Source organism: Pinus tabuliformis, chromosome 2_1 (genome assembly GCF_031772625.1).
Source record: "Pinus tabuliformis cultivar Carrire ecotype Pingquan chromosome 2_1, CPIR1, whole genome shotgun sequence".
Classification (NCBI taxonomy): domain Eukaryota; kingdom Viridiplantae; phylum Streptophyta; class Pinopsida; order Pinales; family Pinaceae; genus Pinus; species Pinus tabuliformis.
The window spans coordinates 960,401,199-960,473,287 of NC_142299.1; the positions used below are offsets into that span (position 1 = coordinate 960,401,199).

The 72,089-nt window shown below is 39.2% G+C and overlaps 1 protein-coding gene across 1 annotated transcript; it reads left to right on the forward strand.

Moving 5' to 3' along the window:
* Positions 1-25,604: 25,604 nt before the first annotated feature.
* LOC149203836 (UDP-glycosyltransferase 85A1-like) lies at positions 25,605-29,322 on the forward strand. The gene is made up of 3 exons (XM_089400254.1): positions 25,605-26,514; positions 26,692-27,656; positions 28,969-29,322. The coding sequence occupies exons 1-2, from the start codon at positions 25,938-25,940 to the stop codon at positions 27,651-27,653; spliced, it is 1,539 nt and encodes a 512-aa protein (XP_089256380.1). The 5' UTR covers positions 25,605-25,937; the 3' UTR covers positions 27,654-27,656; positions 28,969-29,322.
* Positions 29,323-72,089: the final 42,767 nt, after the last annotated feature.

A 72,089-nucleotide genomic window follows, 5' to 3' on the forward strand; every position in this document is an offset into this window, starting at 1 on the left:
AATTCTGTCCAAAAATTTCCAGTAAAAATGGGATCTTTGTCACTTACAATAATCTTTGGGTTTCCATGTAGCTTTTGAATTGTTTCCATAAATGCAGTAGAAACTGTACTGGATCTAAATGGATGTGATAATGCACAAAAGTGTGCATACTTGGTAAGTCTGTCAACTACCACCAGGACGACACTCTTTCCCTCAAACTTGGGTAAACCTATGATAAAATCCATTGAAACCTCCTCCCAACATTGGCTTGGAATGGATAAAGGTTGTAATAGACTTGGTGTCTTAATTGTTTCAACTTTATTTTGTTGGAAAACCAAACATTCCCCCACAAACTTTTGAATATCTGATTTAAGGCCATACCAAAAAAATTCCTTCTTAACCTTGTGTTAAGTTTTTAAAAATCTTGAGTGCCCTCCTAATGGTTAAGTGTGCAATTCCAGAAGAATCTTTTGTTTGAGTTGGGAATTCTTACAGAGGTATAAGCGATCTTTGTACCATAACAAATCATTTTTCCAGCTAAATGTATCAGATGCACTGGAATCTTGTTGTAACTTTCGAATACATGCCCACACTTCTTCGTCATTCTTCCATTCCTCCCTTGCTTCATTTATCCAATCTGGTTGGATAATAGAAATGGCGCACAACAATGCTTCCACATCCTCGTTTCTTGAGAGTGCATCTGCCACAACATTTTGCTTCCCTTTTTTGTAGATGATTTCAAATTCATAACCCAACATCTTTGTGACCAATTTTTGTTTCTCTTCAGAGGATAATCTTTGTTCTAAAAAGTATTTAAGGCTATCATGATCCGTTTTTACTTTGAAGTCTCTTCCCATTAGGTAGGGTTGCCATTTCTTAAGTGCATGTAGTATTGCCAACATTTCCTTCTCATAAATAGCTTTGTGTAAATAATTTCCCTTGATTGGATGACTTTCAAAAGCAATGGGTCTTTCATCTTGCATTAAAACAACACCAATTCCATTTCCTAAAGCATCACATTCCACAATAAAGGTTTTTGTGAAGTCCAGTGTAGTTAAGACCGGTGCTTGGCACATTGCCTCTTTAAGATGTTCGAAGGTCTTGGTTGCTTCTGGAGTCCATGAAAATTCATCTTTCTTCAATAATGTTGTTAGAGGTGCTACTATTTTCCCATAGTTCTTAACAAAATTGCGATAATACCCTGTCAGCCCGAGAAATCCTCATAGATACTTTATGGATGTGGGGATTTTCCATTCTTTAATGGCTTTAATTTTGCTAGGTTCTACCTTAACTCCTTCATGAGATACAATATGACCAGGATATTCCACCTCTTGTACTCCAAAGAAACATTTGAATCTTTTTGCATATAATTGTTTCTCCTCCAATAGTTGTAGCACCCTATCAACATGTTCAACATGATCCTTCCAAGACTTGTTGTAGATTAGTATATCATCAAAAAATACTAACACAAATTTTCTAAGGAAGGGTTTGAAAATGGAATTCATCAAACCTTGAAATGTAGAAGGTGCATTGGTAAGGCCAAAAGGCATGACCAAAAATTCATAGTGACCCTCATGAGTTCTAAATGTTGTTTTTGGAATGTCTTCAGTCTCCATTCTGATTTGATGATATCCTGAACAAAGATCCAAGTTGGTGAGGTAAATTGATCCATGCAATTCATCCAATAATTCATTAATGATAGGAATGGGAAACTTATCTTTAATAGTGAGCTTGTTGAGCTCCCTATAATCCAGACACATGCGCCATGATCCATCCTTCTTGTGCACCAATACTACTGGAGCAGAGAAAGAACTTTGACTAGGTTGAATTATACCCGCCTCTAGCATTTCTGCAACCATACGTTCAATTTCACTCTTTTGGGCATAGGGATATCTGTACGGCCTAATGTTTGGAGGAACACTTCCTAGAGTCAAATGAATAGCATGATCATGATCACGAATAGGTGGGAGACCTTTGGGAGTCTCAAATACCTTGGAATGATTGTCCAAGACTTTTTGGAGATCTGGAGAAATAGATGATTTTGATGTGGAAACATCTAGTGAACATAATTGTGCAATTACACCTCGTTGTTCCTTTTTTAGAAGCTTTGTCATACCATTAGAGCTGATTATCTTTCTTGGTTTCCCTGCAATACCTCTTAATTCAACTTCCTTTCCTTCCGCAAAAAAATTCATGAAAAGTTCTTGAAAGTTAAAAGCTATTGTACATAAGGATTGTAGCCATTGGACTCCTAGTACAACATCAACACCTCCCATTGGAATGGAAAGCATTGGGCTATTCAATACATATTCTCCCATGGATAGCTTGATATTATGGCACTTTCCAGAGCAATTTATGGTTCCTCCACTTGCAACCATCACTTGACACTCTGGTGCTGGATATAGGAAGCAATTCAATTCTTTAGCTATCTTACAATGAATAAAATTGGGGGTACTTCCTAAATCAATCAACACTATTACCTTTTTCTTCTTGATATGTCCTTCTATCTTGATGGTTTGAGGAGTGGTAATTCCAGCCAATGCATTAGAAGATATGGTCGGATTCATTTCTTATTTATCTAGGGTTTGTTCCTGGAGTATATCCTCTTCTTTTGACCTTTCTTGTTCCTTTTCTTCCCTCTTCACAATCTATGTAGAATAATTTCTTCTCAGCACACTTATGACCTTTAGTGTATTTGCTATCACAACTATAACACAACCCTTTTGCTCTTTTTTCTTCCAATTGTTGTGGTGTCAACTTATAGGTTTTGGAAGGCTAGAGCCAACAACACTTCCATCTTTATAGTTGTGAGTGGTAGGCTTCCTAATTGTCATAATTTTGCTTTCCATTTTTCTTGCTAATCTGAATGCCTTCTCCAATGAATTAGGTTCCCCAAGGCAAACCTCATGTTGGATATTATCCTTTAAAGTTCCTATGAACACATCAATCTTATGCTCCTTTGGAATATCTTTTACCCTTATGTTCAATTTTTGGAAATCCTCAATGTGCTCCATCATTGAACCCTTTTGTTTGAGACTTATCAATTGGCTAAAAAAAGTGTGGCTTTTTCTATCCTCATAATGTGTTGTCATTTCTTCCGTAAAAATTGCCTAAGTGACAATTTTTTTATGAGAGCAAAGCCATCGATACCATACAAACTGATTTGGTTCCAAATATAAAGTTGCAATTCGTACCTTTTGTGTGTTTTGCACATTATGGAGATCGAAAAATTGCTCCATCTGTAGTATCCATGTTGCGAGATCCTTGCCATCAAACTTCCTCATATCAATTTTTGGAATATTGTGGGTCTTCAATCCAACATCAGAGTCTATGAGATCATGATTAACATTTCTTTTGTTCTCATCATGAGTTTCCTTTACTACCATTTCACCATTAGTGACCATTTCTTGTAGCAACTTATTCAAATTTATCTTCAATTCTTCCATCTTATCACCCATGCCATCCATCTTAGCGTCCATGCCATTCATCTTAGCTTCCATGCCATCCATCTTAGCTTCGACGTCATTCATCTTAGCTTCTACGCCTTTCCTTAAACCATCCATCTTAGCTTCCACGCCATACATCTTAGCTTCTACATCTTTCTTTGAACCATCCATCTTAGATTCTGTTACTTTTTGTGCAAGTGACACTTGTTGCACTTGGTCTCGTAATTTTGATATATCATGTTGCATTTCTTCCTCTTCTTCATGAGTCATGCTAGAGCTTTCAGGTTGCTTACTAGGTGTTTTCATTTTCTTTCCTCGGGGCATCAATTACCGATAATAATGCTTTACTATGCCCTTTGAATTCCTTCAAACTAATTTTTCAAATCAAGCTTATGCAAAAATTAAAAAAAAATACACACTTTTTTTCACTTTGTAGGAGCTCAATATTGAATTTGATGTATCTTTGTAATTTTGGATCATCCAGTTCTATAATTGCGACCTGTAGTATCCCGTTGTGTCCTCTTTCCAATGCCACCAGTTTGATCTAATTTAGATTCTCCAAGAAAGAGTTATGCGCAATCTCCCAAGATGACCTGATTATAGACCCTTTCAGAAGAGCGAACTTGTATGAAGTGCCACGTGTCACTATTTTGACCTTCAGAACTAAAAAATATACACAGGAAACTACAATTTGTCCTCTTTCTGTAACTTCTTACGAAATTTCAATCCAATGCTCAAATCAAAAGTTATGATGATTTTCCCCAAGTCGCCTATTTGGAATGAAATTCAGGAGTCTGCAAAAAGGCCAACTTCCTCAGATCATATCTCCACAAATATGGCGTGAAAAACTCTGAAATTTGGACCTGAGGTTCATAAAAATTTCGACCCAAATGGGATTTGTTTTTAGCATCTGAAACGTTGCAGAAAAAACATTATATCGCAAATTCCATGATGACCTGTTTGGAGCAGTGAGACGCTAGAATCTAAAGCTCTGATACCAAATGTTATGAAACCAACTCATAAAAAGATAGAAAAGAGAGATAAACACCTTAGAATTTAGCCTCTTCGAGGGGACAACCTCCTTTACATTACATAAATGAAAAATTCTTGAATGATTCAAATGACAAAACCTCCTTTCTATATATAGGAGTCTAAGGGGTCACAATATAACCAAGCCGACCTAACAATAATAATATAAAGGCACAAAAATACCAATAGAGGGATTCTATGGGGCACAGAAATAACAATATGGGGACAATAGGGGCACAAAAATATTAATAAGGGATACAACTATAATAGTAATGGTGGAATCACTAGTTTTATAGGGACCTAACACTAATGTATTAGCTCCCCGATATACCTTTTTCCGGTATTAAATAACTCCATATATAATATCCAAACCCCAATTTAATTATAATTTATAGTTTCATCCCCCGCATTGTTTAAATTAACTCCCCACTTCATATTTCCCCAACATAAACCTATTAACCCATCAACCCTTGGCATCGTTAAAGAAAACCCTGCAAATATTCACCCTGATTTCCCTCCATGTAGCTTCACCACACGACAACTGTTAGATCTCTCACCCCCAGATCTAACGGCGCACATCCATATCATGCTTGCTCCCTCTTTGACCTCTATCAGCCCGAGAGCATGCGATATTCACAGTTTTACTCGGGCCTGATTTTTCTACGTGCTAGCCTCCAGCATAGATCACATTCCCTTGGGGAAATACCACCTGCCTGCCAAAAGCAGTGCGGTGGCCTCTAAAACTGCCTCCCCACCCAACACAAAAACCGTCCATTGTTCATAAAATACTTTGCCCACCAAAATATAATTGTTTCCCTTTAAAAGGCTGAGAAGCCCCATTTCATCCTTTTTTGCTCATTTTTTTTTGTAAAACCTCAACAATACGTTTGTGACACCGTGAGCCTCTGCGACCAAAATTCACTACCGTCTACCACCCGAAGAATCTCCGGACACCCAATTTGAGCATCCAGTTGACATCTACAACCACTGTACCCTCTACAATCAACATCAAAACCAATTTGCAAGCCAATTCACCAATATCCAGGTATTTTGAAAAAAAACTAGAACAACCCTCTCATTTGAAAATGTACAGTAAAAGTCAAAAGGTTATAGTGAAAGTCAAAAAAAGCACAATAAAATGAAAAAGATAAATCAGCCAGATGAAAGAGTATCAATAAAAGTGTATCAGATTGAAAAATAAAAAAGAATAAAAGCAGCCAATGGGAAGACAAACAACATGGAAGATAGTTACAAAGCATATAGATAAAATAAATTCATGTCAAAGTGAAGATCGATGAAAAAACAGAGCAATCAAGGTAAACAAAAAAAGTAAACATGGAGGTGGTAAGGGTTAAACAGGGATGAAAACACTTTCACCAGTAACAATGAATTTTCTCCAAAGTAAAGGAAAAATAGTTAAAAGAAAATTAAGGTTAAAAGATTAAATTAGAGCAGGAATGGTACATTTTCTAGAAATTTCTTGTTTAAGTCATAATTTTACAGAAACAATTGTGGCCAATACAAGATGCATTTTGAGAAACGGGAGGAGGTTTATGTTCCTAAGAGGCCAATATACAAAAACCTATCTCATGTTTTACACCGGTATTACAAAAAGGGAGATAAATGCATATCATCATAGCCTATTTTTCGAACTGTGCAAAGTCTTGTTTTGACATCTTTTTGCATAGAATATTGTGAACAATCGAAGCTGCATTTTAGGAAACTAAAATCGGTTTATCTCAATAGCCTACCAATCTACAATAACCTCTTTCACTTTTTACATATCTATCTTGGATTGCGATATACAAAGGTATCATTGGACCCTAATTTTGTAGAATTTCTGAGGCAGAATGCATAGAGGAAAGAGGTAGTTAGTGACTTGGAAGCCTCATCATCAATTAAGAGTTGCTATCAAATTCAAATTTCTCTTCTTTGTCACCATCAATCCATAGATATAGTTCCAAATAGATTCATTAGTTTTGAGTGTCCTTTATTTAAGTTCTATTAATGTAAAATAGTTTGAGATATTTGTAAAACCAATCTTGATATTTTTTCAAGATATTTCAATTTAGAATTTGTATAAATACTTCTTCATTTGAAGTATTTTGTGTGGATTATTTTACATTTGTAGAGTTATTTTGATCTTAAAACCTAAGGTTGAATGCACCATTTTCAAGTCAACAGACTGAAGCAAGTAATAAAAGCATTTCGCTACAGGATTCATGAGATGATCCATTTGCAGTGAAGTATCTTCTTTGTGTGATTTTGTTGCCTTCTTATGTGTTTCTTAATCTTAAATGTGTTCTAAATTTGAACGAATTAACTGGAAATATCACTTAGAATTTGTTTAAGTACACTCCGTTTTGCACAGTTAGTCATTTGCATGTTTTCCTCTAATACCCGGATTTGAAAACCTTAATTTCTCTCCCATCCTGGTTGACTTCTTTCATTCCTTCCAAAGTCCAGCCTAGGGAACCCTTAATTGCTCCCTGGATCCGATTTGAAACCATTGCACCATTTAGCCTTTGAGATTTGCAGTAACTCATCTATCTTGCCTTGTAAACACTGTTTTTAGAATTGAATCGAGTCTTGTTTGTCTAACATTCGACTCCATAACCCAATGGTAAAAGCCAAACCTATATTCATCTAAGTAAAGTGATCCCAACACCCAATTTCAAAACAAAACCCAAGTGCAAACAATAACTAGCCTAAAATCATCTTAACTTAAAAAAAGTTAAATTATAAAGAGAGAGCCCTCTCTGAGCATCAGGAAGGCTAGGTCATGATCTCCAAAAGTGGTTTGTGGTTACCTTTGACTTTTCTTTTTTCATTAACTTCAAAAGAAATATCAGAGTGATAACACTAACCTAAGGTATTTTTCATTCACCAGGGCCACATACGTGAGAGTGGATACTCCAAATGCTTGGGAGGTGATAATAGAGACACTAATTTCATGTTTGGAGGGGATCAAAGTTAATTCAGAGAAGAGAACTTATTTTTATATGATAAATTTTAGGTTTGTAGGTACATTCAAGTTTATTAGCATTTTATAACAATCTAGGATTTCCTCTCATATCATTAATTTATATATGAAGGTGCAGGGAGATCGGGCCATAGTTGAGGATATTTTTAGAGTTGGAGTGAAAGTTTGGTTGGGCAACACGTCTTGAGCTCTGGTTGGATTATCTTTTATAGGTAGGATATAAATGAAAAAATGGATTGAGCATGTCTATGGTTTTGGTAAGCAACTTCATTTCCATTTTCATGTATGGTTTAGTTAGAAACATTTAGTTTTTGGGAGGCCTATGTGTCAATTTATTAGTGAGAAGGTTGATAATTGTTAAGAGTGATCTTCTAGAGGGGTGTGAAATGTTGGACATTGTTGTCTTTTTTCTTTTTCTTTTTCCAGATAGTTTAATTAGGATTTGGGTGGGATGGGCATTGTTTTAGTTTAACTCAGGTTTTTTTTTTATGTGACTAAATCTCTTTGTGAGGGCCTCACTTATCTTGTGGCCACTTTCTAGGTTACATTTTTTCTACTCCTCCTTAATAATTATGGGACTAACTCTTCCTATAATTTGGGGTTGTGGAGAGTGGCTAACTCCCCAATTCCCTATATATTCACTTAGTTAGGGCTCCAAAATAGTAGTAGTACTATGGTGACCACAGTTTGGTGTGTTATTTTGAATTAGTGGACTCTTTTAAAGGGAGGAGAATTGAAGTTGGGCATGCTTTTCTAGCCATGGGGAACTCTCTATACTCCCTCAATAGAAAAAAATTAATCAACGATTCATGAAAGTTCCTTGGGAAGTAGTTACTTTTACTCAATTTGTTCCAATTTGTCTCATCAATCTTAGTTTTATGTCAATTGCAAAGATTGGACAAGTCCCTTTTCTACTCTTGGTCCTAATCCAAGAAGCCCTACGTTGGTGGCATATCATTCCTTGGGGAAGTGAATCTTCTCACAACCATGGGTGTTGGGCCATATAACCTTCGATTTCTTGGGTTTAGGGGCCTCATTTTGGTTCTATTTTGAGTTTTGATTTCTCCCTGGAATTGGATTCCTCTAAAGCCATGGCACGTGAATGGGAGGGGAGGAATTGGGAAAATAAACTCTTATCTATACTATAAGATGTCACAATTCTTATGGAGAACATTCTAACTACCCAACTAAGGTTTTAGAGGCTAGAAGATGAAATAGATTGCATCAAATCTGAGTTGGAGGAACTAGCTTAGAGGTTGAAAGAGATAAGAAACTTTTCAAGTGATTAGAATGATCAGGAGGAGGAACAACCTCCCAAAGGTTAATGAAAATGTGTTTGGATGTTGTGCACTTTTTTTTGTTTGGCTAATTGTAGAGAATTTACAATTTGGATAACATAAAAACTTCTCCCTTTTTCTTGTTGGAATACTACTTAAAGGAATGCAAATGGTAGAAAGGAAATTGTTTATTGTGACCATGTTTTATTTATAAGTCATGGCATTTGCAATCTTGATGTAATCACACTGATTTTCTTGCTTAGCTTTTTGTTATAATGAAAATCTATGGATACTCTTAAAAAAAACTCTTACCCATGATAGTTAATTATATATAATATTTATTAGAAATAGAATATATAATATATATGGTTAGATTTTATAATTTTAAAATGATTTATTTTTTTCAAATTGGATTGATATTAAATTTAGTGCAAACCACGCCCACATACCCGTCGAAATCACTAATGTAAATGAAATCAAGTCTACATAGGACTTGCCATCAGGTGGTTTTCCTTGTTGTTGGTGGAGTAAGTTTTTAGGCTATCAACAATTACTTATTGGGAAGGGTGGGGTAATATTCAAAAGTTTCACCCAAGGATAAAATAAAGTGGGAAGAATTGGAATTTACAATAATATGGGGTTTCCATGCTATGATTACGTAACATTGGATTACAATGAAACATGAAGATATATTCAATATTCTTCAATTGGAAGACCCTATAATATCCTTAGTAGAAGTAGTTTAACATGAGTTTCATGGAAAAGGCCCCATAGATAATAATCATTATTATGCATTTTAAATGTCTCCTAGACTATGTGATATAAACATGTTAAAAAATTTAATAGTGAAATATAGAAACACTTATATAACACTATTGACTTCAATAATGTAGTATATTTGCATCACTGTCTTTCAACAATGCTTTGATCAATTGCATAACTTGTGCAACCATATGAAAGAGAATAAATTGATGATTTGAAACCAATCAAAGGAATCATCACATGATATTATAGTCAAGGTGATGTTGCCTCCTAACTTAGTTTAATCCACCATTCTCTTAGCTTATTGCATGTTTTTTATTATATTTATGCTTCTAGAGTGAGATGGGTTGGTTATTATGCCATGGAGTCTAATGTGTGTTTAGTGCAGATTTTTGTTGAATTTTGGAGAAAAAGTCAAAGATTTAATGGACAATTGGCAGAAAATATTCGAAGAAGACAAGGGAGAGGATTTATAGGAGGGTGTCCCCCTCATTTATGACTCCCCACTTCAAATTCTTCTTCAGGAAGCTTGGAGCACAAACAGCCAAATCAATGCACTACGAGGAAACTAAGCAAGTGGAGGATAACTTCTGTTTATCTCAAGTTTTGGGAGCTAAGCGTCCCTGAGTTTAAGGAAGCTATTGGAAGCTTCAGTTGTATAAGTAGAGAGGCCTAGGGCCTCATTAGGGAGTTGGTCAAATTTTTTAATTTTTGTTGCAGCTTTGCTTTGCTCAACTTCGAGCTTACCTTTGTTGACAATTTTATGTAATCCTATTATTATTTTGATAATAAATATGAGATCTTTGTTGAGCTAGCACTGCGTTACCTCAGAGGGATGAAGCTCTTGGGTTAGGGCCCAATCCAAGAAACCAAGCTCCTCTTGTTTGTATTTATATGCTTTGTTTCAGTTTATGAATTAGTTGCAGTTAGATAAATTTCTTTCTTGCTTAAGAATAGGTTGATTTTGGTGATTTGGAAGGTTGTTTCCATTTCAGTTTTCTATAGAAGGTTGAACAGTGATAGAAAGAAGATACAAAAAGGCCATCAATAGAGCCTTGGCTTCCTTTCATCCCCTTGGGACCATGAACTGAGGCCAAGATCCTCTTGCTGCCACAAAAACACAGATTTTCCTTCTCTATAGGATTTATAGTGTTGCAGGCTGTTAGAAGGTTAATGCTTTGCTTTAAGATCTATTCTGCCATGCTCATTACTGTCTTTGCAATAAATTTCCTTCCATGCTTTCTTTCCATGTAGTATTTTTCATGATTTACTTTCCTAGATCAAAGTTTAGATTAGCTTGATGAAAATTCTGTTTTTTTGATGTATCTAATTTCTTTGCTTGCTTAATTTCATTGTTTGATTTTCAGTTCTCTTGCAGCAGATCTCTTCTCACAATAATTCAGCCAATCAGCCATCACTATTGTTCTTTGATCTATGTTCCATGGGTCACCCAAAGTCCCTCACAAATTTGCCTTAGTTTTTTGCACTTTTCTCATAAACTTTCCTCTCTTTCCTTGAAAAACTCCGACCATATTTCTCTCTCCTAATCATTATTGATGAACCCTAGACACCTTAACACATCATCCTAGCATTCAGCTACCCTTTCCACCCGCTTTCCCACCTTCAAAACCTCCAAAACTGCTCTCGGCATCCTCTTGTAGACCTTCTGTAGACCTCCTGTAAATCCCCTGTAGCCTCCTGTAGATTTTCCTATAGGTGTCTTTTTGAATTCCAATTGCAAGAAAAGCCTCCAGAAGGCCACTTGAGACCACCTAGGACCCATCCACACCTTCCTACAACTCTACAAATTCCAACGTCATCCTCCATTGCCACGTAATTGCTGCCACACACACAAACAAATAAATTACATGCAAGACAATTTCACCTAAAAATACATAAAAATCCAAAAAGATGTTTTTTGCTCATTTGCTTCTAGAAATAGCTTGAGTAGATGTTGTTTACTTCTTGAGTAGGTAATGGAATTCATTTCATGGTTTTTTATCTCTCTTTCTGCAAAAGTAGGATTAGTTGGTTAAGTAGGTTTTGCTAGGTTTGTTTCACATTTCAGTCTTCTTTCTCTTTCTACAAGTAGAGTAGCCTCTGTAGAGTAAGCTTTCCTTTCTTTCATCACATATAAAGCTTCTTCTAAAATTCATAGAATTTGGCTTCAGCTTCTAGCGATCTTGTGCTAGCTGGCCAAGTGACAACCTGCAATAAGAACTAGTACTTGTGCATACAGCACCGTTGCTTCCAAGTTTGTTACGAACTACCGAGTTGATAAAAGTAAAGTAGGAAGCCCAGGAGTTGAAGCATTATTGTTGCAATACTGGAGCTCACCATACTTTTGGCGCCATTGCCGGGGAAGCGTCAAAGTATTTTGTGATTACTGCTTTCTTCTATTTTCTACTACAATATTCTACTAAGTAGTTTATTTCAACAAAAGTAGAGTAGTTGTTCCTTTTAGTTTCTACATTTCCTTTTCAATTCTACAATTTCCATTTTAGCAAAAATAGATTAGTCATTTCCTTGCTTTCCTTTCAATTTTGCAATTTCCATTTCAACAAAAGTAGATTAGTCATTTCCTTGCTTTCAGTTTTGCATTTCATTTGCTTTCCTTTTCAGTTCTGCAATTTCATTTCAGCAAGTTCATTTCAGTTAGTTGCAATTTGTTTGTTCAATCAATTTCAATTTTGCAGGTACAAGCAGAAAAAAGCAAAAATCAACCAAAAGATTTATTTTCATGCCTTGTAGGAATAGAGATAATTTAGGAAAATTCTTGCCCAACACCCCCACCACATCACATAGCCACCCTTCTCTCTTCTTCGGTGGTAGTGACCAAGAAGAACCTTTAGGTGAACAACCAGAGATATTTGAAGAACCTATAGGGGAAGAAGAAGAAGAAAACATCCCTCCTGAGACAATGGCTGAAAACAAAAATGCTAGGGGGAATGGAGAAAGAGTAGAGGGTACCTTTCCCATCCGAGAGACCAATGGGGACACCAACATGAAAAACATAAGCCCTTTAGCCCTACCTCACTTCCATGGGTTGACTACAGAAGATCCCGATAGCTTTTTGTTTGAGTTTTTTGTTATCTGTCGAACCTATGACTATGCAGAAGACAAGAAAAAGTTGAAACTATTTCCTTCTACCCTCAAGGATGTAGCATTGTGCTGGTTCATGGGGTTACCTGGAAATAACATCACAACTTGGGCTCAGATGTAGTAGACCTTTAATAACAAATATCGAGACTACTGTAGGTTAAAAGATACCAAGGAAGAAATCTTCTGAATGACCATGGGAAGTGATGAATCTTTGGAAGATTATGAAGAGAGGTTCCAGCTCAGATATAAAAGGGCCAGGTGCACACATGACCCTGAATCTCTGAAGTTGGTCCTGCTCAGGGGAATTCTAAAAGACCTTTTAGACACCCTCCATCTACTGGTTGGGGGAGACATCTACCAACTACCTTATGAGGACATAAAGACTATTTTTAGAAACCATTCTACAGCAGCCAGGAAGAGAGGTAGGGGGAGTCAATCCATAGCCAATACCTCCTCATTCGGTTCATCCATCAAAGGTGAACTTGGACACAAGCTGGAAGACTTCAAGAGTGAGATGCTACAGACTCTTGCCATGCAAATGGATACCTTGCATATCAAAAGGAAACAAGAGAAGGCAAAGAGGGATTTGGCCATTTTCTGTCCTAGGTGCACCAGAAGGCATCCTAGGAATGAATGTCCATTGAACTCTATAGAGGTTTGTTCAGTCTATGAAGAACATCATTCTATAGATAAGTGCCCTTCCTTGCCTGGACTTAAAGTTGTATACCAGGGGTCTAAAGGAGCCACTGAACCACTCTATTTCATGAACCAAAGGAGACTGCATGGACCTAGACCATACTAGCAGGAGATGCAAGGGACATCTCAGTCATACTACAACCCCAACCAAGCCTCTTCGATACCTTCTTGGGGCCCTCCTGCTCATCCTTCCTGGTCCATGCCTCCTCCTTGGTCCTATCCATCTCAATATCATGCCCAACCAGTCGCTCATTCATTTCAATCCTATGCTCAGCCACAACCTCAGTGGAATGCATTTCATCAGGGGTGGAGGCCCCAGTACATCTCTCCTCCCGCTCTTTTGCCTCCACCACCTCCTCAACCACAACCATTGCCTCTTGCTCCACCAAGACAACCCCAAATTCCTGCCCAACTGAACCCGAACCCGAACAATAGATAGGCCCAGGAAGTATATAGTGGGGAACCATCATGCCCAACCTATGTTGTGGAGATTCAAGAGATTAACCTGTGATCTGGGAAGGTTCTCCTAGATAGACAGCCTTCCCCTAAGGAGGTTGATGAAGATAAAGATAAAAATGAACCTAAAGCAATTCCACCCTTTCTTGAGAGACTATCCAGGACAACACACCCACCCTAGAAGAAACTGAACTTTTGGGAGAGTTGAAACAGTTATGTGTAAAGATACCACTTCTCCAAGCCATAAAAGATGTGCCTATATACAATAGAATAATCAAAGAGAAGTGCTTTAGGCATCTAGAAAGGCGCAAGAGAGATGTCCCAAACATCAATGTCATATGACAACTGTCCAACCTGATATTGGGGCAGGTAATTTGTCTGAAATATCTGGACCCTGGAAGCCCAGTAGTTGATTTCCACATCAATGGAACCATGATCCCACACACCTTGATTGATTTGGGAGCTGCCATTAATGTGATGACAAAGGACACCATGCTCAAACTTAACCTCTAGGGCTCCTTGAGGAAGACCACGACAGTACTGCAGCTAGCCAACCACTCCATTGTGACCCCTAAAGGGATTGTGGAGGATGTGATGGTCTCCATTGATTCTTAGGAGTACCCTGCAGATTTCTTAGTTCTCCAGCTGAAGGCAAAGCTCACTGGGTATCCTCTCATCCTGGGAAGACCTTGGTTGGCCATTGTCGATGCTTACATCAGTTGTCAGGCTGGGAACATGACCATCAAGAACGGGCATATGTCCAAGCAGCTAATCCTATACCCTCCTGCCCAACCCTTGCTAGAACATGATCTACCTCTTTGGTTGGAGGAGGAGGATGAGGATGAAGTCTATTCTGCACCACTATGTGCAGTAGAAACTATCATGGGGGGGAAATCGCAAAATGAGGATGATATCATTGAAAATTTAATTCAGAATCCACCCCCCAGTATTTTTCCATTAGAAGATCTAGTGAAAGAAACCCAAGGCAATCCCTTAGCTGACCTCTGTGAGGCCGACCCAACCTTTTTTCATGTTAAGAATATAGAGTTCGGCCCAGAAACAACCTTGAAAATCAACTTATCCCTATCCACTTCCCAGGAGAAGGAACTGTGCAGATTATTGAGGAAACATTTAGATGCCTTGGCCTAGAGTTATAAGGAGATGAAGGGAGTGCACCCTTCAGTATGTACTCATCATATATACATTAAGGAAGATTGAAAACCAGTCAGGCAGCCTCAAAGGAGGATGAATCCTGCCCTTAAAGACATTGTTAAGGAAGAATTGCAAAAATTACTTGATGCAAGATTCATCTACCCCATCTCTGATAGTGAATGGGTCTCTCCTTTGGTGCTAGTGCCAAAGAAAAATGGTAAGTGGAGAATCTATGTCGATTATCGGGAACTAAACAAAGCCAATAAAAAGGACCATTTTCTTTTGCCTTTCGTAGATCAAGTGTTAGATGGTCTGGCAGGGAAAAAGTTTTTCTCCTTCCTGGATGGGTTTAGCGGGTATAATCAGATTCAAATCAGCCCGGAAGACCAAGATAAGACCACTTTCACTTGTCCTTGGGGTGCCTTCGCATATCGGGTCCTTCCTTTTGGTTTGTACAATGCTCCAACCACTTTCCAGAGATAAATATTGAGTATATTTTCTGAACTGGTTCATGATGCAGTGGAGATATATATGGATGATTTTACTCCCTATGGTTCTAACTTTCAGGAAGCTTTATCTAACCTAGGAAAGGTTTTGGACAAGTGTATTGAAATGAACTTGTCCCTCAGTCCGGAAAAATGTTAATTTTTGATGACTGAAGGGACCGTGCTAGGTCATGAAATATCTCAACAAGGATTGCAGGTGGACCCCAACAAAGTTGCCATCATCCAAAGGGTCCCACCTCCTCAAAAGGTGAGAGATGTCCGAAGTTTCCTAGGCTTAGATGGATATTACAAAAGATTCATTAAAGATCTCAGTAAGTTAGCCTCTCCATTGTTTGGTCTTTTAGGAAAATATGTTGAGTTCATATGGACTGAAAACTGTCAAGAAGCCCTAGATACCTTGAAAAGAAAACTTGTGATTGCCCCAATTTTGAGAGGCCCAAACTGGCCCTACCTTTCCACATTCACATAGATGCCTCAAACAAAGCAATAGGAGAAACCTTGGGACAAATTGATGAAAAGTTACCATATGCCATATACTTTATAAGTAAAAATTTGTCAAAGGAAAAGTTAAACTACATGGTAACCAAGAAGGAACTCCTAACTGTAGTGCATTCCTTAAACAAATTTAGACATTACATCACATGCTATCAAACCTTTTTACACACTGATCATGCTGCAATTAGAGTAAATTTGTCTGTAGGTGATGAAGGAATGGTGGATGATCAAATGCCAGATGAACACCTATTTTCTATCTTAGTACTCTGTCCATGGTTTGTTGATATAGCAAATTACTTGGTTTCAGCACAGTTCCCACCACACCTGTCCTCAAAAGAGAAGAGAAAGATCGTAAGGAAAAGTGCCCTTTTCACCTGGATTGGGGGTAATCTCTTCAAACTTGGCCCAGATCAGATCTTGAGAAGATGTGTCAGGGAGGAGGAAGTTTTTGACATTCTCCTGACCTGTCATGATGGGCCTTGTGGAGGTCATTTTGCAACAAAGAGGACTACCTTCAAAATATTGTAGGTAGGCTAATATTGGCCCACTCTTCATCAAGATGTGAGGAGATATACCAGCCAATGTGATCGGTGTCAAAGGATGGGGAAACCTACTCCAAAGGATGAGATGCCCATGCAACCTCAAGTGACCTTTGAGCCATTTGAGAAGTGGGGCATGGACTTTGTGGGTCCTATCAACCCTCCTTCAAAACAGAAGAAATACATCATTGTGTGCACCAATTATCTGAAAAAATGGGCAGAGACCAAGGCCATCAAGGCAGCAATAGAGGAAAAATTAGCTGAGGTTTTAAGAGAAAACATATTCTATAAGTTTGGGTATCCAAGATAACTGGTCACAGATCAAGGCAGTCAGTTCACTTCCAATTTGATTGAAAACCTACTCACACATCATAAAATCAAGCACAGGACTTCCACCCCTTACGATCCACAAGCCAATGGGTAGGTGGAAGTCACTAATAGAGCTTTGGAAGGAATTCTGACCAAGGTAGTGAGCATTAGCAGAAAAGATTGGGTGGATAGACTAGTTGAGGCCACCTGGGCCTACAACACAACATGGAAGACCACTACAGGGTTCACACCCTATGAACTAGTCTATGGGAAGAAGGCTTTGCTGTCAATAAAATTTGAATACAATACACTAAGGATGGCAGCTCAGCTAGACCTAGACCTCAGCCATGCACAGAGGGAAAGACTACTCCAGCTCAATGGATTGGATGAACAAAGATTGTAGGCCCTTCTCTACACAGAGGTAGTTCAACTTCAGAGGAAGATATGGCATGACAAAAACATCAAGGAGAAGCAATTCCAAGAGGGAGATTGGGCACTACTCTATGACTCAAGGTATAAAGACTTCAAAGGCAAGCTGAGGACAAGATGGTTGGGACCCTACACTATGGAAAAATGCAATAACAATGGTTCAGTTTTGATCAGAACCATTGATGAGGAAGCCATCCCCATGCTTGTCAATGGACATAGGTTGAAAATTTACAAGAAGCCCCTCTCCAAGCAAGAGTTCATTGAAGATCTGAATAAGACAGTGTTGGTAGTGGAGCAGGTCTTAGCCTCCACTCCACCCACTCATAGAAGAAGTAGAAAAAAAAGAAAAAAATAATAAGGACTCAAGTGAAAACCTCCATGAGGCACTTGAGTCCCATCATTGGGTTGAAAACCTCTTTTGAGGTGGCCTAGTGATGACAAAAACAAAAAAAAGAGAGATAATAAGATCCCTCGATGAAAACCTCCCTTGGAGGCATCCAGGGCATGCAATTAGGGTGAAAACCTCCTTGAGATGCCCTAATTGTCTTTCAAAAAAAAAAACAGAGAAAAGGAGGAAGAGAAAAATGACTCTTAATGTGCATTGCAGGTTGCAGCTGGACCACAGGGAGCAAGAGAAGATGCCACAAAGCCTATTTCATCTCCTCTACACTCTTCTCCATCATTTCTGACCTTTCTTCCACCACATTGTGTTTTTTCAAAGACTGTGTGTTCTACAAGAGGCCCTGTGTATTCTACAGGAGGCTCCTGTAGAAATCATAGAGAGCCAGAAATGGTTCCAAAAAGAAATTTGAGGGGTTGGGAAGTTTCATGAAGAGCATGTAGACCCTCCTACAACTATCCACCCTCCTGGCCATCTATTCCACACCTACACCACCTCATCATCATCATTTCTTTTCCTCCCTATCAAAAAACAGAGAAACCAGTTTTTAGAAAAAAAACCAAAAATAAAGGGAGAAGCACCTCCAAATCTCACCTGCAGCTTACCAAATACCTCTCCATCTCCATCAGTAGCTCTGGTGTCATCCTCACAGCTCCCAGCACAAAAATAAGCTAAAAATTTTAAAGGGAGAAGTAGCTACACGAGCTCCTGTAGGATTTCCTATAGCAGTTGATCCCCTTAAAATCAAGCCACAGTAGCAAAAGAAGTGCAACCAAGGGATTGAATGGGATATCTGAAGCTAGATCCAGCCATAGTATACCTACACAAAGCAAACAAGCCATACAACAGACACCAAAAAGCATGCAACAATTGAAATACAAGTATGCAACAGCAAAAGGAACCAAAATGCCTCACACCACGTACATTCGACTCCCACGTAAGTGACTAACCCTCTCCTCTGTTGCATCTGTGTAATTGAAAAATATGCATAAGTGAATGAGAAGGTTAGGGTTGAACAAGAAAAGGTGGCCAATTATTGAATGAGAAAAAGTGGCCAGTTAACTGGCCACCCTCATCCAATTGATTGCGTTCATTTGGAGATGCCACCACACGTGTGCCTAGTCAACTCACAGAAAAATCTAAAGGACAGGGAGTGGAGGGTATGCAAACTCCGATATAATGATGGGAAGTCATTGCGGGGAAGATCCATGATGACAAGGCAATGGGGATCAACGGTCCAAATATGGCAACATACATTTTTGCGAGCTCATCCCCATCACTGGAAATATCTAAAAGAAGAAATAAGTATTCCTCCTCGAAACTCCTTCACCACCTTTTCTTTCATTTCATCCTCATCCACTTAGCTGCAGCAAGCTCTCTGTCACCACCATAGCCTTGAAACCATCGTTCTCCATCGCTTTCATCCATCCTCCTACTATCGGCATTCTACAGGAGCAGTAGCAGGTTCTACAGGAGCACCTACAGCCAGTTGTATAGGAGGGCCAGTAAGTAGTTTTTAAGGAGAAAACATAGGTTTTTTGCTCAAATTCTGGCTTGAAGAGGTAGGTTATATGCATACCCACCTTGATTATCAATATGTGTAAGGAATGATACAATTTTCAGGAGGAATTGAGTCTGTAGAAGAAGAGGAATTCCATAAAAACTTTCTACCTGTTTTCTTAAATAAAAACACAATTTTTCTCTATTTTCCTGTTTCTTCAAAATTCTTGTCTCCATCTCTACCTGGGGTGCTCCAAAGGGGTATAAGCAAATGACAGGGGGATTCATGAGGAAGGAGCCCACAAATTCAGTCAGGCTCCATGAACATCCCAAGGTAGTAGCCATTTTCACCAGAGAAAATTGGATGCCATTTTTTGAAAAATTCTGAGGGTTTGATGAATAAGTGGCTGAGGAGTTTTCCCTTTCTTTAGTCCCTCACTCAAGTACCCATGCCACTGTTACTTTTAGAGGTATTTCCATGGAAATCACCCCAGAATTTATCAGTAGGGTTACCACCCTTCCTCTTGGATTACCTTGGAGCAAAGATGAAAAGCCAATTGGACAATCTGCCAAGAAAAACTTCTTCCAACCAAATGAACATCTTGTAGAAGACAAAAATGGCATTAGAAGAAAAAGCATACCTTACCCTTGGGATGAGGTTAGTTATGAAATTATCAAATATATTTCTTGTGAAGGGAGGTATAACATAGTTTATGGCTACCATTTTAGACTTCTCCATGAGTTGAGATATGGCATGGACACTCCAACACCCCAGAAACTCAACATCCCCTATTTTCTCCTGCAGTCCCTCATAGACTCCAGCATTAAGTTGAAGGCAGGAGGTCCGGATCAGTTGGCTCACCATGGGTTGATTAAATTGTTAGTAGAAGAAGCCCTCCACACCTTCACCATCCCCATAGCATGGGAAATCTTCAGAAACATGACAGAAGAAGATGATATAAAGGCCCTCACATATGATCTCAGTCCTTCTGATAGTGAGGAGGAAGAGAAACAAGAAGGAGAGGGGGAGGAAACTGAGGAACAAGAAGGGGAGAAGGAGGAAACCAAAACAGAGGAGGAAGAAACCAAAATAGAACAAAAGGAAACAAAACCAGTAGAGACAGAGAAAAAGACAAAAGGAGAGGAAAAAGGGGCAGAAAGAAAAAAGTGTCTCCTGAGACCCTAGAAAGAGAGGCAGCAACTGCCCTCCCTGCCATCAGCACCCCAATTAAACCAAAACAAAAGAGGAAGAGGCAGACATCGATGTATTTCAGGGCTTGGAAAAGCACAAGGATAAAAACAGGGAAACCGTAGCCATATGCAATAGTGCCTATTATAATTGAAGATTCACTCACTGTCAAAGGGGATGAATCTCCCTCTAAAACCCCCATCACATATGAAAGAGGAAGTCCCAAATCTTCCACCTGGAAGGAAAGAGTGCAACTACAGGACTCAAAAATAGCTCTACAGGAGGCAAAGACTGTTCTACAAGAGACCCTGCCAAAACTACAAGAGACCAAAAAACTTGAGAAAAGGGTAGAAGAATAGCCAAAGGGGAAGGAGAAAACAAGAGAGGCACAAGAACTTGACCCCCAACCTTGTTTGGGCTCTTACTACAATCTTCTTGAGGGGGGAAAATCATTCCACAGAAATTTGCAATCCCACTTTTCTTTGAGTTGGAGAAAGAAAGAATAAGGAGCCATAGATGGATGCAAATCACCAAATCCAAGGGGGTAGAGGATATTGGCCACATGGAGAACAAGCTTAGAGAAATGGGTAGGGAGTTAAGTGTTGTAAGACATAGAGAGGCAATCACAAGAACTCACTTGGAAACAGAAAATGAGTTGCTAAGAAGACAACTGCAAGAAAAGGAGACACAATTGGCATGCATGGCCAACTGGTCTATGGAGGCACTGCAGTGCAGAACACCAACAAAATCATATGGATTATACCTCAAATACCAATGGCTATAGTTTCAAATCAAGACTTTGGCACAGAGAGGCACAATACCTTTTTAGGATTACAGATGGTTCATGGACCTATGTGACAAAATCTCTTCTATAGACAAGGAAAAAATAGTAGAGTTCTATTTGCATAACATGACCCTCACAAACATGAATGTGTGGGACCCCAATGCTAGGCTAGGGGACCTGTAGCAAATGGCCATGGCCTCTTGGATGAATCGTGAGGAGAAAAGTGCAACATAAATCAAAAAGTTGATGGCAAAAGAGAAAAATGAACCCCTAATGATCAGAGTTGAGCCATCAAACCCCATGGCTCTCATCAGCACACACCAAATGCTTGCAAATAACCCTCAAATTGCCCCTAAGTATATCAATGATTAGGCTCAAGGCATTGCACATTTTGAGGATATGGAAAGATCACTTAGGGATGACTGCATTCATGCTTGTATGAGGAAGTGGAACACACTACCACACAACTTACAAATTAGGGAGCATCACTCCCCAACAAGGATGAAAGAAGCATTAAGGAGAGTGCCACTGTACAAGCACTCTATGCAGAGTTTGAAGATCAATTGGATTGGCCTCAAACTAAGTCCCCCACTACTGCTAGGACTGCTAGAGGGAAAAAAAGAGGAAGAAGAGCAACAACAGTGGGAAGAGGTGGACAGAAAGGTAGGATTCCATGACAAAGAAGAGGACCTCACATCAGAAGCATGGGATGTCAGGGAGGCCATCAGGACCATCAAGGATAAGGAGATGGACTAGTTTCTTAGAGGATGAGCAACACCTTTAGTGGGGGGTGATGATGAGCCACAGAAATGGGTAATTATATGGGCTCATTTTGCCTCCTAAGTTAGTTTAATCCACCATTCTCTTAGCTTATTGCATGTTTTTTAATTATATTTATGCTTCTAGAGTGAGATGGGTTGGTTATTATGCCATGGAGTCTAATGTGTGTTTAATGCATATTTTTGTTGAATTTTGGAGAAAAAGTCAAAGATTTAATGGACAATTGGCAAAAAATATTCGAAGACGACAAGGGAGAGGATTTATAGGAGGGTTTCCCCCTCATTTATGACTCCCCACCTCGAATTCTCCTTCAAGAAGCTCAGAGCACAAACAACCAAATCAATGCACTAGGAGGTAGTTGAGCAAGTGGAAGATAACTTCTGTTTATCTCAAGTTTTGGGAGCCAAGCCTCCCTGAGTTTAAGGAAGTTGTTGGAAGCTTCAGTTGTATAAGTAGAGAGGCCTAGGGACTCATTATGGAGTTGGTCAAATTTTCAAAGTTTTGTTGCAGCTTTGCTCTGCTCAACTTCGAGCTTACTTTTGTTGACAGTTTTATGTAATCCTATTATTGTTTTGATAATGAAGATGAGATCCTTGTTGAGCTAGCACTGAGTTACCTCAAACGGCTCAAGCTCTTGGGTTAGGGCCCAATCCAAGCAACCAAGATCCTCTTGTTTGTATTTATATGTTTTGTTTCAGTTTATGAATTAGTTGCAGTTAGATAAATTTCTTTCTTGGTTAAGAATAAGTTGCTTTTGGTGATTTAGAAGGTTGTTTCCATTTCAGTTTTCTGTAGCAGGTTGAATAGTAATAGAAAGAAGATACAAAAAGGCCATCAACAGAGCCTTGGCTTCTTTTCATCCCCTTGGGACCATGAACTGAGGCCAAGATCCTCTTGCTGCCACAAAAACACAGATTTTCCTTCTCTATAGGATTTCTAGTGTTACAGTTTGTTAGAAGGTTAATGCTTTGCTTTAAGATCTAATACGCCATGTTCATTACTGTATTTGCAATAAATTTCATTCCATGCTTTCTTTCCATGTAACATTTTTCAACATTTACTTTCCTAAATCAAAGTTTAGATTAGCTTGATGAAAATTCTGTTTTTTTTTTATGTATCTAGTTTCTTTGCTTGCTTAATTTCATTGTTTGATTTTCAGTTATCTTGCAACAAATATCTTCTCACAATAATTCAGCTAATCAGCCATCACCATCTCTCTTTGATCTATGTTCCACAGGTCACCCAAAGTCCCTCACAAATCTGCCTTAGTTTTCTGCACTTTTCTCATAAACTTTCCTCTCTTTCCTTGAACAAATCCAACCATCTTTCTCTCTCCTAATCATTCTTGATGAACCCTAAACACCTTAACACATCATCCTAGAATTCAGCTACCCTTTCCACCCACTTTCCCACCTTCAAAATATCCAAAATTGCTCTCGGCATCCTCCTGTAGACTTCCTGTAGACCTCTTGTAGATCCCCTGCAACCTCCTGTAGATTTTCCTGTAGGTGTCTTTTTGAAGTCTGATTGCAGGAAAAGCCTCCAGAAGGCCACCTGAGACCTCCTAGGACCCATCCACACCTTCCTACACCTCTGCAAATTCCAAAGTCATCCTCCATCGCCACCTAATCGCTGCCACACACACAAACAAATAAATTACATGCAAGACAATTTCACCTAAAAATACATAAAAATCCAAAAAGATGTTTTTTGCTCATTTGCTTCTAGAAATAGCTTGAGTAGATGTTGTTTACTTCCTGAGTAGGTAATGGCATTCATTTCATGGTTTTTCATCTCTCTTTCTGCAAAAGTAGGATTAGTTGGTTAAGTAGGGTTTGCTAGGTTTACTTCACATTTCAGTCTTCTTTCTCTTTCTGCAAGTAGAGTAGCCTCTGTAGAGTAAGCTTTCCTTTCTTTCATCACATATAAAGCTTCTTCTGGAATTCATAGAAGTTGGCTTGAGCTCCTAGTGATCTTGTGCCAGCTGACCAAGTGACAGCCTATAGTAAGAACTAGTACTTGTGCATATAGCACCGTCGCTTCCAAGTTTGTTACGAACTACCGTGTTGATAAAAGTAAAGTAGGAAGCCGAGGAGTTGCAGCTTTATTGTTGCAATACTGGAGCTCACCACAAGGATATTCGCCAAGAAAGTTTACAAATAAAGGCATCAATGATGTTGAAGAAATAAAAAACATTATTAGGTAAACATTGAAACTAATGTCCATAATTTTTTTGGTTGTCAAACTAAAAAACAAAAAATTATAACTCAAAAGGGTCATGGTCAGTATACTTTCTCTTTAGCAAAAAATACTATCCTAATAACAATTCAAAATGAAAACCTTTCTTTTTAAGAAAACATATTTTCCAAACAACTCTTCTAGTTTTTTCATATGTAAGTGAAGTGGTCAATTTGCATCAAATTTCCCAAAGAAATCCAAAATTCCTAAAGAAAATAAGATGAGTTAGGTTTTTGTGACATAGCTCAATCCTACTGAATGGGATTTAATATCTAACCCTTTGCCATAATTGTGAACTCCTACAACTTACTTATGATGACGAAAATTCCCTATTATTTTCCCAATCTCTTCTTGTACATATTTATCTTCATTAAATAATAAGAAATATACTCTTAGACTTCTTTTAGAAGTAGAATTTTATCTCAAAAAAATGTGGAGATCTAATTCATTTGAAGTTGAGATCCTTTCTTGTTTCCACTCACTATATGTAGAGAAATCTACCATTTCTCATTTCTATCTTCACACTTAGACTCATCTTTCAAACTAGATTGTTTTTCTTCAACAACAACAAATTGATTTGCACATGCAAATTCAGGTGATATTTGCAATGACATGCTTTACTCTTGCTTCTTCAAGACTAAAGAAACACTAGCATAGGTAAAAACAAAGGGAAAATCCATAGTTTATAGATCAAATTACTAATATATATACTATTTTTTGCTAGAGTCAAGAGATTGAGGAAAATAATCACTAGAAAAAAGAAAAAGTTCAACCTGTGGTAGAACCATTACTAAAGGAGAAACAAAAACTAAAGAAAAATGGAAAGAAATCATGAAAATTGAACAAAGAATCTCTAAGAAGAAATCTAGGTAGATACACCTCCTAGAGTCTATTCTATGTTAGGAGTGAAGGATTTACTACCCATTATTGCTTCTTTTAAGTTATGTTGGGAACATGGTAGGCCTTGCAATAGTTATTATGCATGAAGACATTAGAAATTAAACATTAAGTAAAGATATGAATTATATGTAATAAAGAATAAATGTATAAAGAAAACCTTAAACATGATTAGTTGGAGTAAGTACAACCACTCCAATTATCTGTTGTATAAATACACATGAATATGGAATGAGAACTTGGTTGGTTAACCACTACGGCTGAAAGCGATACGTTTCCGCATTGACTGACCAGAACTCAGGGATGCTTGTGGACGATATTCACAAGCCTTCACAAAAGATGACAGACATGTTGAAATCAAGATGGCATACTCATCAAAATATTTCATCTTGCATGAAAGATTCGTTCATAGTGCTTGTTCAAACAAATTAGAAACCTACAAACAAAATGTTTGAAAATAAAAAACGATATAAATTGGAACAAACTTGGAGCAGCCCTTGGTGCGTGATAGTATCACCGGAAAATCCTGCGTAAGAAACCATGAAAGATGTATGGAGACAAACGACTCCTAAGGATTCTCACGGAGGAAAATCGCTCAACAACTCCATATTATATTAAATATGAAAAATATACATCTTCTCATTTAAATTTTATATATATATATATCGTTTTCAAAGCTGCTAAAAAAATCAAAGTAGCCACTACGGCTGAAAGCGATACGTTTCCGCATTGACTGACCAGCCGGTCCGGTTGAAAACGATAGCACAACGTTGCCTCAATACAAACAGATAGTCACCCACAAGAAAAAGGGTTGGTTTGAAGTTCAGATGAAAGCGGGTTGGTTTTCAGTTAGGTAAAGGTAGAAGAATCCAGAGAACAGATTAAGTTGACGGAGAAAGAGAATCGGCATTTGGTTCAAGGAAGAAAGTAAGTAAAAAATATAAGCGAAATTGAGTAATGAAGGAGAAGAAAAGGGACCGGCATTCACAATGAATATTCAAAATGAGAATTTGCAATGTGCTTTGCACGCAGTGATTGTGCCCTCTCCTGCCCAAGGTCATGTTAACGCTCTCATGAATTTGGCGCAGCTGCTGGCTATACGTGGATTTTTCATCACTTTCGTCAATACTGAAAGAATCCATAAACGCTTGGTTGAAGCTTCCGCAAGAAATACCAACTCTATTATCTCTGTTGTTTCCAGGTGCGATACAGATAATGAGTGGGAGCAACGAAGGTCCAAAATTCGTTTTCTGTGTATTGCCGATGGCTTACCACCTGACCATGCCCGCCTCTCCAACCCCAGCGAATATATGCTTGCACTGCAAAAATTGAGCCCCGCATTGGAGCAACTACTTCGCAGCAGCAGCAGCACTACAGGTGATGATGGCAAATATTCATTTCCACCCATCACATGCATCGTGGCGGATTCGTTCATGTCTTGCACGGAGGAAGTTGCCACGAATATGAAAGTGCCCAGGGTTATCTTCTGGCCCTTTTGTGCTGCCGCTTCGGTTTGCCAGCTCTACACTGAATTCCTCATGTCTCAGGGACATATTCCCGTCAAAAGTAAGCACAGCACTCAATCTCCACTTAACTGGCTATTGCCACACTATTTTCCTTTCTTCCGCCTTTCGGCTATTTTGATTTTTGTTATTTTGATTTTGGTTTTGGCTTATCTCTTTGGTTTCGTGATCTGCAATAACTGATATCATTGGTGTTCGATGGGCCTATTTGTAAGTGCAGTAAACGAAGAAAACAATGCAGGGCAAATGATCACTTGCCTTCCAGGTAATCTCCCACCTTTGAGGACAACTGATCTGTTGTTCGCCTATCGCACTCAAGATCCGACAGACATTCTTTCCAATGCTTTCCTGCATGAATCAAAGATTGCGAGTAAAGGGGACTACGTGCTAGTGAACACCTTTGAGGAGCTGGAAGGGAGCGACGCCATAACGGCCCTCTCTTTGAATGGATGTCCAGCCTTGGCGATAGGACCTCTTTTCCTTCCTAATTTCTTACAAGGATGGGATTCCACCACCAATCTTTTGGAGGAGGACGAGAGGTGTTTGCCATGGCTGGATACGCAACAGCCAGCATCTGTCATATACTTTTCTTTTGGCAGTATAGCTGTCAAGTCTCAGGAGCAACTGCAGCAGCTAGCGCTAGGGCTCGAGGGTAGCGGGCAGCCATTCTTGTGGGTTCTCCGGTCGGATATTGAAGATGGGAAGCCTGCTGTTTTGCCGGATGGGTTTGAAGAACGAACCAAAGATCGGGCACTGCTGGTAAGGTGGGCGCCTCAGGTTAAAGTGCTTGCCCACACATCCGTTGGATTATTCCTCACTCACGCCGGATGGAACTCTACTTTGGAGGCCATGTGCATGGGAGTTCCTGTGGTGGGTCTCCCTTATTTTGGCGATCAGTATCTCAACTGTAGATTCGCCCAGGATGTGTGGGAGGTCGGCCTGAATTTTGAAGGGGTGGACGTGGATGCCCACAAAGTGGTGGCAAAAGAAGAGGTGGAGGATATTGTGAAGAGAATGATGAAAAGTACCCAAGGAAAGCGGTTGAGAGAGAACGCTCAGAGACTTAAGGAGTGTGCAACGAGAGCAGTCCTCCCTGGAGGCTCATCGTCTGATAATTTAAACACCTTCGTTAAAGACATGGCAGCTAAAGCAACAGCCCAATCCCAGAACCAAATCAAGTGATTGGTAATGTGGAGCAATTACACTTACAAGCTTTTAGTTTAAGGAGGGGAAATTAGTAAAAATTCTAGTATGTTTTTGGTAGAAATTTTGGGCAATGTTTTATAGCTGTGAAGTTTCATGTTAGCTTTTTAAATGTTCAAGGGGTTTTTGATGGCGCTGAATTTATTTTTACAATCAAAAATTGATTATCAAAAAAAAATTGACCCTAATAATGATTTTACAAGCAAATTTGTGGTCTCCCCCATTATAATATAGCCATTCATATATAATTGGAATTAAGTAATCATCCAAAATAACCTGAGCTAATTATCCAAGTTTTATTCATAATATTACCCAATCTAGCTGTTATAACAGAATCTACTTGTGCTTTATTATTATTGAGCCCACAAAAATTGGAAAACACAATTTTTTTATGTAAGTATAATATATAATTTTTAAGTCTATAGTAGTCTTCTATTGGAATTGGCCACTTTAATCTTTTTGCTAGTTATGTCATAATTAATACTGTATGAATGAATCTAATTAAAAATGATAACCTTCTTGCATATTAAATAAAGTGTTTAAACCCTCTTGAAATTGATTTTTTACAAATTATGATTAAATTTTTTTACAAATTATGATTAAAAATTTAATGTGATGTATAAAAATTAAATTCACTAAATTTCTTTATAAAACATGCATAAACTTGAAACATGGCATTGTTGAAAAGAGATATTGGATGAGAAAAGTTTTCCCTTGCGAGATGTCCAATGGATAATTTGAATGTGTCCTTATAAAAAGTTGTGACATTGTTAACAACATGGAACCTTAGCTTATGTAAAACTATTCTGTTAACACATTTTTTTTCCTCGTGCCACATGTCAATTGCCTAATTTGAATGTTTTTTCACCGATGAAATATTCTAAGATTGTTAGGAAAGTGGAACATCTGCTCATGTAAAGCTATTCTGTTGGCACTCAAAAACCAGTGATGTAACCCATTCTTGCCACTCTATGGAATCACTAAATTCATTAATCTACCCCTTTCCGACATATTTCCATTTCACTTCCTAAACATTTTGGTTTATGGTAGTTTTACTCAAATGGTAGAGGGCCAGGAGTAGATTGGTTGACAATCACCTCGTTGTTATTCATAAGTTTTCATATCACTTCCTATGGTTTACGGTAGTTTTACTCAAATGGTAGAGGACCAAGAGTAGATCAGTTGACAATCAGCTCGTCGTTATTCCTAAGTTTTCATAGTGGGTTACTGTGGAATATTTCTATTTCTTTATTCATACTAACACTGTCAACGCTCTTCATATTGCTTTCAACAGAACCAACATATTCAAACCATTTCTCTTCGGCAATGTAGTCGCTTCCAGGTATAGCTCTTCTGATGCTGTTGAACAGACAGACAGCGAAGGAAGCAGATGGAAATATGGAAAAGATAGTTCGTTCAAATACAATAAATTCGGGGTAAGTTAGTAAAATCTCTTTCAAACCTATGAGATTGTTGGGCCACCAGTTTTAACATAGAAGAGGTACTGCAATTATTAGAATTGGTTTGTTATTTCTCTTGATGTTTTAGTTTTATAATGTGACTTACAAGTAAATTTTTAAGATTTATTGTTGCTATTAGTGTTTCTCGTTTTATTTATTTTTTAGGAATTCAATACCAGAGAGTACTTACTGTTTTTCTCGTTTTATTTATTTTTTAGGAATTCAATACCAGAGAGTACTTACTGTTTTTCCCACTTTGAAATAGTAATTATGGTTTTTAATACCAAACTCTATGAAGATCCTACGCTTTAACTTTTCAGTATTTCTGTTTGCATAGCTTCTCTTGTAGTCTATGATAACTTTAATAAGTTTTAGATATCACTTTTTCAAACTGTTATCCCACAAGGGTGAGTAATACTTCTTTAAGCCGAACATATCTTGGATTTCAACTTAAAATTTTTGGAGAGAAAGACATTGATTACAATTGTGTGAAATAATGATGTCCATAAAAGAAATTAATTTAATATGATATATTTTGTTTATACTTTAATTAGTTTATTGTTTTTGCATTTATTACTGAATTTTAATATTTTGATATAAATTTGCAAATAATATAAAAGTTTTATATTTAAAATATAATATTAAGATATAGAGTATAATATTTCTTTTTTCATGTAATGTAGTGGTTCCAAGATATAATTTTATGAAACAAATTTTGTTAAACACTCAGATAGCCATATTGGTAAATATGGTTGTGATTTCTAAACAAATTTTTATGGTTTATTGTTGGTATAAATGTTTCTTGTTTTAATTATGTTTTTTAGAATTGAACTTTCATAGTGGACATGGTTAATTGCTTTCTAAAATAGTCATGGAAGCATGTAGAGAAAAGGAATCATCACACTAGAAAGTATGCACATGTTGTGCCAAATTCAAATGCATTCCTCTAAGTAAATATGGAAGCCATGGTCTTTGCCATGTTATGCCAGCTTGAAGACACATGGAAATAAATCCAAGTGCCCTTGAATATGATATATCTAATACACATTTCATATATGTATTGCCATTATATTTTTGAGGTTATTGGAGAGATATATGGTTATTAATTCTTAGTATAGGTAGTTCCCATAGTTCTTCATAAAGTTTATTATCAGTGTGTATACAATTGTATACTAATTATTTAATAAATACATTTGTATATTAAATGCCCTCATGCTCCTTTATCTAAGCACTCAATTCATTTTGCAATATGCACCACCATGCACATTATAATCAATAAAAGTCTAATGAATAAATTAACTAATTCTACATTAGATTCACAAAGTGCTTTAATATTATGCCAATTTACTATGTCATTTACCAAATTTACTATGATCAACAAAAATATTGAAATTTGGAGGTCAATGTTCAACCATGAAGAATTTGTCAATTTCAACAAAGCATGAATTAGATGAATTGAAGTTTAAGGCACTTATTCATAAAGGGTTAATTAAGAATCTATGCATAAAGAATATGACCTATGTGTGAGGTGATATGGAAGAGACATTTACCAAGTAGAAAATGAATATGTTATACCATTATATTTGTTTTGCTTTAAAATATTTTGCTTGTGAAATAAGTTATGGTTTTTGGGCATGTGGTAATGATAAGCCATAGTATTGGGCCATGGTATTGTAACAAATCTTATTTACAATTAAATAACAAAACTAAAATATAACAAATTGAATTTTATTATTTTTATTACTTTAACCTTTTATTATTAATTGAGCCAACATTTAAATTTAACTTTTTTTATTTATTACTTTTAACTTTTTATTATTATTTATTATCATGACCCTCTCATTTTTGAGTTTTTACATGTCCGTTATTCACCCCATTTCCTAGGAGGGTAGCACAAGAATCGAACCCAAGATCTCTGGTTCGGTGAGACTTCATTTCGATGGTCATCGCCACTTGAGCTACCCCTTGCAGACATCCTCTATATCACTTTTAACTTCCCTTTTCTTATTTTTTAATTGGGCCCACTTTTAAAATTATTTACATACTTATATTACATCTACACATCTAACCTATACTCCCCTTAACAAAGTTTTATACTATATTATTATTACATATTTTATTATTAAATAATATATTATTATATATTTTTATATAATATATTATGATATCACTGTTATATTATATTATATTATATATATATATATATATATATATATATATATATATAGATATATATATATATATATATATTAGTTTAATATATAATATGTATATAGCTAATATTAGTAATATATTTTAAGTAATTATATAAAATATATTGACGATTATATTCATAAATATATAATAATTATTGAGGATAACATAATGGTGACACTAAATACATATTGTTAATAATAACTAATTTATTTATTTTTAAGTTTAGGAGGTACATTCCATTTTCTATTATATAAACAAGTTTACACCACACACATTAATTGGGTGACCTCAACTTTCCTCGAGGGGAAACCAAGTCTATTGGCCACCAGTGAGCGTTATAAGCCAACCAAAAACAGAAATGTTTGTCTTTCTAATCAGGCTAGATATGTCTCTATCTCATGTCCAGATACTACATAACTGTAAAAACTAACATATGCATCATGAAAATTAAAAGCTAACCACATTAAAAAATTATGCATGGGGGAGTCTAGTCCTTCTGTTCCTCCGAGACTGATGCGACGCATGCAGGGTCTTCAGCAGTAGCCCCTAGCATGCCATACAGCTCCAGAATACAAGGGATGTGGCAGTCAATCGTGTCCATCCTAACGTCCTATTTGTGCAGCTGGAAAAGAATTTTCTCCATGTCTTTCTTGTAATTCAATAATCCCTCGACTGTCACCGCCATCCCCACAAAAATTTTCTCCATTGCCTTTCCAAGTAGACCCTTCATTAGGTATTACAGGTAGAGTGTTTATTTAAACTATGTGATTCTCCCTCTAGTATTCCCTCGATCTGGAACAAGCGTTCACCGCTTATCGAGCTCTTCCTCAGTCTCGCTTTCTTGCTTTACCTCTTCTTCCCAATCTTCCAGCAATTTCTAAATGCCCACATCTGTCCCGTCACGGTACGCCGTTGTTGCCTCAACGTTGAGGTGCTCTATAGATTTACGACCCCTGCGAGCTTTTGATGTGCTTGGCCCCTTATCTGGCGAGGGGGTCGGGCCTATCCAGCAGCATCCGCGTCCTCTCACAGCTTGGGCCATGACCTGTTTAACAGAGCCCTCATGACACCCAATAGAAGTTAGATTCGTCAAAATTTTCTTAACACAACACCTTATCCAAACATGAATTTCCTCTCCTCTATACTTGTCTGTGTGTGTAGGGGAATCCTAGAGGCCGCAGATACCGAGGGGTCTCAGACTCTTACCCCGGGGCCCGTCAATATACCCATCCCCCTTACTATGGTTTATATGCCAGTAGTCCCGCTGCATCTCAAGCCGAGCCCGCAGGCCCTTCCTGAATATGGCAGGACACTTGCATTTATTATGTCTTCTTGTACTCTCAGCCCATAGAGAGAAGTCATGGCCTCGCTTGTCCCTTCAGTGAGTTTTCCACATAGGATTCCTGGCTTTGCCTGCAGTGCCATATGGGTTCTAGCTCTCCCAGTGGTTTCTCTTCTAGCCACTACTACGGTTGTACCCCCATCCCCCTACCCTCTACTCTTCCCTGCCTCTCTCTATAACTCCCAGCCCCCCTGTAATTATATTGCCTCTATCCTGTGTCCCCTTGGCCTTAGAAGCTAAGCTTTGACCCACATAGCCCCGCAACGTGTTTTTGTCCCCCTCGCATCCATGGTTCTGGTCCAATTGGGAGAAAATATATATGAAAAACCAGGCCATGGCATACAATTTTTGCCCCCATTTCCACCCATAACATTCAATTCCCCATTGCGTTGAACACTTTCCCCTCCCTTCCCCCCAACAGAACCCCAACCAGAACATAGATTCAATATTGAGACAGGGCCAAAATACATACCTAGATTCACGCATCTGTCTGTCATCAAGGTTCCGCTCTTGCCGTCGACCTTCCCCATCTCTCTATCGCCACCCTTCTCCACAACCTTTCTCACCTGTTGTGCATGTCGAATAACCTTTCCTACTCCACCACCCTGCCTTAATCCCTTCCTCGCCACCTTTTCCACTTACCAACCATGCATTCATTCCAAAGGACACCGCACCCCCTACCTTGAGCATGTGGGGGGAGGAGGTGATTATGGCCAGAGTACTACACATCTGCACCCAGCCTGGGCTGACTGACTATGGTGTAGGTAAATTCTCGATGCGGACAAAGACAATTCATCTAACCTGAGAGAGCGGGTCTAGACACAAATAGACAATCTATGAAAAAATTCTTTAAGCTAGAATCAAATAAGAGGGCCTACCTCTTAGAATGCTATTCCACTTGGTGATGATCTTGCTTTCTTACTTGAGCTATCTTTCGTTTCCTTCCTTCAAATACTTGAAACAAGCAAGAAAACAACAACAACAAATGTGATAGAATACAAATTGCATTCAGCCTACTTAAAAGGTCAAGGAATCTTAAGCCATCAAATGTGAGATAACACATAATGTAGGAAATCAATCAATAGTTGTATTCATATAAATTTAGAAAGAGATTACAACTAATGCCTTGACATTGCTGGTCTCCTCCGACATATCTGGGTTCCCACACCTTTGCTCGCATCTCATGGATAGCCCCAACAATGGAAGTTTTAAGTCTTCTTCCCTTTAGTTCCAAACCAAAAAAAACACACTATTCTCCCACTATAAACATAAACTAGAAGGCTACAAGCTATGATATCTTGTTGGTTATTCAAGCTCCAAAAGTACTAAGCCTAGTTTAGCTTGGAAAAGGAGGAGTTTATATAGCTTTGATGGAGGGGAGATGGTTCCTCTTATCATGGGAGAGGCCTTATCTCGTGGTTTTGTTCCATCCTAGTAGGGAAAAGGAGCCCAAACTCACTTCCTCGGCTCCATCCAGCCCAACCATTTACCAGAATTCTATTACGAAGCTTCTAGAGCTAGAAGCTTCGACTCTATATTTAAAAAACTTGTCAAAAGAGGATCAGCGCGAATGAGAAAAGGCTCATTTGCATCATATGGCGCTAGGCCGAGTTTTAGACTCTGAAAATCAATGCGAGGAGGAAGTGGGTCATTAGCGTCGGTCTTGTAAAGGAGGGTAAAAGGAAGATTCTTGGGAAATGATGCAAAAGGGAAATGTTTTGCTCATGAAGAGGGGCATAATGGGAGTCTCTTCATGATGGGACAATATGTAGGGTTCACTGTAGAGGTCCTCTAGGATCGTAGAATGGGGAGTACAGGGAGAGCGACAAAATTTTGTGTAACAGATGCGCCCTAAAGCGTGAAGGTCGAACTAGAGTAGGGTGAAATTATTTACAAGTAGATGCGTAGATGTAACACCCTCCTGGGTAAATGTGCATACAAAAAACATAATATGAACAGAAATACAATAAAAATATCAACCATCAAAATCCCTATATACATCAATACATTTTCACATGAAAATAAAGGGAATGATCTTTTTTATTAATAAATGCAATGAACCAACTGGTGATGGGACTACCACGTTCCACCCGACCATAGATTAGCTGGGCCAAGTCTCTCTTCAACCAATCACCCCCATGCCATATTCTAAGCATGAATGTGGAACTCATAGAACACATCAAAAACACCAATCAATGTGGATGTTGCCAAAGTTCTTTGCCTACACTGTGAGGAATTTGAGTGCCTCCTAGTCTCGCAGGATTTACGTGCATCCGTAATCTGATCTAGGGATCACTAGGCCATACACCGAGACATACCCTCTGGGATTTACCATGCATTCCATCTCGGAATCACTAGGCCCAACGGAGATAAAATCCACCTCTTGGCTTTACCGTATATCCCACCATTCACCAACTAGGATTCCTAGGTGCACCGAGGCACACAATCTAGCTTTACCGCAACCCACGATCTAGTTCAGGGGTTACTAGGCTAGTAGCTTCATGCATCCTCATTCTGGTTCAGGGACCACTACCACCATGTGTTTATCAATTCGAAGATCCACCCCACTCAGCTTTGAATCCAATCCGGCCATCCCCTAAAAAATGCATGAGAGAACCCATCTCATCTAAGCTATCAAGAAATGGCAAGGCTAGGCTAAAAATATTATCACCCCTGGCAAAACCCATTCCATGGTAGAAAAGAAACACATGAAATCCCATGCATTCCAAATATAGCAAGTAAAATAAACATGCAAGTTGATACCTGCAATGAAGCTTGTTGTAGTTGTTTGATCCTGCCTTTCCCTACTTGATCTTTGCTTCCTCTTGCCTTCTTTTCCTTTCTTTCTTCAATGCCAAAGTGCTCCAAGAAAACTCTAAGTTTCCAATAGTATGAGAGACAGAGAGAATAATGAGAGAGCTCCAAAACTGAACTGACCAAGTCTTGCCCACTGATCCTCAGAAGCCTTTTTATTAATGAGGCCTCTATTTTCTTCATTTTCCATTATTTTCCTTCAATTTCCTCCTCACATGCAACATGTGACCTTTCACCTTTATTTTCTCCTAATTTCCATTATTTTCACAAATAACTGTGCCAAAATACCTTTTTGCCTCTATAATGCCTTAGCCATTGCCTTTTCCAATTTTCTTAGCCATAAACAACCAAATGAACACCCCCCCTAGGATGTCTTTCCCACCATCAATCTAGGAATATGTATCCCATCATCCATGGTATTTATATATTTTTAAATGAAATTTTCACCAAGGCTGTTACAGGGGAACTGAAGTCTGATGTCAGAAAACCTACAAGCAAGCATAGATACATATACATTACTGAAAAATCTAACAAATGATGCATGAATCGTGGTATGGACGCAGCCATCCATAGAGAGACCATGCAAATGTATCTAAGGCATGGGCACAACCTTCAAATAAAGAGGATCATATCGAAAACAAGGTATAGTCACAACCATCCAATAATGAGAAGGACCACATATAACAACTCATGGTATGGCCATAGCCATCCATCTGAAAGAGACATGTATATCAACATGATCATGTCACATCGCCTCGCAACACAGATTTTTGTAATCTGAGCCAAGGGTCTTGAGCTCCAACACGACCCGATCAAAGTAAAAATTCTAACATGTGAATATTATATGGGTTGAAGTCAATCATGCTATAAAGTCACTTAATTACCAGTTAATGATGTGAACCATTAACAAGCGTGAGGGAAACCACCAATAATGATGATGACTCTCAAGGTACCAGCAGCACAATCCACGGAATGTGAATAAAGGAACTGAATTCAAACACCCATGAAATCTCCCGATCGAAATCCAATGATGTGAACTTGTCATCGAGTGCGAAGAACCTGCCATTAGGACATGCAAGCTCTAAGGTACTGGAAGGGAGTCTCTCAGCCAACTTGCTGGAAAATGAGTTGAATTCGACAGGAAGTGACCATGTCAAAGGAGGGACATGATGTATCCCACATCATCAACACGAGACAAATGGATGGAATGATTATGGATGAGACAGAGAATTAGGAATGAGTGTAACTGTTGAAGGAAAACTCTTGAACATAGCAGTGACACGACTCCAGAGTTTGGCAGCTTTGGGATCCATAGGATCGGAGGTCATGATGACGTGGCAGAGATAAAATGGAAGGCAATAATGAATGACCCAATCCAGGAAATTCAATGATGAAGTGAGGATATCCAAACCTGACACAAAGCAGAAACTGTCATGTTCAAGAGCGAGCTGCCGACACAACTGATAGAACTTCTCATTTTCCCCCACCATTTCTAGCAGGTACCCCAATTATTTTTAATCGCAAGTTGAAGGGGATAGCATGTTCTCGCACTATAAGTCCATCCTTCGTATGAATGTGACCTAGTAATATTAATGATCCCTAGGAAGGAGAAGCTCATGTTCATCACGGTGATGAATTTGATGTCCTTTAATTTTTTAATGAGTCTGACAAAGGTTTAACTCAGTATCTTTTTCATGTTTAGAGAATTTGAAAAAGACACACAAAAGAAAAATCCACATGGTCCCTTTTCGTACATTTGTGTCTCTCGAGCCTCAAAAGGTAGAAAACGATACTTGGGAGAACGCTTGACCATTTTAGCCAAGGAGTACCTTTTTCGTAAATGGTTTATCCCATCCCGAAAAAGAGGTAAATGTATACTGGGTAAACGACGTTTAACAACCTTTAACAAGTTCAAAACAATAAGAGATCATGAATTTTTTCGTGTTTAAAGAGTTGAAAAAGAGCTTGAAATACGAACCCCATTTTTATTCTCTTTAACGAGTTAGAAAGGGAAAAATACTTACCGATATTTTCATTTGAGTTTTACGAATCGAGAAAAAGAGCTTAAACATGACTCGAGTACCATCATCAATAATCTGTCACCTGTCGTTGCACAAGAGGGAAACGTATTATCCAATTTCTGAGGTGAAAATAGATGAAAAATGCCTCTAAAACCCTAAAATTTCATGAAAAATGAATAAAAAGGGGAAAAAGTAAATAATTTTTACCATTTTAATTTTTTACCTTTGTGGAGAAATTTTCACCCATTTGTGCCCTAGATTTTTTGGAGCAGATTGCGGCAGATCCAGGAGGCCATTTGACAATGCATCAGTTGCAGGTAAGAGCTGAGAACCTTAGCTTCATTTTTATGCGTGTTTTTCCTATTTTTAACCGATTTTTGGATTTCTGGAGGAGCTCTTAGCAAAAAAAATCGCCCTCGGTCAGCGTGATTTCCGGGCATGAATTGCACCGATCGAGGGTTATAAACACCATCAAGTGTGCCGTCAGTGCTACTATTTTTAAATCAGTCGCACCGGTGCTATGAACACAAAAAAATTTGATTTTTTACCTAATTTCTCTGCTTGGAATCAAGATTTCTTTGGCCAAGGATGAATGTTGACCTAATTTTACAGTTTTTGCAGGGAAAACACAGTGAAAAATGGTTGATTGGAGAGAACGTGAACATGAGGGAATTGATTCACAGGCATTGGTAGACCCAAATTGTTTGAGTGCCCTGAGGAATTGTGGGCTTCTCAAATTCTCCCTCATGCCAGGTCTTCATTCTAAACCCGAGTTGTTACAATATTTGATCAGCCTTTGGGATGTCAATTGGGAAGTTCTTATAATCTGGGAGCAATAACTGGAATTGGAAACTTCCGACATCTATTTCATCACTGGATTGTCCCGAAGAGTGGAACCAATCAATCTATATGGGGGCAGGCCTATTGGAGCAAGTGTGAACATGTTGCTCATAGAACACTACCCAAAAGCGCTGAAATAAAAAAGATGAAAGATAGAGATCATGATTGTTCAGGACCTTGTGCTCAAAACACCTCTCTTGACCATAAACAGAGTGGCTAGGGCTCAGGAATTGCGTGGGTCAAACAAATCCAAGTTCCAATATTCTATAAACTGTACGGCGCCAACTATCTTCAACTAGGCAAAAGCCAGGTAACATGAAACACTAGTTATCCAAAGCCGGGGTAGGAAACCTGAAGCAGTTTGGATATGGTTCCATTCTAGTGACCTTCTTTTTGGAGCGGATCCCACTATTTCACTACTAGGTTGCAGAGGTGAACCCGCCATTTCCACGAGACCCACGGATGGTCCGCTGGAGTGATTTGATGCCTAGAATCATTTGGGGATAGCATATGTCATACAAGCTTGCCTTCTTTTTGTGGCTAAGGCGACAACTGATCAGAGTAGAGGATTGGCCCTATAGCGGTAACGACTTTCGTGGTGATCCAGATATGTCACTCCTAGAGGGAGAAGATTATGATGATGGAGGTAAAAACAATTTCAATTTTTTGACTTCTCATTGTTTTTGAAATATATGCATTCATGACATTTAAATTTTGTAAATGTAGATGTGAGACTAGAGCAACCTTCTAGGATGTCCCTGATTGCCAGGTGTGTTGCTCGATAATTTGATGTCGCTCCTTATTAGGAAGGAGTCAATAACGAGGAGGAAATCGTGCAGAGCCTCGAGGGATTGACCAGAGGTATCCCAGAGTATGCCCAAGTGGGTGACATGCCACGTCAGTATCAGAAGCACACAGTGGGGGTATCAGACCGAATCTGCCCACTATTGACTCGTTTAGTGTGAGAAGTAACATGCTATCATGAGCACCATGTTGAGTAGCCCATAGATTTAGCGTTATACAGTTTTGAGGCCTGCGAGCCACGGATGTACTTGAACACATATATTATTTTTTATGGTTTTGATGTATGACACTCAAGCATTATCCACACACACACACACACACATGCATTATATATATATATATATATATATATATATATATATATATATATATATATATATATATATGTGCTATGTTTTATGCTTACTCTGGTACAAATGTTTTTGTTTTTTCACATATTTCACAAATGTCTATCCAAAACATAATTATCTAATGCATCTGCCAATGTATTCATGTGCCTAGGAATATGATGATATGTAATGTAATCAAAATTTCTTTTTAAGAGACGAATATGCAAATACATTCTCAATATCTAAGGGTTTCTGACAGAATATTGCTCGTTGAGTTGAAGAAAAACAAGTTGTGAATCAAGGTTGACAACCAATTCTTGAATGTCAAGAGCAATGGATTCTGACAATAGTTCAATAATTGTGCTATACTCAACAATGTTATTAGTGTTTGACCTAAACAAATACCTTGAAGATCAATCAACTCACCATGGGGGTCATAAATGGCCCATGCCACAGATGATAGATTTCGGGTACTACGACAAGCACCATCAGTGAAACCGACATGAGGAGTCACAAAAATCTACAAAGTAGGCAAAGACATAATAAGTGGGAAGGCTACTTGAAAAACAACACACCATACCACAGTGCACAAAAATGAAATAACACACTATTGTACAAAAGTAGTCATGCAAGAGGACTCATGCATAGTACTTTTTGAGATAAATCCCATTATGGGCTTGTCTAAGGGATTGCCCTCATAATCAATCAGCTCATAGGCCCCTTTCTGTAACACGCATTTAACAATGTAGGGCCCATGCCACATAAGTTCGAATTTACCTGCCCCTATATTATCATTAGCTTGATCATACAGTAAAACCAAATCACCCTCAAAAAAGCACGAGAGATCGATTGATCAAAATGGGACTTAACTCGCTTTTTCTGTGCTTCAATGACTAAAGCAGCAAGACGATGAGTTGCATCCAGTCATTCTAATTACAAGAGGTGCTCTTTTTGAGGTGAGGTCTCAGGGAGAAGTTTGACAGCTAGCTTGAGTGAGGGAATTTCACACTTAATCAGTAAAGTTTCTTCCAGACCATAGACTAGCTGGAAAGGTGTGAATCCAGTTGCGTCTTTGGTCGAGGTTCGGTAAGCCCATAGAGTTGAAAAGAACATGAGATGCTAATTTGATTTGTGCATCCCAATGGCGCGCTAAAGCATCTTAACCAAGACTTTCTTTAGAGCTTCTACTTGGCCGTTGGTCTGATGGTAATACAGGGTCGAGCCATCATGGCACAAACCCAACGTAGAAGTCAGCTCAGCCATCATGTAATCTCGAAAATGGGAACCATGGTCAATGAAAATGGCCTCAGGCACTCCAAACCTGGAAATAACGTGATTGAATAGAAATTGAGTCGCCGTTTTACCGTTAGCAGAGTATGTAGGCATCACTTTGGCCCATTTGGTGAAATAATCCACGACAATGATAATATAACCATGTCCCCCGTCCAAACGAGGGTTACATGTCATATAGTCAATGCCCCAATTGGAAAAGGGACAAACAGTAATAATGGGGTGAAAATGAGCAGGTGGGGTGTGCATTTTTCGTTGATAAATTTGGCACTCATGGCATTTTCCAACAGGAAGGATGTAATTATTGAAGATGGAGGGCCATAAATAACCAGCATGAAGTATCTTTTGAGCAGTATCATATCTAGACAGATGACCACCACATGCCCCAGAATGGAAGTCACTCAAGACTCTCTCACCCTCCTCGAGAGTTAGACATTGGCAAAGAATTGAATTGACACCGACGCGGTATAAAGTATCTCCAATGATACGATAAGGTTGGGATTGATGCCAAATGCGTCGGCAATCATCGTTGGTCAACACAAACCAGAAGGTGGATGTCTGGAGATACACGATGATATCATCGTACCAAGGGTCGATAGTGTTAATCCGAAAAAGAGTCTCGTCTAGAAGCTTCTCATCAGCACCAGCAGGAAGAGAAGCAGAGGGAAGAGAGAAAATCAACTTAGCAAATACAAGTGATTTCTTAGACTTGGTAGTAGTGAACACAAAATCGAATTCTTGGAGGATGAAAATCCACTTAGAATACTTGCCCCCAATAACTGACGAGTCAGGATGTAGGTCATGGGGTTGCTTTCGGAAATCACAATTGTAGTGCAGAGTAGAATGTAATGTCAAAAGTGCTGAATAGCCTGAACGACAACCAAAGCCAACTTCTCGACATGAGCATAACGTGTCTCAGTATCGATAAGGTTACGACTGAGGTAGTAATAACATGTTCATTACCTTCATCATCGTCTTGCACCAGCACCATAGCGATGGTACTATAGGTTGCAACTAGATAAAGGAAGTAATTGTGATGATAGTTCGGAGGGTGGAGCAAAGGAGCATTAATGAGGACATCTTTTAAGTCATGGAACAACTTTTGGGAAGCCCCATCCCAAAAGAATGGTGTTCCTTGCTTAAGCAATTGGGTGAACCCTGAAGCCAGCTCAGTATAGTTCGGTACAAAGTGACGGAGGAAATTTGCTTTTCCTTGCAGACTCTGCAGTTGATGCAATGAAGATGGAGGGGGTAAATTAACAATAGCCTTGACTTTAAGAGGATCAAGGTTAATGCCTTCTTTCGAAACAATAAAGCGGAGGAGGCATTTGGATTTGACGTAGAAGACACACTTATGCGGATTCAGCCAAATGTTGTAGTGTATACAACGAAGAAAAATTTGTCGGAGATGATGAGAGTGGTCATCGTGCTTACCTGAATGAGCCGGAAGGTCATCCAAAGAAGGTTGAACGATGTTTCTAATGTCATGGAACGCATAAGACATCACTCTTTGAAATGTAGCCCCAACATTCTTAAGGCCAAATTGGAGCCTTTTATATGAAAAAGTCCCCCATGGACAGATAAAGGTTGTCTTATCTTGATCAGCTAGTGCAATGTTTATCTGGTTGTAACTAGAAAAATCATCCATAAAGGAAAATAATTCACTCTATGCACATTCACCAATGATCTAGTCTATGAAAGGAGTCGGGTAATTATCCTTTAGACAACCACGATTGAGATCACGGTAATCGATGCAAATGTGAATATTGCCTTATTTCTTTGTCATCGGTACAATATTAGACACCCAATCTGTAAGAGGGATTGGATAAATAAGTCCAGTTTTAAGAAGTTTTTCAACTTCACCCTTGATAGCGGTCGCTTTTCTAGGGTGCACTGGATGAAGCCATTGGTGAACAGGCTTCGCATGAGGGTAAGTCGGAATTTCATGCACGACCATACTTGGGGCAATGTCAGGAATTTCTTCATATGACCATGCAAAAACATTGTGAATTCTTGAAACAGATGAGTATAGGGCTTGATCTCATCAAGAGAACAAGTTACCCCGATATGAACAATTTCAACAACACCAGGATTGACAGAAATATCAATTGGCATCATTTGGGTAATGTTACCCATGTTCCCTTCCAGCCAAACTTCATGAGTCATGATTGGCGTCTAAAGTGGTAGGTTTGGGAACTGAGAAGAGAATTTCTCAATACAAGTAGACATGACCGCCGGGCCAGGCAAGAACTAGGAATGATGATGAGTGTCATTCCAAGGTAATTCCTCCAAAGACATAACTTCCATAATACTCTTGTTAAAAAGAAAAGTCTCGACTAAGGGATCGGGAGATTCCGAAGAACCAAGCCATAGGGATTGAGAATATCTGTCGAGAGTTGCACTCAAAATAGAATGATCAGAGGATACCAATGGCGAAGCTGAAATGATTTCCACATAATTAATTTCGACTGTGGTTAGCAGCATAATATCACCCCACGTATCAACAAGATGTGGTGTGGGAATGACCCAAGGATCAGACTTGACTGAGATCATGGTGACAGAGGAAACATGTGGAAGTGGGAGAGGAAAAATACCCATCAAGGAGGGATCTTTAAAAAGTCCTGCCCCCACACTCTCATAAGGAGCACCGGTATACTTGACATAAGGAATATTGCCATCCGAGGAAGAAGAGGCAAAGAAGGATAGTTGGTTGACTATGACTATCTTCCCTTGTTGGGGAAAATGAATCATGTGGAAAAGGGAGGAGGCCATAGCATGCATGGCATGTGTCTAACTCCGTCCAGTAGAAGATTATAGTTCAAATAAGTGTCAACAATCTCTACTTCGACGTGAATAGTCTTGCCGTCCAAGGTAATGGCAAAGTTAGGGAGAACACTGTATGGTCGTGAATCGTGTCCGTCAAAAGCTTCCAAAGTGTTAGGGGATTGGTTTAGAGTAGGAGAACCAATTGCCTTCCAACAAGCGATAGACATGATGCAGGTAGAAGCACCTTCATTGATGATGGTCCTATGAATGGTTTTCTCATTTATGATCACCTGAATGAGAAAGGCAATTTGATGAGGTAAACATAGAACATGGTTTTCCAAATCAAAACAAATGAGATTAGAGTCAGTTGGATCAATACCCCCAATAGCTGACAGTAATGATTTCCGCTGAGAAGGACAACTTTGAAGGACCTTGAGAGCATACATAGCTGATGGTGCTTGAGCCAAATCCTCAACAATGTTATAATGTTGAGCGGCTCAAGTATTTGGATTGTATGCGGACTTTCGTAGCATAGCTCGAGAAGGTGGTCAAATGGTGGAATCAAGATTAGGTCGCTCTATATGGAGAGGACCAGAACTTGACGGAATAGAAAAGGAAGGGGTACATTCTTTCTCTTTCCCTATTGTCATGGTTGGTGTTTGATAATCTTTTGATCTGGTAGCCACATTGATAGGCGTATTCATCATGCGTGCTTGGGAACCTGAGGAAGCAAACGAGTGGGGTTGGTCTACCATTTTGGTCTGTTGGGACGGAAAGGGCTCTTTCATGACAACAAGGGTCCCTTTGAGCAAACAACTAACTCCATATCTTCAAGGACAATCTTTAGTATAGTGATCCTCCTCACAAATGAAGCATGGATACTTAGGCTTCCGTTGAGAAGCATCACCAGCAGATGACTTAGGAGGGCCCTCTTTCGGGGCATCATCTTTACCCTTGCCTTTGCCTTTCTTCTTACCTTTACAAGATTTCTCTGCTGTGGTAGACTGGACAGCATGAACCTCTGAGGTTTTACTAGGACCAGTTGAATTGCGAGAAGAATCATTGGAAACAGTGTTTGAGACTGACTTCTGTTTGGAAGAAGATTTTGCCAGGGACTGACACATTGAACCTATTACTCCATCAACAAGAGGTGTAGCTAGAGACTTGTATGTCACCAAATCAGATGATGGTCTAGGTGCATCAAGTAACATATCATATAACATGCCAGATTGTCAATAGACGAGGTCTAGATACTGGGCACGTGTGATTGCTTACTCCTCAGTGGCGCATCCACCCATAGCAATGTCCTCAGCAATTTTGCTAATGAATGATTTGGTGAACCATTCGGTCAACAACTAATCAGCAATCTCAAACTTGATCAGACGATGCTAACATCTCCATTCATGGATGTGATCGGAGATGTGGGTCGCACTGTCTTGCTTGAGCGACATTAGCAGATGGGTGACAGTTTCATAGCGAAGCAACAGCTGGAAATGTGTGAGAAAGGCCATGGCGAGAGTGTTAAAGTCATGATAGGTACTTTGAGGGAGTTCGATGTACCACTTGGCTGCAACACCTATGAGAGTTCATTGGAAAATTCGGAGACGAATGGAATCATCAATGTACGAATTTGAGGAGCACCAGAGGTGATATGTCATCACGTGGGCTTGTGGATCCTCTTTCTCTTTTCCTTTAAACTTCGGACAATCGATCGGAATTTTGGATGAAATCATAGGCTAGTATGGCGAATGAAGAATAGGATCATTCGGGATTCTAAACACGTTTGGTAATTCCAATGTGACCAAGAATGACAATTGGGTATTCAAAGGCATTTGAGGCCTATAAGCAAGCCCAGCCTGCGGAACCCATCCCTACAGGTAAGGATTTTGTCCCCATAGTGGAGGGTTTTGTCCATATGGCATTTGATTTTTCCCCTACTGTAGGTTACCTTTCCCCTAGGGAGAATTCTGGCCTTGAAAGCCTTGAAATTCTCCAACCATAGGCTGCTAATAAGCAACATACAGGTTAAAAAGTTGTTGAGCATGTTGACCTTGGACATATGGATTTTCCACCTGCTGTCCCTGGGCATAAGGGTTCTGAACCTGTTGCCCCTGAACAAAAGGGTTTTAAACCTGTTTCCCTTGGACATAAGGATTCTTCACTTGCTACCCTTGGACATAAGGATTTTGGACCTGCTACCCTTGGACATAAGGATTCTGAACTTGTTGCCCTTGGACATAAGGATTTTGGGCCCAATGTTGTGGGACTTGACCCTCGCCTTGCCCTTGCAAAGGTTGACCCTGTTGATATAAGTTATAAGGGTTGTTACTACCCAAGTTGACCTTATTGCTGCAAGGGTTGACCTTGTGGCTATAAAGGTTGTCCCTGTGGCTGCAAAGGTTGACCTTGCGAGCACATAAGTTGGGAGGGTTAAGGAACATATTGCATTTGCGGTTGCAAGGTTTGTTGCGACTGTTGCAAGGTTTTCCCCTGCGGTTGTTGCAATTGTCAGTATTGTTGTACTATATGCCCTTGCTACTGCAAGGATGGCCCTTACGGCTGCAAAGGTTGCCCTTGCTACTGCAAAAGTGGTCCTTGCTACTGCAAAGGTACTTGGACAGTTCCATGAAGTTCCCAAACTGGATCTGGTCGTATCCACCAGATGCGGTAGACTGATCCAGCTGGACGTTGGTGGCCACCCACCTATCCCACTTGGACCCCCACAACTGTCTCTTTCAGTTTTTCAGTTTCCTTAATTATAGCACAATTTACTATTTTTTGTAGTTTTTCGGGTCCTCAACTTCCAGAGCCGTTTTGAGGCCCTAAACGACGTTTTTTGGGAAAATTGGGAGCAACATGGGTAATAGATTTATATTTCTCTTCCCAAAGCTATATTCCTCGGATAGATCTTTCTAACGAGCTATTGTACGCATCAAACGGAGATCGGATGCCAAAGTTACGACCCCGGGAAGTTGATGTACCAATTTACCCAAACAGGGCCCATAGTTTGGTGTTTTATCTTCTAGGGTTAGGTTTTTGGATGTTTACGGTTTTCCATTGTTTCTCAACAATAAATAGGCCTTCGAGCCTCATTGTAACACAATTCAGAGGCATGTAGCTGCCACATCCCTTCTCAGAGATAAGCTACCATCGCCCTAGCTCGTTTATTTCCATTTCTGGTTGTAAGCATATTTCAGTATTTTACATTAATGAAATGAAGTATGTTGCATCTCTATATATATGGTTATATCTGTAATTTGTTGCATTCCTGTTTAAATCCGGATCAGTGGTATCAGAGCGGTCTGCTTTTTCTCTTTTTTTCTTTGTATGTCCCCAATGAGGTCGGGATATAAGAAGTTAGGGCTCGATCTGGTTGAACCTTTGCAAGATCAGCCTCGCAAATCTCGATGGCCTCCCATGGCGGATGAAAAGAAAGACGAGGGGGCAGGAGATCCTATCAAAATCATTCTCAAAGAAGCCCTCGAGTGACAAAGGAACATGATGATGGACAACTTTTCCAGATCCTTCAGTGACTACCCTAAGGTGACGCATCAGCTTCCAACAGGTACTCTGGAAATGCCACACCATTTAAGGTACAAATTAATTTCGAAATCCCCATATTTGAGGGTCAAATAGATGCAGATGTCGTAGATAAATGGTTAAATCTGCTAGAAGGGTATTTTTCTTTTAATGATTTTTCCAGTCGGGAAAAGATTATTTTTGCTCTTCTCAAAGCATCCCCCCACATCAAGGACTGGTGTGAAACCTACTGCGAGCAGAAGGATGAAAGTACGGGCTCACTATTTTCAGTCACACCCACTTGGAATTCATTCTGGGATGCCATCAAGGAGCAGTATTACCCTATCAAAAGCTATGAGGAAAAATACATAAAGTGGACCACGCTGCGGTAGGGAAGGGACCAAGATGTGCCAGAGTTCACAAATAGTTTTCGTACCCTTTGCACACAATTGGGTATCAAGGATTCTGAACTACATTTGGTACTCAAATACCACGGCTTCCTACACAGGTACATCCAGGAAGAGATGGAGTTCCTGAACATCTCCTCACTCGGCACGGCGTACCGATATGTTGGTAAAATTAAGCAAAATTTTAAACAAAAGAAGCGAGACTTTGGATCTACAAATCTGAAGACCAAAGGACAAAGCCAAGGCTAGGTGACCCAAGACAACCCGTCGAAGCGGCAAGAAAAGAACAACACCATGAAGTTGAAGAAGGACATAGGAAAGTGGTGTGAGTTCCACAAGATCCCCACTCACAAAACAAGTGAGTGTCGGACCAAGCAGTCGCTGGTGGCCGAGTTGAATGCTTTAGAATCAGATGCATGTTCCAACCCTGAGTCAGAAACCGGCAAGGGGAATGGAAAATGGAAGCATATCATTGACACAGAACCTAGCGCCACAATTTCCACTGCCAAGATCCAGAAGAATTAACCCGAAGATCCAGAGGAGTGGGAGCGTCTTTTCCACTCACAAATGTGGGTGAAGGGTTCACCGCTGCAATTCATTGTTGACAGTGGGAGCCAGAGGAACCTCATTTCAGCAGAGGTCGTGAAGCAATTGGGCTACCGACTACACCACACTTGCAACCATACAGTATCAGATGGCTTCACCAAGGACGAGATCTTCGAGTTCGCCAGCAGTGCTGCCTTCCGTATAGCATCAAACCTTTCACATATGAGGTGTTGTGTGATGTTGCACCTCTGGATGTTTGTGATGTATTATTTGGCCAACCATACTTGTGGATGTTGGTGGCCACCCACCTATCCCACTTAGACCCCCACAACTGTCTCTTTTAGTTTTTTAGTTTTCTTAATTGTAGCACAATTTACTATTTTTGGTAGTTTTTCGGGTCCTAAACTTCCGAAGCTGTTTTGAGGCCCTAAACAACGTTTTTCGGGAAAAACAGGAGCAACATGGGTTATAGAGCAATGTTTCTCTTCCCAATGTTATAGGCCTTGGATAGATCTTGTTAACGAGCTATTGTGTGCGTCAAACGGAGATCAAATGACAAAGTTATGACTCCGGGAAGTTGATGTACCAATTTACCCAAATGGGGCCCAAAGTTTAGTGTTTCATCTTCTAGGGTTAGGTTTTTGGATGTTTAGGGTTTTCCATTGTTTCTCAACAATAAATAGGCCTTCGAACCTCATTGTAACATAGTTCAGAGGCATGTAATTGTAGCTGCCTCATCTCTTCTCACAGATAAACTGCCATCGCCTTTGTTGGTTTATTTGCATTTCTGGTTATAAGCATATTTCAGTATTTTACATTAATGAAATGAAGTATTATTTCTGCTGCATCTCTATATGTATGGTTATATCTGTAATTTGTTGTGTTCTTGTTTAAATCTGGATCACAGACAGACTAGGCTGAACATAAGGTCCAACTTGAAGGGTGTAAGGCGAATGGACCATCGCTTGTGAACCAAGTGGAACATAAGGAGGTTGGTATTGAACCTGAGCCACATACGACTACTGATACTGGACATTACTTGACCCAGAAGGACCAACATGGTTCGGTTTTTGGTATTGGACATTACTCGATCCAATAGGACTAGCAGGGTGCAGAATAGCACTGGAAGAGGGATGGTTTATTCCAACCATGTGAGTTTGTGAGCCACTCACATTGGTTGTGTCTGACATCATAGAAACATTTGGATTATGCCCCCCAGGTGGTGGCACAACCTATCCACTTACTGGAGGGATCGAACAATTGACAGAGCCTTGACTTGAAATCATCGGTTGAATCAAATCAGTAAATTGGATTGACGAAACAAGTGGATTCGAAACAGTGGGTTGCACCGGAACTGAAGTGACTGCAAAATGCACCATCGACTAAGAGGCCATATTCTGAATGAATGAACCTGAGGTAGGCATAGCACCAGATGACCAGATAGGATTATGATATAATAACAAGGCACTAGAGGTGCCTGTCACCAACTGAACTAATGAAACGTAATCACGAGGTAACTCAGGATAAACACTGGTTGGAATGCTTCTCGTGTAATGGAAACCTTCAGGAGGGAAAGGATATCCCTTCTCATCGAAAATGTGAGGAGTGTGTGTAGCAAACACCTCCAAGTGACTCGGAGAGGAGACTCAATCTTTCCTTATGATTCCATGGGTGGAAACAAACGATGATGGACAACCAAAGATGTTCGAGAGGATAATTCCAAAAGAATACCCAGATGATCGTATGGACTATATGAACGCAGCGGTGATATCACAACAGGATCAAACAAGGGATTCAGAGGATAAACAACTAGTCCTAACTAACCTTCAAAAGTTGGCAAACTCTCGGGAGTCTGGATAGGATTATCTAGAGATTCTAGGCTAGATTGGTAAGGTGACCTAGTATCTAATGAAGGAGGTGGATGAGATGACAAAAGTTGAATACTTAGAACAATTCCAAGTTCAACACCTTGATCCTCGAGTGACTGTAGAAACTTAGGGAGAGGCTCCTTAGATGATCTTTCAGATGGAGAAGAGGAAGAGGAATTGGGTGAACCTGATGGTTCAACCACAATGACTTTGTCTCAAACAACAAGAATGGAGAGGTTAATTTCAAGGCTCTTAAAGTGTATTTAAAGTTATACTCATGATGTGGTCTAGAAAGAGACTAACCGAAATGTTATGAGATCGTGGGCAATAATTTTTTAAGACACCGAAACAAACTAGTTCTTTTTCATGTTTTAAGAGTCGAAAAAAAAGAAAAGGTGACTCTATCACTTTCAACTTGAAATGAGCTCGAAAGGACAAGCGCTCAGTGATATTTTATATTTAGGGAGTCAAAAAGATCAAAATGATTGTTTCTGGGAAAACTAGTGTCTTTTCGAATGACTAGCCCTCTAAGTTTGGCAGCTACCCCAGAAACAACAGTTTAAAGCAGTTCACAATTTCTTCTATGTATAATAGATAAGATAAAGACAAAGGAACCAACCTAGATATTCCGCTTAATCCCTTTCTTTATCTCTCTTCCCCTTGATAGAGCTTGCAACTCCTCCCCGTACTTATCCCTCTTGGAGAGTACCTATAGAAACACAGTAACAAATAACCGTCAAAGCATCTTGATCTATTATATCACACATTACAGAATCAGATATATAAGGAACATACAATAGCATTCACAAATGATAACATTCACAATTGCACAATCATATGGAAGAAAACTTGAACAACTTTATTGAATAGAAGGTAAAATTGCAACCCAGTTGTCTGATCCAGCATCATCCTCCCAGCATCAATCCCTCTTTACCTCATGAAATAGCAAGATCACACCAACAATACAATGCTCTTTCCTCAAATACAAACTATCAGCACTTCCTTGCAATTCACAAAATTCCAGCCTCCAGATCTCTTAGATGAGGGATCCATTTATAGATGTGTGCAAGGGTGTGAGTCATCTCTGGGGTTTTGATTAGTGTCATTCCACTTGTTACAATTGGTTCCACTTGGAGATTTCTTGGATCTCTTACTCATCCCTGGGAAAATTCAAAGAGGCAAGTTTCATAGGAGAAGTTTCTAGAAGATTCCATGAGCAACCACCTAGCAAATTGTCTCAGACATTTGTCCATCCTCACCCATCGCACCCTATAGAAGGCCCAAATAGTATGCATCGTACCTGGCCAGTGGAGCAGTTAGTATGGTTCAATTTAGGTCATTTCTGGATGGTTTTTTAGGTGGAACTTCTGGGGAATGATGTAATCAGATGACCATGTTCTTTTAGGGTATAAAGCAACTCTTTTGGGGATTGAAGAGCCCTAGTTTATCGACATATAATATTGGGGTTGAAGTACCCAAATATGTCCATAACAGTTGCCCCCTAAAGCATGAAGTCGTAAATCTTGATGTTAGGTGAAATGCTTTATCATGACGATCCAAGGTTTCGAACTGGAAGGTGACCTACATAAGTTACAATACATCATCATAATATAGTTTTCATGATCTAGCTGAGGCGTGCATTCCCATGCTTAGCTTTATAAATTCATTTCATGTACATAGATCAGAGAGTCGTCTGTAGATGCAGACTGGTGATTCTTCAGATGTAGAGTCATCATCCTTGGCTTAGATGACCATCTGTGCAACTTCTTTATACATTTGATGTCTTTATATCCCTGAATATATCGCAGCCTGGATGGATGAAACTAGATCCAGGGTCTTCAAACACGTTCAATATTCACCTGATGTACAAGTCAATCCATGTGAAGAGATGTTCTGAAGTCGAACATGGAAAGACATCGCCTGATTACCAGCCAATAATGTGGGTTGTTAACAGACGCGAAAGGAATCACCAATAATGATAATGACCCTCAAGGTACTACAGTACAATTCACGTGGTGTGAATATATGATCCGATGTCGAACACCACACGAAATCTTTCGGCCGAAGGCCATTGATGTCAACCTATTGCCAGAAGTGAGAAACTTGCCATTGAGGCATGCAAGCTTCAAAGTACTGAAAGGGGTGTTTCTAAGTCAACTTCTTGGATAATAAGCTGATGTTGACAAGAAGTGACTCATCGTAGGAGGGCCTTAATGTATCCCACATCTACGACACGAAACGAAGAAAATGATTTTTTGGAGGTGAAAATGATCTGACGACACAAGGTTCAGGAATGGCAGTCATGAAAAATGAAGGTTGAAGGTATTGTAGTGGATGAGGCATTAACTGGATTGTGGTTTCTCAACTGAATGACTTCTCTTGAACATGTCGGCGACACTGAGATGGATTGGTAGCGTTAACCCCAAAATATGGATGGCGTGGAAGACTAATGGTGAGATGATCGGTGAACGGAATAACCCAACCCGAATCAATAATGGTGATGGAGTGAAAGTGTCATGTTCAAGAGCGACCTGCTACCATAAATTTCTTCAAGTTTTTTCCCTTTATCCCCAGTCATTGCTAACTAGTACCTCTTTACTTTTGTCAAGCTTGAGGAGGATAACATATGCTTGTTCTATAATTTTCCCTTCAGGGAAACCTGTCGCTATGTTTTAATGAGCCTAGCGACAGTGAGACTCGGTCTTGTCTAGAATGGACAAGTTTGTTGCTATTGTTTTAACGAGTTTAACGACAAGGATAACTCGGTAATAATCCCTTAAGTCCGAAAAAGGATAAAATAATACAAAAGGGATTACTTTTCTGATCACTTTAACGATCCGCAAAAGACAAGCGCTCGATCTTTTTCGTGAGATAATCCCTCAGGTCCGAAAAAGATTAAAATATACAGGAGGGTTGAAATTTCCAATCACTTGAATGAGCTGGAAAGGCCGGTGCTCGACAATCTTTTAATATTTAACGAGTTCGAAAAGGGTTTAAAGGAGACTCGATTTTGAGGAATGAGTGGTGTCTAGGGTAGCAACTAGTTCCGGGTAAGCTTGGAACTTCTCAAAACATGGTGGTTTCTGTGAAGAGGTTGGCTAACAAGACCACTCATCGCAACTGTTCCTCAAAAAGGGTAAACAACCAAGTGGAAGCGTATGATCAGCCAAAAGAATGGAGGTGATGGGAGGTACACAACCAAGGCTCAAAAGGCTAATAGCATGGCAATCACAAAGGTTAATTACCGAAGGTGGGTTCATTTTTTAACAAGCTTGAACCGTGGGGGGAACTATGCTCGGTTTTTTGTTTCATGTTTTTTACGTAAGCTAGAAACAACAAAAACTAAAAATTGAAGATGAAATTGAAAATGATTTGCATGCCCCCAACATGATGAAAAGGAGAGTCTCCAGTAGCTATATGGAAATCATTGTTGTTAGGTAGGATGGTTTCATTTGCAAAATAGAAAAAACACTTCCTTGGTTTCATCCGCATAATAGACAAAGGTGAATGGTGTGTCAGACAAATCACATAACCTACAGGGAAACTTATCTTTTTAGCTGGGTTTATCCGTAGAATAGACAAGGGTGCATGCCCCCTAAGCTTCATTACATTCACCAAACTATTCATGGCAATCAGGTGGATGGAATGAAGGTTCAAGAGATACAGTTGATGTAAAAGGACCATTTAGGGATGATGATTGACTTGGAGCTATGCTTGGGCTTGGAAATGAAAGCTGGTCAATGGTGACAATCGTGCCTTCATGTGGGAAAAGCACCACTAGGAAGAGTGTTGAAACAATAACCTCCATGTTATAAACATAGTCACGTCCAAGGAGTAGATTGTAATCTAATGGTCCTGGGACTACCATTACATTCAGATGAACGGTTTTCCTTCCCAAAGTGATCGGTAACTTAGGAAGGATCCCTAACGGTCCACTAGTTCCTTTGTTAAAGCCCAAAATATTTTGTGTAACAGGCATAAGCGATGGGATACCAAGCGCTTTCCAAGCATTTGAGGAAAGGATACTCACTGATGCACCTTCATCTATGATAGTGCCAGACACGATCATTTTGTGAACTTGTACTATGATCTGAAAAGGTACATAAGAAGGAAGACAGGATCTTGCTAGTCGATTCCAATCAAAAGAAGTGGCTAGACTACTTGGACGGGGTACCAAATAAATGGGTGAATTAACCCCTTGAGTTATGAGAACTGGGGGATTTTCTTCCTATTGTGAAGGAATGGGCAGATTGCCCCCAAGTTCATCTGACTCTGAAGTAACAAAAAGAATTTGAACGATATCGTTTTCACTCTCTTCGGGAAGGGTGTGATCTTCTGAAGGTAAAATTGGGTCAACTATCACCTCGACCTGTTGGCTTTGGTCGAGCATGGACTCATAAGATTCACTTTCAGAGAGAGTGGTTTCGACTCACGGTTGATTTAAGTCAGTCGGTTTTTCAACTAGTAAATGACTAGGGGAGAGTTTCCTGTAGCCAGATGGAAGTCACTGCGGTGAAACAGGACAATTATCCAAAACTCTTTTGGTTTCATCTAAGAAAGAACAAAGGTGAAGGGAATGATTACCTTCACATAACCTACATGGAACTTTGACCTTTCCTTTCTATCCATGAACTTCACTATTACTAGTTGATGGTGTGCTATCAACATGATCACCAGACGTTGACGACACCTGATGGTGACGAGGAGACCATTCTCTCAAGATCCGAGGAAAGCAGGGACAATCTCAATGAAAATGGTATCCTCAACAAATTATGCAAGGAAATTTGGGTTTGGGAGCTTTAATGTGAGGATTTTCACCAAATGATTCATGGTTTCCCCCTAGCTGAATTGGCTTCTTCTTCTTCTTCTCCTTCCCTTTCTTCTTCTTCTCAGCCACCTGGTTACTAGCATCACTACTTTCACCAAGCAAAGAGGAGGAAGGGGAGGGAGAAACAAACAAAGAAGAAGGCGAAGGGTCAACTTCAGTATCAATTGGAGGCTGATTCGATTGTGGAAGAATTACGCTATTTGAACCACAGAGGTTGAGAATAGCCATACTAGAAGGCCAATGGTAATTCCCGAAAGGGACAATGTGGCCATATACAGAGCACCAATATTTCCCCAAGAAGAAAAAGAACTAGGATTCCCCTCAAAAGGGATTCCTTGATTAGTGGATCCCGGATTTGTCTCCATATATCTCAACCTAAGATAAACTAAGGAACATTGATGTTATTCCGAATTCAATTAATTTTAAAGACGCTTTGACACAACTTTGCTTTTTCAGTTTTTAAGAGTCGAGAAAAAGCTAAATATGACTCTAGCCTCCTTCGATTTTTAATGAGCCTGAAGTGACAAGTGCTTAGATGGACCTTTTCTTTTAAAGAGTCGAAAAGGAATGAAAGTGACTACTCTGGAGAATCTAGACAGAGGGATTACCAAACCAATCACAAAACTGCAATATACACCTTGGTGGTAAATTAAAGAGAAATTACCAAGGACTTATGTACGGCAGTCAATATTCCCGAATGTTGTGATCAATGCATTGCGATCGATAGGGCGACAGACTCGGCTTCCTATGGATAAAGGATATAGCCTATTTTGGTCTCCCAATATATACGCGACGGTACGGGGAGCACAAGTCCGTGCTAGCACTTGTTGTATCAAGGAGGAGGAATCACCGAACCTTCAATGAAAATGATAGTTACTAGTTTTTATGACACCGAAACACGTCTCTAGCCTAGACCTCTAGATGTGTTGCGTTAATTTCCAAAGCGTTGTTAGATTCATTGAGATTTATTTTAGAGTTGATCTTGTTTAAAGTTTGCCTTTCAATGGTTCACCGCATGATGTTTATTTGAAATTCCTAAAAATGAAATTTACAATGATAAACAATCATTGTTTATTTTGATCAATGAAAATCATAGCTACAAGGGAAAGAAGATTACAATTCTTTCAAACAAAGAGCAAAGAGCACACACTAGTGCATTTTCCTAAATCATATTTCACACACAAACTAAATGCAAATGCAAATGCATATATTTGTTTTTCATTCTCCTTAATGTAAAAATGCCAAAAAGGAAAATTGAATGCAACAAAGATCTAAAATATTTCTTTCAAAATGACATTTTGACAATTTCTTCTTCAAAAGAGAAAGGAAGACTAAACGACACTTTTCAATTTTGAATGAAAAAATGCTTTCGACACTTTGAATATCAACAAATCAATCCAAATACATGACAAAAAGTTCAATCAACTATTCAGGGAAGGAAGAATCAATGACACTTCTCTTTTTGACACAAAACGACAGTTATGCCACTTTTTGTACCAAAGCGACAGATTGATTTAAGCAACTTTTCGACAAAGGATTGTAAATGATGAACAAATACATAAAAACATTAACTAATCCTAATAAATGGAGGCTAATTTATGTGATGCAAGCAGGCTTCAATAAGGAGGCACTATTCATAAGCAGCAAAACAACCAAATGAATCTAAAAACAAGGATAAAAACCCCCAATTTCTAGAATGGAAATAGGTTCAGTTAGTCATCGCACATAGGCCTCATAGAAACAAGGATGCATCACAATTTAAACACTCGGGAGGTGCAATGCATACTGGTTTACAGTGACAGACAGTGCGATGGGCCTAAGAGCGCAACTGAAGAAGGTTTTGGCTCAAATAAGCAGTTGTTTTCAGTGAAGTAAGCTGAGTTATGATGGACAGTAAAGAGAAAAGTACAGAGGAATGACTTGAGAGGTTACTGAGCTACCAAAAGGGGATCTAGAACGCTTGTAAGTCAAATGTTTAATTCATAAACTAAACCAGATATTGACTAAAGCAGCATTCATCTACTATGTAATTGTAGAGAAAGAGAAATTCGAAGGCTACCTGGCTAACTTTAGGCTCTGTCTATAGTTTATAAAACAAACAATAAAAACCAACAAACATCTATTTGATCCCCAGTGGAGTCGCCATTTTGTTTCTGGGAAAACTAGTGTCTTTTCGAACGACTATCCCTCTAGGTTTGATAGCTATCCTAGAAACAACAGTTTAAAGCAATTCATAATTTCTTCTATGTATAATAGATAAGAGAAAGACAAAGGAACCAACCTAGATCTTCTGCTTAATCCCTTTCTTGATCTCTCTCCCCCTTGACAGAGCTTGCAACTCCTCCCCATACTTATCCCGCTTGGAGAGTACCTGTAGAAACACAGTAACAAAGAACCGTCAAAGCATCTTGATCTATTATATCACAACCATTACAGAATCAGATATATAAGGAACATACAATAGCATTCACAAATGATAACATTCACAACTTCACAATCATATGGAAGAAAACTTGAAGAACTTTATTGAATAGAAGGGAGAATTACAACCCAGTTGTCTAATCCAGCATCATCCTCCTAGCATCAATCCCTCTTCACCTCATGAAATAGCAAGATCACACCAACAATACAATGCTCTTTCCTCAAATACAAACTATCAGCACTTCCTTGCAATTCACAAAATTCCAGCCTCCAGATCTCTTAGATGAGGGATCCATTTATAGATGTGTGCAAGGGTGTGAGTCATCTCTAGGGTTTTGATTAGTGTCATTCCACTTGCTACAATTGGTTCCACTTGGAGATTTATTGGATCTCTTACTCATCCCTGGGCGAATTCAGAGAGGCAAGTGTCATAAGAGAAGTTTCTAGAAGATTCCATGAGAAACCACCTAGCAAACTGTCTCGCATCGCACCTTGCCAGTGGAGCAGTCAGTATGGTTAAGTTTAGGCCATTTCTAGATGGTTTTTCAGGTGGAAATTCTGGGGAATGATGTAATCAGATGACCATGTTATTTTAGGCTATAAAACAACTCTTCTAGGGGTTGAAGATCCCTAGGTTATCAACATATAAGATTGGGGTTGAAGTGCCCAAATATGTCCATAACAATGACTGCTCAGGATAATCTAGGAAAAAAGGATTACTAGGTAACCATGAACTACAAAATACCTACCGACGAACCGAGAAGTATGGGCAGGAAATCTCCCCAAATGTTGTGTTCGGTGTATCACGTTTACAAGGTGGCAGACTTGGCTTCGAACGGATAAAAGATTGCAAACTAGTGGGGTATCCCATTATATTCGCGATGGTATGGGGAGCACAAGTCCGTACTAGCATTGTCTAGTGCCGAAGTGAATGACAGCTGCTAGGTTTAAAGACCTCAGAACACGTCTCTAGCCTAGACCTTCTAAATGTGATCGTTAGGTTTCAAATGTGCCTTAGGTTAATTGAATACATTTTAAATTCTATCTTGAAATTATGTTTCAGTTTTCAAGGCTTATCGATGTGACTCGAAAAAAACTCCTATATGCAACTAAATGAGACAAAACCCTTTCAATTCGATGAATGTTTACACTAATGAGAGTAGAGAACACAATCAATGCAACAAACAAGAAATCGAAAGCAAGATGACCTTTTCACTACTTCTCTCTTGGAAAACAAAATAATGAAAAAATCTTTCCAATTCGTATGTTTCTTGTCAAATTCACTTCAAGTAGTCCTTTCAACAATAAAGAAAATTCATTTCTTTTTAAATGAAAATGATTATGTAACTCTAGACTTCAATGATGCTAGCTAATGTAACATATTTGATTCAGCAAACTAGAATTACGTATTTTTTGATGAAATGAAAAAATGAATCTTTGACAAACACCTCAATGAAAATTTTTCAAAATAATCAACCTCAATCAAATGCAAAGCACAAAAGAGAATCCCTTCTAAAGCAATAATCTATTGATTCAATCAAAAACAAGATGAGCAATGTAATCTATGCCCAAAAAGAGACGCTTAATCAACAAACAAAACTTTTGAAACTTGTTAAATTGAAATCAAAGCAATAAGAGGACTAAAAAACGAAATGCAAGGAGCAGCTAACCAACAACTTGACTTGTTGGGCATACAAACAGCTGAATGGATGATGACCTAGATTCCCTAGGGTCACAAACCATCCAAAGACTCAAAATATCAAGTACAAATAAGGCAAACCAAACAAGCACACAAACCAAGCTAATGAAGCTTTCCAGTGAGGGAGAACACATGCAAAACAAGCTAAGAGGCAAAAATCAAGAGGGCAAGAGACACTAGTTATGATCTAGGGGAAACCCTAATCTTCAACTACAGGAATCAGCTTGACTAGCTAACTGACAACAAGCACCACTAGGGGGTACGACGTGACTGTTTTGGAGCAACTCGCACTGATCGATGCGACTGTCAGAAAATTAAACGATCTGACTGAGGATTTCAAGAAAAAATAAAAAATTTCAAAGGCCAAAACCAGACTTGCCACTGTAAATTTTAGACTCAAAGCAGTAAACCAGGAAAAGCAGAGAGAACCAAAGGGAAAAGATGACACTACAAAAGTTCACACGCAACCATGAAATGACACGATAGGATGGCTCCCTAGTGGAGTCACCAATTTGTGGTGTAGGTAAATTCTCGATGTGGACAAAGACAATTCCTCTAGCCTGAGAGAGTGGGTCTAGACACAAACAAAAAATCTATGGAAAAATTCCTTAGGCTAGAATCAAATAAGAGGGCATACAACTTAGAACACTATTATGCTTGGTGATGACTTGCTTTCTTACTCTAGCTAATTTTCATTTCCTTCCCTCGAATACCTGAAACAAGCAAGCAAACAACAACAACAAAGGTGATAGCATACAAATTTCATTCAGACTACTTAAAAGGTCAAGGAATCTTAAGCCATCAAATATGAGATAACACTTAATGTAGGAAATCAATAAATATTTGTATTCATATAAATTCAAAAAGAGATTACAACCAATGCCTTGACATTGTTGGTCTCCTCCGATGTATCCAGGTTCCCACACCTCTGCTAGCGTCTCATGGCTAGCCCCAACAATGGAATTTTTAAGGCTTCTTCCCTTTAGTTCCAAACCAAACCAAACACACTATTCTCCCTTCACAAACATAAACTAGAAGGCTACAAGCTATGATATCTTGTTGGTTATTCAAGCTCCAAAAATACTAAGACTAGTTTAGCTTGGAAAAGGAGGAGTTTATATATCTTGTATGGAGGGGAGATGGTTCCTCTTATCATGGGAGAGGCCTTATCTCTTGGGTTTGTTCCATCCTAATAGGGGAAAGGAACCCAAACTGACTTCCTCAGCCCCATCCAGCCCAACCATTTACCAGAATTCCATTACGAAGCTTCTAGACCTGGAAGCTTTGACTCCATATTTAAAAAGCTTGCCAAAAGAGGATCAGAACGACTGAGAAAAGGCTCATTTTTGTCGTACAATGCTAGGCTGAGTTTTAGACTCTGAAAATCGACACGAGGAAATGGATCATTAGTGCTGGTCTTGTAAACTGGGGTAAAAGGAAGATTCTTGGGAAATGATGAAAATGGGAGTCTCTTCATGATGGGATAGCATGTAGGGTTCACGGTCCTCCAAGATCACGAAACGCGGAGTACAGGGACAATGAAAAAATGTTGTGTAACACTGACATGACCCGCATCCCAATCGGGGGCTTGAGTTGCATGGCTTCTGCTTTCTTTGCTATGTTTGAGATCCTGGACCAAAATTGCCTCTAAGGGTTCAAACACTGTATCTGAGGGTCTGACCAGCCATTGCTTTCTAACCTATCCTACCGATGGTTGCACCCCCAATTAGCCAGGAATTCAACCCCTTTGTTTCCATCTCTCCTGACATGTTTGACCTATATATAGTCAAATTTGGGGATGATTTCGCCTATCTCTTGGATGAGTCTTACAGTCCTCCAACTTTGGCTGAGTTTATCCCACTTAGTACCATTGTTTAATTTTTCCATGGTATTTATGACCAGGCTTGAATCACCTTCCACTTCTAGGTTTCTATATCCCATTCTGACAGCGATTAGGAGGCCCTGTCAAATTGCAGCAAACTCTGCCTCGTTGTTACTGGAAATCCCACATCTTTCTACATAGATGAGACAGGTGTTAGCCTGAGGGTCTCGAAAGAGGCCACCTAGTCCTGCCTCCCACGAGGTTTCCTTTGAATGCCTCATCAAAGTTAAGTTTTATGAATCCTTCTTTCGGGGGGATAAATGGGACCCAAAGGTCATGCCCACGTTGCTTGTCTTCCATGCTTTGGTGTCAATCATCCCCGGGGCTAAATTGAGTTTTTGTAAGATTTAGGCTTCTTGGGGTGGCACTTGCCAGTCCTCTTTGTGCCATGTCTCTGCAAGGATAGTTTCCCTTATATTCTGGACTATGCCTTCCCATACTTTCTCCTGTGGTGTTGCTTTATTCTTGAAAATTCTATGGTTTCGTTCCTTCCAGATGGCCCAGAGGGTGAATCCTAGGCCTAGGCTCCATGCCCAATTCACTGCAGGGCTAGAATAGATATGGTTCTGCCATAGGAGAATTGTTCCTTTAATGTTGTTTTGGTCTTTGTCCATTCTTTCAAAAACTCCTTGCATTTGCCTCCACTTATGTTCCACAAACTGGCATGTGTTGAGGATATGCTCCATATCTTCCCGATGTTGGTGGCATAGCCAACAGAAGGAAGGCCCCTAAAAGCCTTGTTTCTGCAATTGATCCCAGGTCAATATGTGTCCTTTACAAACCATCCAGAGGAAGTGAGTTACCTTTGGCCACCATCCTCCTTTCCAGATCTTTTTCCATATGATATCTTTCCCTTCCTGCTCTTGTCTTACTTGTATATCATAGGCTTCGCTTATAGTAAAGGTACCTTTGGTGGTGTGACCCCATCTCAAAATGTCCAGGTCTTGACGGATCGTTATCTGCCTTGTCCTTAGTTCTTTATCTAAGTTTTCCCATTGTTCTGTTTCCATTGCCTAGTCCAAGTCATCTTTAGTCTTCCATCTCCTCTAGCTTTCCGCTCCTTGCTCTTCCTTCCAATATTGGTTCACCACATGCATATTATTGTCCCTAGTGTGCTGATATATCTCCCTGAGTTCCTGTCTCTCTATCATTTTTCCTCTTTTTTGCCAAGATTCCGTCCAGAATCTGGTTGTTTTTCCATTGCGAACCTCCCAGAAGGCATGCTGCTAGATAAGGTGCCTATTGCACGCTGCTAAATTTTGCATTGTTGATCCCTTAGGCAGGTATTGATATCTTAGGATATCCTCAATTCTCACTGGCATATTGTACTTCTGAATCCAGATTTGTTTCCCTAGATCTACTCCCCCACCCATCCATCGCCACCAAAGTTTTTCTCCCATGGTTTGGTTCAGGGTGTAGGGGTCTTTGAGACCTAGCCTGCCATCCGCTTTCTTTTTTATCAGGCCTTGCCACGACACCAGTGCCCATTTCTTGATCTGTTGGGCTCCGCCCCATAAGAATTTTTTGAAAATGTCTACCATTTTGGAACACGCTCCTTTTGGGGCCGCCATTCCAGAGAGTTGGTATATTGGTATCGACTGTAGCACTGCTTTGAGTAGCATTGTTCTGCCAGCGATGTTTAGAGATCTAAAAGTCCAACAATTGAGCTTTCCTTGAAGTTTTTGGAGTATGTTCTGCCAATAAGCATTTCTTAGAGGGTTATCAGAGAGAGGCATACCAAGGTATTTGGATGGTAGGAGACTAGTACTAAACCCTAGGATTCTGGCTAGATAGTTCTTAACATTCCCTTGGGTATTGAAGAAAAAAATGCAAGATTTTTCATTATTTATCTTGGTCCCCGAGGCTTCCATAAAGGTGTTTAGGATATCTCTAATGCTCCTGGCTTCCTTTAGGGTGGCTTGACAGAAAAGCATAATGTCATCCACGAATTGCTGATGAGTGATTGGCATGTCATTACCCCATATCCTTAAACCTTGGAGCTGGGAATTGCGAACCTTCTATTTTATGTACTGTCCTAACCCATCTGCTACTAAGATGAACAAGAAGGGCGAGATAGGGTCCCCCTATCTCAGGCCCTGGGTTGGGTTGAATGTCGAGGTGGGAGTTCCATTCAGCAAGATTGAGAATATCGGGGAGGATATCATGGCAAGGATCTAGTTGATCCATCTTTGGGCAAAGCCGTAAGCTTTGAGGATACTCGATAGGTATCCCCAATTGAGTGTGTCATACGCCTTGGATAGATCCCACTTTATCATCATGCTCAGGATCTTCTTGGACAATAATAACTAAATATTATTATTATGTTATAAGTGAATTATATTATAGCTTTAACTATAATCATTAATATATTATCAAACTTTTATGTAATAATTAATATTATATTAATATACAAAATAATTTTTATATAATAAGTGTAATTATATAAATATAAAATAATATGGCTATTGTTATTTACATAGTTATTGATAATTATAAATAGTTAGTCTTGAACAAAATACACCTAATAAAATGATGGATGGTGAATATAAGTCTATCGGTATATACCAACCACAATATATTAACCACATTGGTAAATATGGTCGTGCTAATTATAACCATATAATATCAGATTTTCTATAAAAATACTAAATATTCCTACATCACCATGTCAAAGTATTCCTACATTTAATTAAATCATGATATTTTTGTGCTCTAAAAGCTCTTTAACATTTAATTAAATCATGATATTTTTGTGCTCTAAAAGCTCTTTAACAAGACAAGGAAAAGTATGTTCTGAATGTTCTTTAATAATACAAGAAATGTATATGCATTTAGTGTATCGCCTCTCGATGTTGGTTGCATGTGTTGTGTGGAAATATTTTATCATCCAAAAAATAATAATTAAAAAAAAAAATTGTTTGTTGAGTTCTATCCATGTTAGGTGAGTTCAGTTTGCATTTAGTTTCCATTTTGGATAGAAGAATGATGTTTAATGTTTTTATTACAATTATGTTTTAAAGGATAAGTTTTAATTTTTATTCACAACACCTTTTTCCATAAACAAAGAAACTCTTCTTTTAGAATGTACACTATTTTATTAGGATAATATTAATACAACAATATCACAATCTGATAATAAAACAAATGTATACTATTTTATTAAGATAATATGAATAAAACAATATCACAATTCAATAATAAGAAAAACAAATAAATTGTAATTTATACAATATCTAAAAATTTTACATTAATTATTTTGAAACTAAACATGATACATTTATTTTTCCTCGATAATGCTTCAATAATTAACATAAGCATATTAATAAATCATGTTGTAAATAATGATACAAGATGAGATAATGAACACATTAGTAAACACATTAAAAAATATAAATATTACAAATTATTATATTATATTTATTTAAAGAATACTTGAATGTAATTACATCATGCGCCACAATTGAAACACTTTTTTTTTTTCTAAATTAAAGAATTGGAAATACATAACTCTATCTCTATTTCTATATAATTCACCTATAGATCATTAAACACAACATTGAAAATTAATATTTAGTACATTAATAGGGTACATCATATCTATATTGCATGCATTAACGCATATAGATTCAAAATATAATAGAATATAATATAATAGGATACATAGAATTAATATTATAGGTTGTAAAATTGTGTATATAAAAAATAAATGATAATTATTTAATTTTATAATAATAAAAATATATAGAGCATAAAAATATATAGATATAGTAACTTAATATATCCGTTGATGTTAATCGACGCTGCTGCGCTGGTCTGCTGCTGCTCCCACGTGTGCCCTTGACCTCTCAGCGTTCTGCCTGCGGCTGCCTGGGCCATGGCCCCTGTTTTGGACCCTTCGGATCCCCCTTCGGAAGGGATGGATCCTCAAAGTGCGTTTTCAGCTCTGGTTAAATCGTTGCCGCCGCAACGCCCCAGGCCTGTCCTCTCTAAATTTGTGAAGAAGTTGGATGGGCTCCAAGAGGTTCAGTTACCCCCAATCTTGCCCCACATGGCCGCTCTGTCTCTGGCTGAAAAAGGCCTCATAGGTCAATTCACAGGCCTCTGGCCTTCTCCTAGAGCCGTTCAAAGATGGGTGGAGAGAAATTGGACTGATAAAATTCAAGGGAAGATTTCCATTAGGTTTTGCGGGAAAGGATATTTCACATTCCACTTCGAATCCAAAGAAGACAAGGATTTAATTTTCAAAAACGGACCCTACTTCATGGACTCCAGGGGCCTCTCCCTCAACAAATGGACTCCAGATTTTGACCCTGAACTGGACGTTCCCAGTGTTGTTCCGGTTTGGGTTCATCTTCCCCACCTCCCTCTCCATTGCTGGGAAGACGAATCTGTTCGTGCCATTGGGAATGCAGTTGGAAATTACATCGACCGTAGCGAACCGAAAGAGAACATGCAGGCCTGCGGGAGGATCTGCATCAAAGTTGATCTTGGCAAAGGACTCCCCGAAGCAATAAAATTGAAGGTAGATGAGTGGAGCCATATTCAGCAGCTCGACTACGAGCAAATCCCCTTCAAATGTAAGGTATGCCACGAATACAGCCATTTTGCCAATCGATGTGCTAAACTTGTTGATGCAGAGAGCGGTGATCAAGAAGGCCAATGGGAACCTGTCAAAAAGAAGAAGTCTGCCCCGGCATTTAAAGCTCCTCCGGAATCTGACCCTCCTGTTCCTCCTGCTCCCCGACCTGCCTCATCATCCCCTCCCCCTTCCTCCCAGCTCCCTCCTGATCCGCCCCTCCCTTCCTCTTCTAACCCTTTCTTTGTCTTATCTTCCCTAGATCCTCCCCCTGAAGATCCCTCTCTGCCCCCCTCTCTTCCCTCCGATCCTTCTGATCCTTCCCCCCTCCAAATCACCCATTCGCAGGCATCCCTCGATCCCCCCTTTCCTAGGCTCACAAGAAGCTCGTCCAAAGATCATGGTTCCTCCAGTGACTCCTTCAAGAAATCAGGTCCTGGTAGAAAAACTGCCAAGCAGCATAGAGACAAGAACACTCAGAAAGACATAGCCATGGGCACTCAAACCCCTATAGAAGCTTTCATCTTGGGGCAACACGAAAAGGAGGCAACTCACGAGAGGCGAGCACCTCTCCGAAAGCCAAGCATCCAATGATGAAAATTCTATCTTGGAATAGCAGGGGTTTAGGGCATCCCTTCAAAGTTTTAGCCCTCAGAGAACTTATATACAGCAAAAAGCCAGAAATTATTTTGATTCAGGAGACAAAACTTGAGCAGCAAGATATAAGAGGAATAATAGATCAGCAGAAACATTATATAGGTTGTACCAGCGACTCAAGAGGAGCTTCCGGAGGTATAGCTACCCTTTGGGCTCACTGCAAATGGAATTGCATCTCAGAAAATCTACACCAGCATTGGATCAGAACGGTCTTGGAAAATAAAATAGGCAATCAAACAGTAGTTATCTACAATGTATACGCTCCCAACCAATACAGAGAAAAGGAAAGCTGCTGGGACGATTTGAAGGCAAGCATCGATGGGGAAACAACTATAAATATTATAGTGGCTGGCGATTTCAATCTGATACTTCATGCCAATGAAAAAAGGGGAGGATGCTTTTCGCCTGACCCCTTCAGAGGCCGTTTGGAAGCTATCATTCGGGACCATGAATTTGTGGATGTTGTTCCAAAAAATCGCAGGTATACCTGGAGTAACCGTAGGCTTGGATCTGGCAACATAATGGAACGGCTGGACAGGTTCCTAATAAATGTTTCGTTCCTCTCCTCCTTTTCTGTGGGGTACGCTAATATTCTTTCCACCTCTGCCTCGGATCATTACCCCATAATGCTCACTTTGGAAACTCACTGCCCTCTAGGGCCAATTCCGTTTAAATTCAGTCCGCTCTGGAGTTGGGACCCAGCTGTCAGAGATATTATCCAGAGATCCTGGAACCAGCACGTTGAAGGCTCACCAAGTTTCATCTGGGAAACCAAACTAAAGAGAACCAGACAGGCCATCAAAGAGTGGGCACGAGCCAATTACAAAGAACCTGAAGAGATCAAAAAAAAAAAAAATGATCTTGAATGCATCCAAAGAATGATAGAGGTTCATGGTCTCTCTCAACAGAATAAGGAGCAAGAAGGTACCCTTTACACAAAGCTGAGCCATATAAACAGAGAAGAAGAGATAAAATGGAGACTAAAGTCAAGGCAGCTCTGGCTACAAGATGGTGACAAAAATACATCTTTCCACAAACAGGCCATGGCTAGAAAAATCAAGAACAATGTCAACTCAATTCTAGACAACAAAGGCAATCAGCACAACACTCAAGAGGCCATCAGAAGGGCTGCCACGGATTACTATAGAGAGCTTTTAACGGAAACCAAAGGAGAAGAGAATTACACGGACTTCCTTCAATACATGCCCAAGGGAGTTACCAAAGAAACGAATGACAGCCTGGTAAAAGATATCGAAGAGGAGGAAATCAAAAGAACGATCTGGGCTATGAATCCTGATAAGGCTCCCGGGCCTGATGGATTCCCCATTTGTTTCTATAAGGCCTTTTGGGGTGTTATAAAAAAAGACTTGACTAAGATGATCAGATGGTTTCAGAGAAAGGGAAAAATAGGTGGATATACCAATGCCACATTTTTGGCTCTCATCCCTAAAGAAAACAAGCCCACTTCTTTTGCTCGGTTTAGACCCATTTCCCTCTACAACTCCTCATATAAAATTCTGGCTAAAATCCTTGATGCTCGACTTAAGCACCTCCTCCCCTCCTTGATTTCGGACAATCAAGGAGGATTCATGGCCAACATACAAATTACTGACTCCATCCTTTTAGTTCAAGAAGCCATCCACTCTAGCCTCTCTAGGAAGGAGAAAGGTTTCATCCTCAAACTTGACCTCGCCAATGCCTTTGACAGAGTTAGACACTCCTACCTTACTGCTGTTTTAAAAAATATGGGTTTTGAGTTGCCCTTCATCAGCCTAATCACTGCTTGCATCTTTGGGCCTTGGATTTCCCCTTTGGTTAATGGTAGACCGGGTGAAGCCTTTCAATCCTCCAGGGGTCTCAGATAGGGCTATCCCCTCTCCCCGTATCTATTTATTCTTATGGCTGAATCTTTTAGCCAAGCTTTGGACTTCAACAGAAGAATGGGCCTCATAACTAGAGTCAAATTTGGAAATGGAGCCAAGAACATAAATCATTCTCAGTTCGCCGACGACACCTTGCTCATTGGAGGAGCCTCCACCACCATAGTAAGGAGGTTCAAGACACTTCTGGACAAATTTATGGGATACTCAGGAGGTCTGGTTAACCAGTTGAAAATCTTATTTATGGATGGAATGCTTCAAATCAGGTCATTCATAAGATCGCTAATATCTTTGATATCACTTGCAACCTTGAGTGGACGCATTTTTCCTATTTGGGCATGCTTGTGAGCCTAAAACCTTTGAAGGTAGGAACTTGGGACATCATCATCGACAAAGTGAAGTGGAAAGTGCAGCAGTGGGGTTCTGTTTGGCTTAATCCAGCAGGACGGCTCATCCTCCTTAAATCTGGTATTTCTTCTCTCCCCCTTTATAGATTTTCTTTGTATCAAGCCCCTTCTTCTTTTCATAGCAAAATGGAAGTTATCCTCTGTCACTTCCTTTGGCAAGGAGGGAAAACTGATAAAAAGAAATTCAATTTAGTCAGCTGGAAACAAGTCATTCAAACCGAGGACAGAGGAGGTCTCGATGTCAGATCCCCCAAATTTCAAAATCTTGCCTACGGGGGGAAGATAGTCTGGAGGCTCATCACTGGCCCTTCAACATGGTGGAAAAGGGTTTTGGAAACCAAATATCTGAACTGCCCAAGACAACAATTGCTTGATTCGGTCATACCCAATAGAGACTCTTCAAAAATATGGAGCCTTTGTAAAAAAGTTATTTCGTTCATTGCCCATAACATATCCAAAGTGCCCAAGGGAGGAGGCAGTATAAATATTGGAGCTGACAAAATTCTGGGACAGCAACCTATAATAAGTCATGAGGAAACCATCCCTATTCTCTCCTTTCTCAGCAGCAAGGGTATCCATTTTTTGGATCAGATTTCTAGCTGGGACCCTCTATCCCACCTTTGGTTGGGATGGTCCTTCCCTGATGTTCCCACCGCTCTCATTCCTAGCCTTGCCTTTCTGCAGTCTTTCCTTCACAGCAAAGCCCCCGTCAAAAAGAATGAGAGGGATGGCCTTCGTTGGGACCCAACTGGCTCTGATTTCTCTGTTCGAGCAGCTCACCAACAAATCTGCCTCAGCACTTTCCCTATGCCAATATGGAACTCCTGGAGAATGGTTTGGAAGTCCGAAGCTCTGCCCAAAATTAAATTTTTCATCTGGACCTTACTAAAAGGGAAAATTCTAACAGCAGAGAATTTACAAAAAAGAGGTATCAACGGTCCATCTTGCTGTCCCAACTGCTATGCTGCAGAAGAAACCATGCAACACCTCTTTGTAGACTGTTCTTTTTCTATTGATTGCTGGAAAGAATTGTATCCAATTGATACCCCTTGGATCTCCCAACACTCCATAGGTGAAGTGATACAATACTGGAAAAAGAACTGTCCTTGGAAAAATAAGAACAACAATTTAGCGCAGAGGGTCTGGAACATTCTTCCATACACCATGTTATGGAGTATTTGGCTGGTAAGAAATAGAAAAATATTTAAGGATAAGAAGTCGACCTCCAGATCAACCTGCAACAAGGCAAAAACTCTAGCTCTTGAAACTATCTCTGTCAAAGCTCATAACAATATTGATGCAACAAAGTATAGTGTGGAAGAAAGGAACTTCATCAGCTACATCTTGGACAAAAATCACAGCATCCAGAATGGAAAAACAATGAGAGCTCAGAGCAGACAGGGAACCCACAGTTGGAAGATAAGGCTCAAAGAGGAGGAGTTCGCAAGCTGGTTGCAAAAATGTAACTGTTTCTACCTCTTTTTCCATGGAGCTTCCAAGTCAAACCCAGGTATTGCAGGCGCAGGGGGTGTGATCTACAATGCCAATGGGGAATGTGTTCTCTTCTATGAATGGGGCTTAGGGAACATCTCCAATAACAGGGCAAAGGCACTAGCCCTTTTTCAAGGTCTTAAACAACTCAGTAGACTTGGTATAAGAACAGCGAAAGTTTTTGGTGATTCTTCTATAATCATTAGTTTAATGGCACAAAAAAAAATCTCCAAATGCTCTCCTCTAGCAAGTCATACAGCACTGCCAATTCCTGCAAATGACAATGGCAACACTGCAGTTCCACCACATCCTTCAATCATTGAATAAGGAAGCAGATAGGCATGCAAATAAGGCCTGTGACAGGACAATCAACAATCTATTATGCAATACAGAGGAATCGCTTCAGTCTTTGCCATGAATCATTTCAGTCTTTCTAGCATTTATCCGAACAGCTCCACCAAGAGGAAACAACATCAGATCCTCCATGCTTGCAGCAGGATCAGTTTCGGCGATCGAATAAGGCAGAGAAGCACTCCCTTTCTTAAACTTCTGTCTCTAATTCACTTCACTTACTCCTATCAGAACCGTATCATTTCGCTCCTTATCAGTGCAGGCTTCAAGCTCCAATGCGACCTGGACGAATCCATTTCTTTGCAAACAACGACATCAAATGTTTTCTTTGCAAACAGTGGCATCAAATGTATCAAATGTAACTTAATTCCAGGCTCCCTTCCGCTGCTGTTAATGTATCTTAGATGACTTGCAAATGTCAGTTTCTAGGCTTACAATTTGTTAGAATTTATTCTAGCAAAGATTCTCTCAAAACCAGAACAAGCAGGTCTAAGGAGATCATTGCTCTCTGTATCTTCTTAGATCCAGAGCCTCCTCTGCTTCGCATGTATCACAGGAACTTATGTTCCTGCTTTTTTTTTTTTCAGTTCTTAATATAGCAACCGATTCTGTCAAATATATATATATATATATATATATATATATATATATATATATAGATAATTTTTAAGTTAATTGTTAACGGTATTAATTATTTTTTATGAAAGAAATCATTCCACAAGTTATGTTATAATGATATTTATGGATATTTATGTTATTTCATTAGCATTGCTAGGAATTTATGTTAGTTATCTTATTATTATATTTATTTCATTTATCTACTTAATGGGGTACTTATTTCGTTATTACTACCGTATTACATTAATTATCCTCTTTAAGTAACTTACTAGCTAGCATATATTATCCTCCTCAAGTACATTACATTCCATACATTTTTGTATTTTCAATCTAAAAATGAATGTAAGACACATAATCATATTTTGATAAGTGATGTAGTTGTTGAAATATGGAAACAAGAATATTCCAATTTAATTTTTCCTTGAATTAAATTGTGAATTAAAATCGAATTTAATCTTAACAGCTACTTGGAAATAATTAATTAATTTATTTTAAAGTAATTAGTTGGAGAAATTCAAGTTAGAAGTCTTTCTGAAGTCATGCAAGAGTTATCCCTTAAATTAAGGAGATAAGATTGAGGTATATTTGAGTTGTACTTAGTTATCTCAATTCACTGAGTTAAGTCCAATTAAATTAGTTCCAAACTGTTTGAGGAACTAATGTGAGTTAACAGTCAGTTGATGCATTAATGTACTCAACTAGTGCTACTCCAGTTAACTAAAGATTCCCTCCTCAGAAACTCATGCATGTCTATTCCGAGAAAGACCCAATTGAGATAAATGTTCAAGGACAGTGTACTATCAGTTGCATGTGTTTTCTCATGGAGAAAACTCATGCATGCATTCAAGGATTTATCCTTGAGGATTGCGCAGTTTTGGAGGGTTGGTTTTCCACTTGGTAATAGGCTAATCATCCACAAGGAACAATGCAAGGAAATAGGAGCTTGGAGGGTAGAGAGGAAGGCTAGAGAGAAGCCAAGATTGCCTGTGAGCATCTATGAGGATTATACTAAGAGCTAGCTAGCTGTGAGAGCTAAGGCTTTGTATAATTCCTATGTATTTCCACCATGTATGATAATACAATAGTGTGGGGTTTTTAGATGAGGCTTTCCCCAAAGTAGTTTCATGTGTATTGTGCCATTGATTCTTCTTCTTTTGGTTAAATTGTTCAACTCGATCTTTAAGCTTCTGCAAATTGATAGTATAAGTAGCTTATAGTATTATGCTTTGATTGATATTGCATTATCGAGTTAACCTATCACAAATTTTCTACATGGTATCGGAGATGTGAACAGTATACTAAGAACAAAATTCGAAGTTTGAAGTTCATGGTTGTAGGTGAAAATCGAATTCATATCATACTTCAAGGTTGGCCAATGGCGTTCTATGGCTTGACACTCCAGT

Coding starts and splice junctions, on each gene's coding strand:
- LOC149203836 (XM_089400254.1), top strand. CDS start 25,938: ATGAATATTCAAAATGAGAATTTGCAATGTGCTTTGCACGCAGTGATT. Junction 26,515..26,691: donor GGGACATATTCCCGTCAAAA/GTAAGCACAGCA, acceptor TTGTAAGTGCAG/TAAACGAAGAAAACAATGCA.